Genomic DNA, 69,007 nt, shown 5'->3' with positions numbered 1-69,007 from the left:
CATCCCTGGAGTCAACCAACCTCAGATCGTCTAGCACTATATTAGATATTTATTGAAAAAGTCTAAATGAACCCATGCAGTTCAAAGCCATGTTGTTCAAAGTTCAACTGCATATATATGTCTACAAATATCACATGTAATACATATCAGATATTAAGTACAAATACTAGTAAATATATATTATGTAACGTTATATACATTTCTTGGTTCTGTGCTCTGAGTGGATTTCCATGCAGTGATGTCCCAGTAGCTATGAGCACACTGAAGATACAGACTTTGGTCTCTTAATACCATGCTCCATAAAAGGAACTGAGACTGTATGATACCATAATGATAGACACATGTCATTATACATTTGCTCAAATCCATAGAGTGAAGTGTAATGCAAGTCATGGACTTGAGGTGATTATGATGGGTCAATTCTAGCAAATAGAGCAAATACATCAGGGGGAAATGTTGATAATGGGGGGTGTCCATAAAGGGAAGCCTGGTGTGCTAAAGTTCATGGGGTCACAAAGAGTCGGACATCACTTAGTGACAGAACAACAACAACGTGCATGGGTGCCTGGGAATCTCTGTCCCTTCCTCTCACCTTCTCTGTGAACCTTGCTGCTGCTGCTGAGTCGCTTCCGTCGTGTCCGACTGTGCGACCCCATGGACAGCAGCCCGCCGGGCTCTTCCATCCACAGGATTCTCTAGGCAAGAATACTGGAGTGGGTTGCCATTTCCTTCTCCACTGGAAATGCTTTACTCAGAGAATAAGTTACTGTAAACAAAGTCAGCCACACAACAAGTCACTCTTCAAATCTTGTGCGCTTTCCTGAAGGAGACAAAGAGGCAGGTTTCAGCTGTCAGTACCATCATGAGCACCCTGGGTCCTTAAACTGCTCTAGAAAAAATAAAGTTCAAAATTTTCCAAAACAGATTTATATGGAGAAAAAAGAGGAACCAAGCCTCTGAAGAAATGTCAAATTTTAGGGCTAGAGCAGGAGAACTAAAGATAAGCCTAGAACATTGTGAAGAAACTAAGGACTGCTCAAAAATTGACAGGGTTATGCTAAAAGGATATAGAAACCGACTCAAAGAGGCTCCCACTTGCCACTCTAGGGACAATTTGAACGTGAAAATAGGTACTACAGTAGCAGATTATAGCCTAATGAATAAAACAAGAATCCATGAGCTCATTGTGATATAAACCAGCAGGGAGAGAAAAAACTTCTTCCTCTGCAGTATAGCACCACCCAATAAGTGTAAAAAGGAATGACACAAATAGAAGAATCACTTACCAACCTAGTAGTGGTTCAGACTGGAGTTGTCAGTAAAGGTTCAGAATGGATAAAGTTTCAATCAGGAACAGCATCTTAGCATATTACTGCAACATTTCCCAGTCATTCAAAAGAAGAATAATAGCTCTACAGTGACTATACCAACATGACTAGATGATCAAGGTTGCCGTCATCAGCTATGGGAAAGACCGACATAATGAGAAAATCAAAGTTTATCAGGAATGCATGCCTGAGTCTGCGAATAAGGACACATCCTATGGAATCAGGTTGAGTGCCAGTCTGTATTCTCTTAAACTCTCAAGGACATGATAGAGAGAATGACTGAGAAACAGTTCCAGATTGAAGGAGGCAGAAGAAACATGGCAACTAATCACAATGTGTCAAAATCCTGGACCCAAGACCAGAAAAGACATTTTCAAGACAATTAGCAAAACTGAAATTTGAATAGGTCTTTGAATTTCAGCGTTGTATCATTATTGATTTCTCCACCTCTTGAGGGTCCTCTTTAGAGAAATGCACATGAGAGTATTTAGGGACGATGTAGAATCAGGTCTGAAGCTTGTAGTCAAATGGTTCAGAAAAAGACTAAATGTGTGTTTGTGTGTGCAAGTGTGAGAAAGAGAAATGTTAGAAGCTGGTGAATCTGGGTGAAGGAATATGGGAGCTTTTTTTGGACTGTACTTGCAACTCTTCTGTGAGTCTAAAATTATTCTGACATCTTTTTTAAATGAAAGTTGCTAAGTTCTGATAGAACTGTAAAGCAGTGGTTCTCAAATTTGGGGAATCTCAGTCACAAGCACCTCTGACAATCTGACAAAATCTGCGGGCTTTTTTTCCCAGAAAAATTGCATAAACTCAAAATGTTGCATATGGTTTTCTGAGAGTTCATGAATGCCTTCAGGTCTATGTGGAAACCTTAGGTTAAAAGAGTTTCTCATAAACCCACACACCTATGGGCACCTTATCTTTGACAAAGGAGGCAGGAATATACAGTGGGGCAAAGATAGTTTCTTCAATAAGTGGTACTGGGAAAACGGGTCAGTTATGTGCAAAAGAATGAAATTAAAACACTTCCTAATGCTAAACACAGATAAATTCAAAATGAATTAAATACCTAAATATAAGACCAGAAATTATAAAACTCTTAGAGGAAAACATAGACAGAACACTATGACATAAATCACAGAAAGGTCTTCTATGACCCAGAGGTCAGAGTAATGCAAATAAAAACAGAAATAAACAAGGGGGGGCCTAATTAAACTTATAAACTTTTGCACAGCAAGGGAAACTATAAACAAGGTGAAAAGACAACCCTCAGAATGGAAGAAAATAATAGCAAATGAAGCAACTGATGAATTAATTTCTGAACTATACAAGCAGCTCATAAAACTGAATACCACAAAAGCAAACAACCCAATCAAAAAGTGGGCAAAAGACCTAAACAGATAATTCTCCAAAGAAGACATACAAATGGCTAATAAACACATGAAAAGATGCTCAACATTGCTCATTATGAGAGAAATGCATATCAAAACTACTATACCACCGCACACCGGCCTTAATCAAAAAAATCCGTAGACAATAAATGCTGGACAGGCTGTGGAGAAAAGGGAATACTTTTGCACTATTGGTGGGAATGTAATTTGACACAGCCATTATGGAAGACAGTACGAAAATTGCTCAAAAAACTGGGAGTAGAACTACCATATGACCCAGCAGTCCTACTTCTTGGCATATACCCTGAGGAAATCAAATTTAAAAAGGCCCATGTGTACCCCAGTGTTCATCGTGGCACTGTTTACAATAGCTAGGACATGCAAGCAACCTAGATGTCCATCATCAGATGAATGGATAAAGAAACTGTGGTACATATATACAATGGAATATTATTCAGCTGTAATAGGAATGCATTTGAGTCAGTTCTAATGAGGCGGATGAATCTAGAGCCTATTATACAGTCAAGTGAGTCAAAGAGAAAAACAATGTATATTAATGCATATATATGGAATCTAGAAAGATGGTACTGATGAACCTATTTGCAAAGCTAAATAGAGATGCAGACAGAGGACAGACTTATGAGCATGGGCAGGGGAGGGAAGAAGAGGATGGGACAAATGGAGGGAGTAACATGGAAGCATGTATACCGTATGTAAAATAGACAACCAACAGAAATTAGTCGTATGACTCGGAACTAAAATCAGGACTCTGTTACAACCTAGAGGGATGGGAAGGGGTGGGAGCTGGGAGGGAGTTTAAAGAGGGATGGGACACACATATACCTGTGGCTGACTCATGTGGGTGTATGGCAGAGGATGACACAGCATTGTAAAGCAATTTTCCTTCCATTAAAAATAAATATGTTTGGAGAAGGAAAAAACACAACACTTCTCATTTAAAGTATTGAGGAAAATGATGATGTTCATTTCTCCTTTCTAAGAATATAGCAGGCCAGATTATTTAGACCAACAGTTGAAAATACTTGATAAAATGTTAAAAAATATATTTGTAAAACCACTGACGCATTGACAAAAAATACTAAAGCAACTAACAGGCCAGAATCTAAGGACCTGATGTAAACGGAACAAAGCCGTGACTTTTGTTCTGCTGATACAGGCAAACTTTGAACTTGTATATTGACAGATTCCAGGGGCAAGAATAACATCAAAGCTCAGAGCCTGCGCAAGGGGAAACAACTATTAAAAGACCTTCTACCGGGATCCTCCCCCAAGGCCCACAGAGCTGCTATCTCAAGAGGAATAGTGAACCAAAAGTCGAGCCCCTCTCTGAAAGTTCTAGGAAAACTTGGTTTTGCTGAGCCTTATGAAAATTGTACCCATGAACCAGCCCTGGCATGGAGTGCACCCCAAACTCATGACACCCCAGTGACCAAATAATCTCAAGCAGTAAATGTCATTGAAAATGATCTTGTACTGCTGGGACCCCTAAGGATCTGGCAGAAGCAAACACAAATTCACTCCAGAGGAAAGCACTTGCTTTCCTGCTGCCTTAGTCTACTAGGGCTGCCCTAAAAGAATACTACACACTGGGGCTCCAACATCAGGAATGTATTTCTCACAGTTATGGAGGCTAGAAGTCCAAGACTAAGGTGCTATAAAGGTTAGCTTCTCCTGAGGCCTCGGCCCTGGACTTGCAGATGGAGACCTTCTCTGCGTGTCCTCACGTGACCTGGTCTCTGTGCTCATGCGTGTCTGGTGTCTCTCTTCCTGTAAGGACACCAGTTCTATTGGATGAGGGCCCTACTGTTATGACCTCCTTTAACCTGAATTACCTCCTTAAAGTCTCCATCCCCAAATAGAATCACACTGAGGGCTAGGGCTTCAACAAATTAATTTTAGGGACAGCACAGTCCATAACACTAGCCTTCAAAGAATTTCACAAATGGATTTACAAAGAAGTTGAGCTGCACATTAAACATGACCAAATATATGTGTAATGAAGAACAGACAGCTGATAACAGAACCCATCCAACAAGGACTTCAGATATGGGGATTACCAGACAAAGATTATAAAGAACCTGGCGGGGGGGGGGGGGGGGGGGGGGGGGAGGGTCCAGGGGGGGGACATATGTATGCCTATGACTGATTCATCTTGATATATGGCAGAAACCAATACAACACTGTAAAGTAAATATCCTCCAATTAATAATTTTTAAAAGATTATGAAGAAATTACACTTACTTGGATCTTTTCTTAAAGTGATGGAACAATTTAAAAATAGCAATTTTACACCAGAATTATATCTTTGCTACCATTTAAACATACAATGAGAAACTTTATTTATCAAGAAATGAAGGTAATAATTTTTTAGGGTAAGCACAAGCAAAATCTTTAGAGAATTCTGCACTTAGCATAAATGAGGCTACATCTGTCCTTGTGCATTTGGAAGGATCTTCAACAGCAGTGCCTTCACCCACCCACCCACCCCCAACCACCCTTTCATGTATTGATGTTTCCCTTAGGCCAACTCAGGCATGGACATGTAGCAGTAAGTCAATAAATATTGGCTGAATAAACAAAGCATAATTTTCCAGGAGATACTTTTTGTTGCTGAAATAGCAACATGTGTATGAATGCCTTTTTTAGCAAGAGATTCATTTATATGGCAGCCGAAATATCAACTGAGCAACAATGATGTATTAGGTTTGTGTGTCTGTACTTTTATATCTGTTCTCAGTAATAATGAATTCAATTTCAGTGCTTCAGACAGTTTCAACAAGGAGGTACATTGAATCAAATCAAATCATCAAAACAAAGTACAAAGTGTTTCTTATCCCTAACACATTCAGATACAACATTCACATAAAAATTACTTGCAATTTAAGCCAAGAAGTTACTGAGATGAAGGCCCTCAAGACCAGTCTTTTTTTCTGCACATTTTATTATGAACATTTTCAAACGTAGAGACCTTGGAGAAAGAAATGGCAACCAACTCCAGTATTCTTGCCTGGAGAATCCCTTGGACAGAGGAGCCTGGCAGGCTACAGTCCATGGGGTCGCAAGAGTCGGACACAACTTAGTGACTAAACTACCAACCAAATGGACAGAAAACTTGAAGGAATAGTGCAATGAACACCTATATGCTCTCAGCCTAAATTCAACAATTATTAACATTTAGTCCTATGGATTTTTTAAAATATTTTTTTCTTTGTTTGCTAATTTTGGCTGCACTGGGTCTTCGTGGCTGCCTGTGGGCTCTCTCTCTAGTTGCAGTGTGTGGGCTTCTTATTGCGGTGGTTTCTCTTTTTGCAGAGCACAGGCTCTAGGTTACACAGGCTCAGTACTTGTGACTAATGGGCTTAGTTGCCCCACGGCATGTGGAATCTTCCCGGACCAGGGATTGAACCCATGTCCCCTGCATTGGAAGGTGGATTCTTAACCACTGGACCACCAGGGAAGTGGAAGCCATGTATTTTAACCATAGCGTTTTTCTGTGTCATTTGAAAAATCGTGTGTGAACAACTTTCTACCTAAACACTTTAGCATGTATCTCCTACAGTAAATGTCCTTTAAAGCCAGTACCACACCATAATATCTAGAACATAAAGTCTATATAATTGTCCCAAGAATGCCTTTTATAGTTTTTTTTTGACTTTTTCAAACAAGTATCCAACTGACCTTCATGCATTGCTGCTGGTTTAAGCCTATGTAGTCTCCCTTAATCTAAAATGGTACTTTTCACTTTCCGATGACAATACATGTTGGAAAAATCACAGGAGAGTTGTTTTATACAATATTCTTCATTCTAGATTTGTCTGATTGATTTGTGTTGGTTTCATTCAACAGTTCCCTTAGCCTCTGTATTTCCTATAAACTGGAAGTTAGCCTAGAGACTTGATACAACTCAAGTTAAGAATCCACCTGCAATGCAGGAGACCCCGGTTCAATTCCTGGGTCAGGAAGATCCACTGGAGAATGGATAGGCTACCCACTCCTGTATTCTTGGGCTTCCCTTGTGGCTCAGTTGGTAAAGAATCTGTCTGCAATGTGGGAGACCCGGGTTCGATCCCTGGGTTGGGAAGATCCCCTGGAGAAGGGAAAGGCTACCCACCCATTTTCTGGTCTGGAGAATTCCATGTACTGTATTGTCCATGGGGTCGCAAAGAGTCAGACACGACTGAGCAACTTTCACTGTCAAGAATATTTCAAAGATGATGTTGTTTTTCATATGGTAGCACATCAGAAAGTCAGAATGTCAGGTTGGACCATGATTACTGTTACTGAGTTGATCAGTTGATTGAAGTAATAGTTACTGAGTCTTACCATTCATTAATAATCAGTGGAGTAGGGACTTCCCTCCTGGTCCAGTGGTTAGGACTGTATGCTTCCAATGCAGGGTGATTGGGTTCGATCCCCAGTCATGGAACTAAGACCTCACATGCCTGTGGCACAACCAAAAACATATTATTATTATTATTATTATTATTATTATTATTATTATTTAGGCTGTGCTGGGTCTTCCTTGCTCTGCAGGCTTGTCTCTACTTACGGCTATCGGGGGTACTCTTTAGCTTGATGTATGGGTTTCTCTTTGCAGTGGCTTCACTTGTTGCAAAGCAGAGGCTCTAGACCACAGTCAAGAGTTGTGGCACACGGGCTTAGTTGCTCTGCCGCGTGTGGGATCTTACTGGGCCAGGAATCGAACCCATGTCTCCTACATTTTGGCAGGCAAATTGTTTACCACTGATCCACCAGGGAAGCCCCCAAAACATATTATTTTTAAGTAAAAACAAAATCTGTGGAGTAAAACATGAAAGCTACAGCCCTTCACTTATATCTTTTTCAAGTGGAGGACAACCGTATTTTTAGGTTATTCTTTTAATTTGAAAGTGCATGCTATCATTAAAAACATTCTTGTTGATATTCACAATGACAAGTGTATTTTTACAAAATCTCCTAAGTTCTTTATTAAAAACTTCTCCTGTAATTTTCCCAGTGAAAGACGACCTTGTTCTGTTTGTGTCAATCTCCTCATCCTTGCAAAGAAAGAGTGAAGAAAGGAAAAGAAGAGAGAGAGAAAGAAAGAAAGGGAAAGGAAAGGAGAGACAGCAAAAGAAAGGCAAATCACTGTTAACTTCTACAGGTCTTCCCAAGGGACAGCATCCTGACTGTCCGTGCACGTGATGCAACTGGGCCTTGAGAGTTCCTTCTGAAGAGACCAATGATAGAAAAAGAGATGCTGAGTGTAAGTCCCCCAAATTTAAACTGAGTTGCCACTTCTGACCTTATCACTCAACGAAGCAGCTAAAGGAGATGCTCTATGTGGTGCCATGGCGACAAAAGCTCACCCACATGCCCCTCGATGATTGGAAAAGAGCAGAATGGGAGGAGGTCCAATGAGAGACGTGGCACAGCAAACGATTCTCTGTACTCTCCGCTGCAACTTCAAACAAGTCAGTAAGTCCTGGGCAAACACGGCTGAACCCTGGGATGAAGCAAAGTGTCAGCAGGCAAGTGGGCGGCTAACAGAGAGCAGAGTCCTTTGCAGTCAGCAGTTGGCACAAGTTCTGAGATTGCAAATAAAGCCAGGAAGGAGGCAGGATCTGACATTCCCTCATCCTGCCAACATGGAAGACACCGGGCAAACGCCTACCCGCACATTTCCTCTTCAGTAGGTCTCCCTTCCAAAGCCGAGTGTGATTTCTGAGGGGTAAATAGTGGGCTTCTCCACCATAGGATTTCTGGGTGCCTTTAATCTATGTAAATGTGCTGAGGATCCACAGAGAGGGGGTACGGTCACCAGTGTTGTTCACACATCCTTGATCACCGAAGTCTTCTCAGAGGCCATCTCACATAGCTGGAGTGCCTGGGCACACAGTCTGCAAAATACTGAACCATACAAGCCCCAAGGGCCCCTAGGGCCCCAAGGATAAATGGACCAAGAGATCCACCCTTGAGAGTAGAAAAGCATCTATGTTGGCCATGAAAACTTCCACATCCAGAGGATCCTTTAGCCCAGGAATTTCATGAAACCCTGTTGGATATCCCAGCTATGTCAGATTACCTCTGGCTGGCAATGAATGCCAATTCCAAGGGTGAGTGGATGATGGGCTGCTCCATGTGAGCTCATCGGTTCAGCTCTAGAACACTCCAGGAGCTCCACAGCAGGCAACAAGCATTCTCAGGAGTGAACTCTGAACGTCTTAATGTGCTTGCCTTGGAAAGATGAGTGTCATGGGCTAAAGGGTGGCCCTCCAAAACACATCCTTGGAACCTGTAAATGTCACCTTAATTAGAAAAAGTCTTTGCAGATGTAATTAAGGATTTGGAGATGAGATTATCTTCGATTCTCCAAGTGTTAGTGAAAGTGTTAGTTATTCAGTCATGTCCAACTCTTTGCAACCTCATGGACTGTAGACTACCAGCCTCTTCTGTCTATGGGATTCTCCAGACAAGAAAACTGGAGTGGGTAGCCATTACTTTCTCCAGAGACCTTCCTGACCCAGGGATCGAACTCAGGTCTCCTGAATTGCAGGCCGATTCTTTGCCATCTGAGCTAGATTATCTGGGTGGACCATGAATCCACTGGCAGGTGTCCTTATTAGAATGAGGCAGAGGGAGATCTGAGACACACAAAGAAGAAAGCCACGTGAAGATGAAAGCATAGATTGGCGTGGTGCAGCCACAGGTCAAGGAACGCCAGCAACCACTAGAAGTTGAAAGAAACAAGGAATGAACTCTCCTCAGGGCCTCTGTAACAAATGTTTCCCTCCCAACACCTTAATCTCAGATTTCTCAACTCCAGACCTGTGAGAGATGAATTTCTATTGTTTTAAGACACCCAGCTTGCCGCAATTTGCTACAGCAGCCACAGGAAACTAATATGCATGCCTCACCACCCATCTGAACCTCAGTGTTGACTTGCTGGCTCCAGGGGCTGCAAGCAAATCTCAAGGGTCAACCCCTCTGCCACGTGTGGTTACGTGCAGCCTCCAGAGGCAGCTCCCGGGGCCCCAAGGGACGATGGTCTGTTTAACTGATGAGTCTGCTGAAATACGCATTTTCCTCTGATACTTTGGGTTCTAGTCTGAAATTGTGTAGTTGCCCTAAAGCGAAGTTCTTCCCAGAGATTTTTATCTTAGGTAGTGTGTAGCCCAAAGGAAACTTCAGGGATTATCTGGTACCCCTCAGTCCCAAATTTATGGACACCATTATGCTCTTAAGCTGAATTTTTTGTGTTGTCTTCTTGTATGCCTTCATTATCATTAAACATTTACTGAGCATTTATTTTGTGAAATATGTTTTTTAAACCCAGAAGATAAGCCCCTGTGATATGTCTAAGACCTGATTCCTGTGCTCAAAGTTTATCACTGAATTAGGATGATGATATAGTTTTAAGGGCTTCCCTGGTGGCCCAGACAGTAAAGAATCTGCCTGCAAAGCAGGAGACCACGGTTCAATCCCTTAATCGGGAAGATGCCCTGGAGAAGGGAGTGGCAACCCACTCCAGGACTCTTGCCTGGAAAATTCTGTGGACAGAGGAGCCTGGTGGGCTACAGTCTGTGGGGCTGCAAAGAGTAGGACACAACTGAGTGACTTGGCGTGCGTGCATGTGCGCATGCACGTGTGCACACACACACACATATCCAGTATTACTGGGGAAAAAAACACTTTTTACAGCCTCACTCGGGGAACCCATGTCATGATTAGCATTCTGACTACTTAGATGTAACTCTGGGGTCTAATTAGAATTTCTTCATTTCTTAGGTTGAAGTCTTCTTTTTGCACAGACTTCATATGACCACACATATGTATTATCTGTGTGTGTAAACTCTTCATCCCCCCTTCTCCTAGCAATAAGATCTGCCTCTCTTTTAGGGAATGGCTCCTTCTTCACTCTAAACTCAGAGTTTTAGGGGACCTGCCAGGCTCCCCACTGGCCTATGCCCCACTTTCTCCTCTGCCCATGGGGAGGGCATGCAGTCTAGGCTGAACCAAACATATACCCTCCTGGTGCCCATGAACGACGTGTTTCTATTGCTGGCCCCTTCAATCCACTCATCGCCACCTTTCTTCACCCTAGTCTGTGGCCAGGTGTCAGACACTTATGCTGACATGGATCCTAATGGTACACCCAATTTCACTTTTTCACCAATTATTCAGAAACTCTAAAATAATATTTAAAAAAAAAATAATATTTAACATTGACCAATCACTTGTCGAGTGCCAGGCACAGTCCAGTGAACTTGACCCACATTAGCTCATTCAATTTTCCACAGTCTGAAGGGAACACTCAGGTTCAGTGAGTTACCCAGTGAAGTGGCATCACATGGCATCTAGAGTCTGTGTAACAACTTGAGAGTTCCCGATTCACAAGAGACTCTGAGTTCCCATCAGAGGTGCCCTACGCCCTGTATCTCTGAGTTCAGATGGGTGTTTAACCTGTGATGCTTCAGTCCCACTTCTCCTGGGGTGGTCCTCAGAGCTGCCCCCCCACACTGCCCAGTACCTCACTCCCTCCTTAGCAGGACCGCAAGGATTCCTCCCCTGACTATCTCCCATCTATTGCGACCCTGAATATACAAACTGACAACAGCCAGGCCGCATACGACAGTAGAACTCTGACCCACAAGGTGTTGCAAACAACCCAGGGAAGCCAAACCACAACCACTGCAGCAAGCAACCCAGAACGTCAGCATCCCTAATTTTTGGCCCTGTTTCCAGTGCAGGACCAATCAGAGAACGCCAAATAAGCAATCCTAGCCAATCATACAGGATGACACCCCCCACCCCCACCCCCTTAGGCAGCCTCCAGTTTCCCCATGACAACAGCCTCGGATCAGGGCACACCTGCAGACTTCCCATTTTCTTTTTCAGCGCTCGGCCACTCCTCCCCGCGTCTTTGAGCCACTGCCAAACGCAGGAGGGTGGCTGACTGCTCCATCAGCACGCTCTGAATAAGCAGCCTTTGTTTTTCTCATTTGGGCGATCTTTGCTTATGTCCACCTCTTTTTGGTTTTAGCTGGCCCTCACCTCCTTCTGTTAATGCTCTGACGGCCCCTGCCCTTCAGATAACCTTCACCACTCTCTCTGAGGCCTGGGTCCCCCCAGTCTCAAATCTGTCCCTCTTCTGCACGAGTGACTCAGTCTAAGAAGCGTCAGGCTTTTCCTGCAGTGACTCATCAATTGCCTCCTCAGGCCACACGATTCCGCAGGCAGGTGAGACCACCAATCACGGACTGACACCCACGGAGCCTCATTTTAGCCCCAGAACCCAGCGAGCAGTTGCCATGGCGATGGATGCAGCAGGCGGGCGGGACGGCGGCTCACTGCCCCCAGCCCACTTCCGCCGGGACGACCGAGCTGATCCACCCCCATCCTCACCTCCTCCCAGCCACCTACCACCGAGCGCAAAGGGGCTGGGGGTGGGGATTGATCGTGCGGAGCACTCTAGGATCCATGGCTTAGCGACATCCCCTAGGTTGGTTGTCAAAGGCAGGCGTCGCTTGGTTGTGCTGTTAGACTGTGTTGCTTAGCAACGAAATAACAAACAATGTAAATCGAATCTCCATCGAGTCTGAGCGAAAGCCTTGTTTACGTGGACGCAATCTCAGCGCGCACGGTCGAGGTGGGGATGGGGGCGGTCTAAACCTTTTCAAATGGAGCATACACGCACAGGGTAAAAAGTGCGCAGAGCTTAAGTGCAACCTCTTGGAAGCTTGTAACTTGGGCACCCGGATCAAGACACAGAACATTTCCAGGACCGCTCAGAATTCACTCCTGCCTTCCCAATCAATGCCCACTGCCCCAACATGGGTAGGATTTCCATCACCATCCATTTATTCTGCCTGTTATTATTACTATATATTTCAGCATTGCAACTAGACATTTTATAATTTTTATACTCTACAGTGAAGTGAAAATCGCTCAGTCGAGTCCGACTCTTTGCGTCCCCATGGGCTATACAGTCCGTGGAATTCTCCAGGTCAGAACACTGGAGTGGAGAGCCTTTCCCTTCTCTAGGGGATCTTCCCAACCCAGGGATGGAACCCAGGTGTCCTGCACTGCAGGCAGATTCTTTACCAGCTGAGCCGCAAGGGAAACCCTATACACTACAAAGTGATCACCATTATAAGACTAGTTACCATCAGTCACTGTACAGTTGACCCCATTCACCATTTTGCTTACTCCCAACCCACTTCCCTCTGGTTACCGCTAATCTGATTTCTGTATCTGTGAGCTGGTTATTGTTTTATTTTGCTTTTTTTTTTTTTTAAGATTCCACATATGAGTATTTGTCTTTCTCCATCTGCCTTATTTTTTCCCCACCAGTCATTTCTGAGCCTGAAAGTTAGGGCATCCCAGGGACAGGGGGGCCCACACAGCTCACTGCATCTCCACTGCAGACATTAGAAGTGTTCCCCCCAGATGGTGTTTCATTTCTTTCCAATTATTTCCCTCTTCTAATTTAAAAACCAACTTATTTTGGAATAATTTTAGACTTTACAGAAAAGTCTTGTTAATTGTACAAATTCTCATATATATTACACCCACGTTCCCCAAATGTTAACCTCGGCTATGCCATTCTCTCCATCCAGACATGGATAATTTGAACATAAGTGTATACATTGAATATATACTTTTTAAATACATATAATATAAGCCATCTGAAAGCAGATTGTAGACATGTTGCCTCTTTACCCCTAAATACTTCACTACATGTTTCCTTTTCCTAATTTTTTAAAGGACACTTTATACATAACCACAGAACACTTATCAAAAAGAAAAAATTAACATTGGTACACCGTTGTATAATCTACAGACCTTATGCACATGTTGCCATTAAGAATATCCTTTTACTAAGTTGCCATTTTAAAAAATTATTTTTATTATGGTAAAATATATATAACATTAAATTTTACCATTTTAGTCATTTTTAAGTGTACAATCTGTGGCATTAAGTACATTTCTGATGTTATGCAACCATCTCCGCTGTCTTAGTCCATTTGGAATGCTACAATAAAAGTAAAAATACCACAGGCTGGCTGGGTGGCTAGAAACAGAAATCTACTTCTCACTGATCTAGAAGCTGGAAGTCACTGACCAAGGAACTGGGGAACCTGCTTTCTGTTTCACAGACTGCTGTCTTCTCACTGTGTCCAACAGTGAGACACTTCAGTATTAGACACTTCTCAGGTGTCCAATACTTTGACCACTTGGTGTGAAAACTGACTCATTGGAAAAGACTCTGATGTTGGGAAAGATCAAAGGCAGGAGGAGAAGGAGGCGACAGAGGATGAGATGGTTGGATGGCACCACCGACTCGATGGATGTGAATTTGAGCAAACTTTGGGAGATGGTGATGGACAGGGAGGCCTGGCATGCTGCAGTCCATGGGGTCACAAAGAGTCAGACACGAAAAAACACCACCAATCCATTTCTAGTACTTGCGCGTCATCCTAAACTGAAACTCTCTACTGAATGAACCATGACTCCCCATTCCTTCCCCCTTCACACACACCTTCCCACCGCCCCTGGTAACCACTGTCTATGCTGCCTCTATGAATCTGACTCTTCTAAGTAAATACTTCATAGAAGTGGAATCACACAATACTTGTCATTTTGGGGCTGGATTATTTCATTAAGCATAACGTCCTCAAGGTCATCCGTGCTGTGGCATGACTAATGCCCTTGATAAGGAAAAGAGGAAAAAATGTTTTTTGCTGGTCCGGGATTCAATCCAGAAGTCTTACTGCATTCAGTTGTCATGCCTCTTTAGTCCCCTTGAATTAGGAACAATTGCTTAGTCTTTCTTTGTTGTTCATGGTGCAGATACTTTTGGAGGGTGCAGGCCAGTTGTTTTGTAAGACGTCTCTCCATCTGGTTTGTTTGGTGTTTCCTCACAATGAAATTCAGGTTGTGCACTTCGGGCACGTTGGGTCCCTGTGTTGCAATCACATCAGAGCCACCTGTCGGCAGTTTGTCTCGTTACTGGTCGTATTAACGTTGGTCACTCGGTTAGGATGGCAGCCAGGTTTCTCCACCGTGAAGTTACAGTTTTCCCTCTTGTAGTATCCTGGGGTGAAAGAACTTGAGACCATCTACAAATCCTGTTTCTCATTAAATTTTCACCTCCTGTTTTAGCATACATTAATGATTCTTCCTGACAGGATTGTTACTATGGTAGCTCCAAATAGTATTGTCTAATCCTATTATCCCTTCATTAGTCAACATTCTACTGTAAGGAAGCACTTTCCCTTCTCCCTATGTATTTAGTTTTTTATTTACATGATTATATTCGTCTGCACGTGTGGATTCTTACTTTGGGTTATGCTTATAATAGAATCAAGGAAGCATAGTTATAATTTAATAATATCACTATCTAAGATTTTCCAATGGGAGCTGTCCAAGCTTTTGTCCTTCTAATACCTTCGTCAGATCCTTTGAGCACTTCCTCACTGTCTGGAAGAATAATACTTGGGGGGCACATCATGTATCTTTTCTGCCTGAACCTTGAAACTGGCCATTTCTCTATGGAGTTCTGATTCCTTTTAATGGAGCACAGTATTCGGAACCACCAGATTTGGGCACTAGGTAAGCATCAAGTCCCTCTTAGTGGGTAGAATGGGAGATGCCAGCATTATCTATACGACACTTAGCTTTTACAGATGACTTCTCACATTTCTGGTCCTCAGTTGACTGCTGAGCTACAGATGTTAAAATCATGAGTTCGTTCTAGGAGGTGGACTATAGGTGACTGATGTAGGATCTCACTTCCCTGATCAGGACTGAACCCATGCCTCCTGCACTGGAATTGCAAGGACTTAACCACTGAACTGCCAGGCAAGTCCCTGGATGGTCCAGGGTAATCACCCATCTCAAGATTCTTAATTAATCACATCTGCAAAGTCTCTTTGGTTTTAGTTTGTCAGAGGGGTTGGGGGTGGGCTAGGGTTGGCGGGACCTCTAGCAAATATACCGGTTGTCAGTGGGCATCTTTGGAGGCCCATTATTCTATTCCCTGTATTTTATGTATTGTTATTAATAAATACTGAACACAAATTATTGTGGTGATAATGTCAAGGCTGTATATTGTCACCCTGCTTATTTAACTTACATGCAGAGTACATCATGAGAAACGCTGGGCGAGAAGAAGCACGAGCTGGAATCAAGATTGCTGGAAGAAATATCAATAACCTCAGATATGCAGATGACACCACCCTTATGGCTGGAAGTGAAGAAGTAAAGAGCCTCTTGATGAAAGTGAAAGAAGAGAGTGAAAAAGTTGGCTTAAAGCTCAACATTCAGAAAACTAAGATCATGTCATCCAGTCCTATTACTTCATGGCAAATAGATAGGGAAACAGTGGAAACAGTGGCTGACTTTATTTTTCTGGGCTCCAAGATCACTGCAGATGGTGATTGCAGCCATGAAATTAAAAGACACTTGCTCCTTGGAAGGAAAGTTATGACCAACCTAGACAGCATATTAAAAAGCAGAGACATTACTTTGCCAACAAAGGTCTGTCTAATCAAGGCTATGATTTTTCCAGTAGTCATGTATGAATGTGAGGGTTGGACCATAAAGAAAGCTGAGCGCAGAAGAATTGATGCTTTTGAGCTATGGTGTTGGAGAAGACTCTTGAGAGTCCCTTGGACTGCAAGGAGATCCAACCAGTCCATCCTAAAGGAAATCAGTCCTGAATATTCATTGGAAGGACTGATGTTGAAGCTGAAACTCCAATACTTTGGCCACCTGATGTGGAGAGCTGACTCATTTGAAAATACCCTAATGCTGGGAATGATTGAGGGCAGGAGGAGAAGGGGACGATAGAGGATGAGATGGTTGGATGGCATCACCGACACAATGGATATGGCTTTGGATGGACTCTGGGAGTTGGTGATCAACAGGGAGGCCTGGCGTGCTGTGGTTCATGGGGTCACAAAGAGTCGGACACAACTGAGCGACTGAACTGAAAAACAGTTATAAGAAAGAAAGACCAAAGAGACTGCTGCCCTCTCGCTCCTTCCTCAAGTCTTGATGAATCTGCCACCAGCTCCTGAAGCGTCCAGCCACTTTGGCAGCAGAGACGGCAACTTGTGACAAAGAGTCCCAATCTGGCCTCAGAGGCAAAGCCCCAGCGTCACCGCTGGGCTGAAATACCCCAGACCCCTAGAGGCTCTCCTTTCAACCCCCAGCTCCCCAGTGGCCACCTCTTCTCCTGTCTCAGATTCACGTCTGGGGAGCATTTTAGAAGCAAACTCAGGACCCCAAGGGGCGCCTGGGACTGGGTTTCTATCTGAGTGGCTGCGTTGCGAGCGCAGCGTGGAGTTTAACCTGTCCCAGCGCCCTCCGTGCACAAGGCGTCTACACTGCTGTCTCTATGCAATCCTTCCTCTGGCTCTCCTGGGCCCACCCGGCCCGGCTGGGGCCCCACGTCATCCCGGGGCCCCAAACAGCCCCCCCACTGTAGCTCCCGTCCGCCTCGCTGCTGCTTTCTCCGCTAACCCCATTCCGCAGTGCACCGGACGCTGCTGTTTGCTTTTCTCCCTCAAACAAACATTGTCTTTCCGTGAACCTCCCGCCCCCGGTCGCCCCTTTGATTTGAGCCGGTTCGTCTGGGAGAGACGCGAGGGTTCCGCTGACTCGGCGCCCCTTTCCCTGCGACCCTCCCCCACTCCCGGGAGGCCCTCGGGGGGCATCGCGCGCACCCGAGGACACCACCTCCCTCGGCCCCAAGGCGTCCGCGGGTCTCCTTTCTCCTCTCGGCAGCCACCCCGGAGGGACCCGATCCAGGGGTTGCCGCCGCAACCTGCGCCCTCGAGAAGCCCCTTCTGGACTGAGGGTCCGGTTAAGGTTGGTTCCGGGAGTCTCCCGGGACGGCTGGGATGGCGCCTGGGGTCAAACGCCTTCGTTAGCGTCACTGTCCCCCTTTCCCGCTGTCCGCAGCCCTTGGGGCTTGGCAGGGGGGAGAGGGCCCCCTGTAGCGGGCATCCAGCACCGCCCCCCCCCAGGGGACGCGGCTAGAGGCTCCTCACCCACCCTCTGCCACCCCCAACCCCACCCCACCCCAGCCCACCCCATGGTGGGGAAGAAAGGAAAAGGAAAAGGGAGCCTTGCAGAAAAGGTGACCAAGATCAGGAGGCTGTTTCTAAGGCGATTTTCTTGTACTGAGAACTGTTAGACCATGTACATCCCTCTAAGGACCAGAATACCCATGTTCAGTGCTCAGAGGACAATTATGTTTAACCTCTTTCCTGAGACATAACTCACATAACCATGCCATTCATCCACCCAAGTGTCCGCTTCAGCGTTTTATACCTTCACAGAGTTGTGCCCTCACCATCACCATCAATTTTATAGGATTTTCCTTCCCATGAAAAGAAATCGATACCCACTAGCAGTGGCTTTCCATTCCTCCTTTCGCCCGCTAGCCCCTGGCAACCTCTAGTCTACTTTCTGGGTCTATAGATTTGACTTGTTATTCAGTCTCTGTTGTGTCCGACTCTCTGCAACCCCATGGACTGCAGCATGCCAGGCTTCCCTGTCCTTCACCATCTCTTGGAATTTGCTCAAACTCATGTCCATTGAGTCAGTGATGCCATCCAACCGTCTCATCCTCCATTGTCCCCTTCTCCTCCTGGACCTTTTATTTAAAGGAGATCATATAACACGTGATCTTTCATGGCTGCCTTCTGTCACTGAAGACAATGGTATCAAGGTCCATTGATGCTGTAGCATGGAACAGCACTTCCTTCCTCCTATCACCAAATCATCTTCCCTGGTAACTCAGGCGGTGAACAATCTGCCTGCAGTGCAGGAGACCAGCGTTCGATCCCTGGGTCAGGAAGATCCCCGGGAGAAGGGAATGGCAACCCACTCCAGTTTTCTGGCCTGGAGAATCCCATGGACAGGAACCTAGAGGGTTGCAGCCCATGGGGTCACAAAGAGTTGGACACGACTGAGCGACTAACACACATGGAATATTCCACTGTATGGATACAGAACCTTTTATTTCTTCATTCATTAGCTGATACACATTTGGATAGTTCCCACTTTGGGGATATTATGAATGATGCTGTTATAAAAAAACATTTATGTATACATTTTTGTGTGGACATGTGTTTTCAGTTCTCTTGCCTATATTCCCAGGAGTGGAATTGCTGGGCTCTATGGTAACTCTGACATTTCAAGGAACCATCAAAGACCTAATTCTAGATATCTAGGGAAGGTGGGGCAAGGTCAAAAAGCAGATAAATAGACCTGCAACAGCACAGAATAAGCGACCTCCCAGGTGTTGACAGAGAGCCTCCTATACAGAAAGCCTACTCTACGGGGACCTACGAGAGGAATAACTCACTAGACTAAGAGGCATAAGACTCAGGTCAGGGGAGACACTGTCCAGTGTGAGCATCCTCCTCCTGGTGTTGGGGAGGGAGGCAAACACCCCAACTCTCAGCTGTCACCCTTTTACACACAGAGGGAAGAAATCCACAGGAACGCCCAGCAGTGGCTGGTTGGAGAGGGGATTCTGATAAGGGCATGGGGAAATCAAGCTGAAAGCTGAAATAATATTTGCCTCCACCTCCAGGAGACTTTGCAGCAGGGCGGGAGCTCAGCATGGGTGAAAGCCCAGCCGTGGGAGAGTGCCTGATGCACTTGGCCGTGGGAAAAGGAGGACCGGAGTGGGGGAGATGGGCCAGGGGGTGAGGAGGGGGAGATAGTCCCGGGGGGCAGGCTGAGACCTGACTCGGATGCTGCCCTAGGGAGTTTGAACTTGGATCTTTAGGTCCCGGGAGCCACTCCAGGACTTGGAGCTGGACGGGGTGGTCAGCCCATGACCTGGAGCCCAGCCTTGGGAGGAGAAGAGGGCAGGGGGCTTGCCATCAGGAGAGAGGGCAGGAAAACATGGGGGCAAAGACCCGGGAGGGAGGGTGGGGAAAGTGAGGAGGAGGCAGATGGGGACCGGCACGGCTGGGGGGGACGGAGAGCCACCTGAAGTCATAAAGGTTTAGTCATTTATTTCCCAGGGAGAAAGAACGGCGGTGACATTGGCAGCGCCCAGGGCACATACGGTCCAGGTGGTGCTAGTGGCAAAGAACCTGCCTGCCAGTGCAGGAGACACAAGAGACGCAGGTTTGATCCCTGGTTTGGGAGGATCCCTGGAGGAGGAGATGGCAACTCACTCCAGTATTCTTGCCTGGAAAATTCCACTTCAAAGGAGCCTGGTGGGCTACAGTCCATGGGGTGCAAGGAGTCGGACACAACTGAGCACACATGCAGACGTTTGTGTCTTCCAGTTGAGCTACAATAAGAAAACAGCTTTGGATGAAAACTCAGATTCTTCTGGTTTGGGACAAAGTCTTCACTATCCATCTGCGTCGAGGGGGTGGGAGTGCCCATTACGTGGGGCACAAAACACCCCGAACCCACGCCCAGCCCCACATTTGCAAACCCCTCCAGGCTCCTACTGGACAGCTATTTAAGGGTCACCTTTGGATCAGCAGAAATGTGAAAAAAAATATTCATCTGCAGAAGCACGCTTTTTCTTCCTTCCTTCTGCGTTCGTCTGTCTCTGTGCCTCTCCTCTCTGCTCCCCTGTTTGTCTGCAAGCACTCAGAAGTCCAGCTGCCCAGGATCCCTGCAGCTCCTGTTCCCAGGGCACTGTCATTTCTTCTCCAGCACTAAGGTTCAAGCACAGGCCAGGGAGCTGCAGAAAGGACCCCTGACTCAAGGGATCAGAGGAAAAAACCTCCCCTAAGGATGGATGAAGGCAGAAAAACCTGGGCTGGAGGCAACAGAGGAGCAAGGCAAAGCACTTCCAGGATGCCGAAGCTCTTGCTAAGGTTCGAGGCACGCTTCATGACCTACCCTTGGGGGTCAACTTTGAGGTCAGAGAAGACTGCTAGTGCAAAGGCTCTATAGTGGAGGAGGGGAGCGTGATGAACTTGGTGAGGGTGAGTAACGGGGCAGCTGTGGGGGCAGTTCCCAACTTCAGTAGTTTTGCACGGTGCTTCCTTCCCAGGGAATTTTTGGAATCAGCCCAAACTAATTCCAAAGCACTAATTTGTTCTAGTTCGCTTCAGTCGTGTCCAATTCTTTGCAAGTACTGTAGCCTGCCAGGCTCCCCTATCCATGAGATTCACCAGGCAAGATTACTGGAGTGGGTTGTCATTCTCTTCTCCAGGGCATCTTCCCAACCCAGGGATCGAACGTGCATCTCTTATGTCTCCGGATTGGCCGGCATATTCCTTATCACTAGCACCACCTGGGAAGCCCAGACTGTAGAAGTGGTCAGATGTCGGCATAGCCCTGGTCCTCACCCAAGCATTCCTCCTTAGGGCCAGACTGTGACAAGCTTTGGCAGCCCACAGTGATGAGAGGGCCAAGTCTGAGCAGTGGGCACAAAGATTATCCCAACCTTCTCTGTACCTTCAGCTCCAGGGACCTTTCAGCATCACAGTCCCAGTTCACTTTTATGTTCAGCTTTGCCCGCATCCTCTTGGGAATGGGATCTCATCATTATTCTACAACATTGTGAAATGTTTAGACATCAGGAAACCTAAGGGAGTTGACACACAATTAGATAATAATAGTACATTTAAAAATAGCTGATGGATTCGCATTACTTTTCTCTCAGTTGATGGTTAAACACTCTATAAAAATTGCAGGGTCAGATTTCTCTGGCTCTTCTATGAGTGGTTTCTGATAGTTTTAAATAAGGATTAACTGCATCAAAGCTGGACTGAATGCAAGCTTCTAATCCAAAATAGATCTTTAGTCTGATTTCATCCAGGTTACAGTTTCAGAGCTGAGAGCTAATTTAATTCATGTTTACATGAGCTTTTATTTCCAACAGTGTGGTGCACTGTGACACTCATGGGCCCACAGAAGGGGTCCTGGGTCCTCCCTCCTTTGCAGCATGATGTTGCTGCTCTTCCCTAAATCAAGAGAGGAGACCTCTTTCTCCACCTCTTTGACTCTGGATGGATCTCCTGGTTACTCTGGCCAATAGAATGCAGCAGAAGTGACTTTGTGCAATGTCGGAGCTAGGCCTTCAGAGGGATTGTAAATTTCGTGTTCAGTGTCGTGGAACAGCCAGAGACCATGTGGAAAGAGAAGCCCATCCCGCAGCCCAAACAAGGTCCTGAGATCCGGGGCCAGCTGTGACTCCAGCCTCAGCATCTCCAGCAGCAGTCCGACCCAGGGAGACCCGCAGAGACGTGACAAACAATACCTTGTTGCTTTAAGCCATTACGTTTCAGGGACGTTTGTTACACACAGGAGATAACAAGTACAACTAGGATCCTAAATGGTGGCAAGATGCGGTCCTTTTCTATAAAAATAGACCTCAATCCTAAAAACATTTCCCTGCTTTCCTGTAAGGTAAAGTAGTGTTTTCACCTTTGAAATAAAGAAAGTTAGCAAGCGGAGTCATTCAAGAAGGTCTGTGCCTTCCGGTTTGAATGCCAAAATATAATAATATTTATTCATTTAAAAAATTGAGATTTATTATTCAGACTAAGAGCTATTAATTGTTGTAGTGAAAGTGTTAGTCCCTCAGTCATGTCCGACTCTTTGAGATCCCACAGACTGTAGCCCGCCAGGCTCCTCTGTCCATGGGGTTTCCCAGGCAAGGTTACTGGAATAGTTTGCCATTTCCTTCTTCAGGGGCTCTTCCCAACCCAGGGATCAAATCTGGGTCTTCTGCATTGCAGGTAGAGTCTCTTACCATCTGAGCCACCAGGGAATAGTTAGGGAGAAAGAAAAGGAAATTGGTAAATGGGTTCCATGATGGCCCGGTCAGTGTTCTGTTGGCTTCCAACTCGAAGGATTTGGAGCCTGCCCTCCTGGCACCTGACTTTGAATGTGCAGAAATGGGTTGTCCCTTTCTGCCCTCTTTCCACGCTGACACCGCGCTGGTAGATATTGCACCTTCACCCTGACACAGTGACCTTTCTCACTTGCAGGAATTTAAATTAAAATGCATTTCCCAATACCTGGTTCATTGGCCAGATAAATGCACAACATGCCAGATGCTGAGAGGGGGGAGTTTGCAGCAGAGAAACACTTTACTCACGAGGCAGTCAAGCGAGGAGAGTGGAGAACAAATCTTAAATCTGCTCCCCCCAAAGGCGAAGGGCTGGGGATTTTATGGGATAAATGAGGCTGGCCTGAGGTGTGGGGAGAGATGATTGCAGGCAAGAAAAAGGTGACGTAATTGGTGTTCTACGAAGGCGTAACTGACTTAACATACTTCTTTATAGGATGCATGTCCAGGATATGTCAGTGTTAGCCTAATCTAAGGGTGGAGTTCTTGGCTCTCTGACCTTAAAATTCATGCTTTTGACTCGAAGGCTCAATTGGAGGGTTAGTGGTCCCAACCAGCCTTAACTCATTCAAATTTGGAGAGCTATTCAATTCCTGAGAAACAACTGAAGTGCCCATTACCATAGTGACACCATGGGCCAGAGTTATCATCCAAAGGGAGTGTTAGAGCGATCTTGTGACATGTTGTCTAAGCTACATGGAGCTTGGGGGAAGCACCACTTATAAAAAGAGTTAAAGCGAGCTATGTCAGTTAAGACAGGTTAGAGAATGTTACTTATTAAACAAGTTATAATTTAAGGGCTATAATTGAAGACAGCTTCCCCTGTTTCAGGATTTCAGGAAGGACCTCTTTGCTATTTCACTGAAAAAGAAACATGATGATAATACTCCTTTCATGGGATTCTCTTGAAATTAAGGACTTTCTTAACAGGATTTATTCAATTGTTTGTCAGAATACTGGGCAACAAATACTTACAGAAAAATATCCAGGTAAGGAATTATTGCTATTTTTATATTTGTCTCCTTATACATTTTCAATTATTTTAAGTGTACATCCTGTAAAATGCACATTTGCTTTTGGTACACAGCTGCATGCATTGTATCATATGTACAGACATGTGTATCCACCACAATCAGGATAGAAAACATTTCCAACACCGCAGAAAATCCTCTTGGGTGCCCTCTCATGGTCAAACCCTCTCCCAGGCCCCAGCCTCTGGCAACCACTGACTTGTTCTCTCTTCCTATGGTCTTGCCTTTCCAGAATGAATAGCGTGGGATCATGTTCTGTGTAACTTTTTGAGACTGGCTTCTCTCACCTCTTCATATGGAATGAAGCCTCTATATAAATCCGAAAGGACAGGAGTCAGGGGATTGGGTTCGGTCGACGCGTGGGGCTTGGCGAGAGTGCCTGGAGCTTGGAAGCTCATTGCCTGCTGCTGTGCCTTGCCCTCTGTGTCTCTCCTGACTGTTGATTCCTAACACGCCAGTAATCTTGTGAGTAAGTGGGTTTGGCCAAGTCCTGTGAGCTGCTCTAGAAAATGAATGGAACCCAAGGAAGGGGTCACAGGAACCTCTGATTTATAGTCAGTTGTTCAGAGGTACAGGATACAACCTGGACTTGGAATTGGCATCCTGAATTGGAAAGGTCACTGGAACCTCCAGTTTGTAGCCAGTTGATCAGAAGCACAGGTTTCCACTGGAGTCTGAGGTGGAGAGTGGCCTGGTGGGACAGCCCTTTACCTATGGAATTGCTCGTTGATATGGGGAGGCATCCACACACAGACGTGCACACACACATTCAGACTGGGTCCAGGAACCCTTTGCAAGATGTGTAAATAATATGTTCCTTTTTATGAGTAGTATTCCCAAGTGAAAAAGTACCATTGTTTATCTGTTCACTCATTGAAAGGTATTTGTGTTGTTACCAGCTTGGGGCAATTATGAGTTGAGCCATTGTAAATGTTTCTTTACTTAGATTCATTAACTGTAATGCTATTTATTTCAAAACTACTTTATCAGCAGAAATGTGAAACTGTAGTTTATGATAGTTAATTTTATCTGAAGTGTTTATTCTAGTAATTTGGGGGGTTAATTAACATTTCTTTAGCATTCACTTTTATTAAATAAATATATAATAGTTTACCAAATAACTACTATGACTTACTATGGGCTTCCCTGGTGGCTCAGATGGTAAAGAATCTGCCTGCAATGTAGGAGATCCAGGTTCGATCCCTGGGTCAGGAATATCCCCTGAAGAAGGGAATGGCTACCCACTCCAGTATTCTTGCCTGGAGAATTCCATGGACAGAGGAGCCTGGCTGGTTACAGCCCATGGGGTCACAAAGAGTTGGACATGACTGAGCGACATCTTTATGACTTACTGTGTCCCCACAAATTAAGACAACTCAAGGTAAAGATCAAGTCAATATAATGCCGCTGCTGCTAAGTTGCTTCAGTCATGCCCAACTCTTTGCGACCCTATGGACCATAGCCCACCCAGTTCATGCTTACTTGTACCACATGGTACAAGATATTTAGTAAAGGAAACAAGTGATTAAACTTAAAATGACTCACCATCGGGCATCTACCATTATGATCCCCCTGCTGTCCTACAACATGAAGTTCCTCAAACAACCTATGAAGACTCTTGCCAAAAATGTTTAACCTAAACCTCATCAACCCTCTAAACTTACCCTACAGATTACAGGAAATAGAGGGGGGTGGTAGTTAAATGTACACTGGATTAGTTAACTATTGCTGAGTAACTAATTACCCCAGACCTGAGCTACTTAAACAACAATGAACAGGGATTTCCCTGTCCATTGAACAATGGTTAAGACTCCACACTTCCAGATTCCTTAAAAAACTGGAAATAGAACTGCCATATGACCCAGCAATCCCACTGCTGGGCATACACACTGAGGAAACCAGAATTGAAAGAGACACGTGCACCCCAATGTTCATTGCAGCACTGTTTATAATAGCCAGGACATGGAAGCAACCTAGATGCCCATCAGCAGACGAATAAGGAAGCTCTGGTACATATACACCATGGAATATTACTCAGCTATTAAAAAGAATGCATTTGAATCAGTTCTAATGAGATGGATGAAACTGGAGCCTATTATACAGAGTGAAGTAAGTCAGAAAAACACCAATACAGTATACTAACGCATATATATGGAATTTAGAAAGATGGTAACGATGACCCTATATGCAAGATAGAAAACAAACACAGATGTAAAGAACAGACTTTTAGACTCTGTGGGAGAAGGCAAGGGTGGGATGATCTGAGAGAACAGCACTGAAACATGTATATTACCATATGTGAAACAGATCGCCCGTCCAGGTTGGATGCATGAGACAGGGTGCGGTGCTCAGGGCCGGTGCACTGGGACGACCCTGAGGGATGGGGGTGGGGAGGGAGGTGGGAGGGGGTTCAGGATGGGGACACGTGTACACCCATGGCCAATTCATGTCAATGAATGGAAAAAACAACTACAATATTGTTAAGTAATTAGCCTCCAATTAAAATAAATAAATTAAAAAAAAAAGACTCCACACTTCCAAGGTGGGGGATGTGGGTTCAACCCCTAATCAGAGGACTGATTCCACATGCAGCACAGCAGGTCTGCAACAAAAATGAACAACATCTCACACAGTGGTCCAAGAGAAGACAAGGAGAGAATCACAGTGTCTCATATGACCTAGACTCAGCACAAGCTGTCACTTCTGCCATATTCCATTTATTAAAAGTGAATCCATGAGGATGGTGACTGCAGCCACAAAATTAAAAGACACTTGCTCCTAGGAAGAAAAGCTATGACAAGTTTAGACAGTGTATTAAAAAGCAGAGACATCACTTTGTTGACAAAGGTCCATATAGACAAAGCTATGGTGTTTCCAGCAGTCAGGTATGGATGTGAGAGTTGGACCATAGAGAAGGCTGAGTGCCAAAGAATTGATGCTTTCATATTGTGGTGTTGGAGAAGACTCTTGAGAGTCCCTTGGACTTCAAGGAGATCAAACCAGTCATTCCTAAAGGAAATTACCCCTGACTAGTCATTGGAAGGACTGATGCTGAAGATGAAGCTCCAATACTTTGGCCACCTGATACGAAGAGGGCAATGCATTGGAAAAGACCCTGATGCTGAGGAAAATTGAAGGCAGGAAGAGAAGGGGATGACAGAGGATGAGACGGTTAGATGGCATCACCGACTCAATGGACATGAGTCTGAGCAAGCTCTGGGAGACAGTGAGGACAGGGAGGCCTGGCGTGCTGCGGTCCATGGGGTCACAAAGAGTCGGACACGACTTAGTGCCTCAACAACAACAACAACAAGGACAGTTGCTGGACTGTCCACACAGAGTGTGGACTCAAGGGGAAGTTCTGTCTTTTGAATCGTGAGAATCAAAGGATTTGTGAACATATTTAAAAATCACCACTGGGGTTATTTTAGCTTAAAAGAGAGAAACTAATAGCAATGTGTAAATCCTTATTGGAACCTGAATTTCTTTAAAAGTCATAGAAGTTATTTTGAGGACAATTATGCTTAGTGAAATAAGTCAGAGGAAGATACATACTTATGCTATCACTTATATGTGGAATCTAGAAAGTAAAACAAATTGTTCAATCTAACAAAAAAGGGGAGGGGTAAATGGGGAAAGGGATTAAGAGGTACAAACTAATATGTATAAAATTAAATAATAGGGAGGCCTGGCGTGCTGCAGTCCATGGGGTTGCAAAGAATTGGATGCAACTCAGCGACTGAACAACAATAACAAACATAAAATTAATAAACTACAAGGATATATTGTACAGCACAGGGAATATAACTAATACTTTATAACAGGTATAAATGGATCATAATCTTTAAAAACTGTCACTATGTTGAACATCTGAAGCTTAGGCAATATTGTAAATCAACTCTCCCTCAGTTTTAAAACGGGAGGACATAATGACATGATGTCTATGAAAGACTCGTTTTAGATATAAAAACATGAAGATGATTGAAGTAATGAGAGATAATATATGCACCTTGCTAATATAAACTTTAAAAAGTTGGTGTTGCTATATTAATATTACTCAAGTAGACTTCAAGATAAAGAGTTTTGCCAGAGATAAAGACACCTATTTTACTATGATCAAAAGATTGTTGATAGAAAAACATGAAAATCCTAAGTGTGTGTGCATCTAATAAAAACAGCTTCAAATACAATAAGTCAACATTGAAAGGAGACACAAACAAATCCATAATAACAGTTGGCAAGGACCTCCTGGGTGGTGCTAGAGGTAAAGAACCCACCTGCCAATGCAGGAGACGTAAGAGATGTGGGTTCAATCCTGGGGTGGAGAAGATCCCCTGGAGGAGGGAATGGCAGCCCACTCCAGTATTCTTGCCTGGAGAATTCCATGGTCAGAGGAGCCTGGTGGGTTACACAGGGTTTCAAAGAGTTGGACACGACTGAATTAACTTAATACACACAGCTGATGAGATTGACACGAACATCTCTTTCTCAGGATATTTACCTACAGAAAAAAAAGTAAACAAAAATTAGTAACACTATAGAAAACTTGAATACCATTATCAGCCAATTTGATCTAACAAACATTTATAGATTGCAAAAAGAAAAACAACATAAAAGAAAAAACCCCATAAAAGCCATTTTGAGTACATTTGGAAAACTTACATGTGAAATAAATATTAGTGTCCAACTCTTTGCGACCCCATGGACTGCAGCATGCCAGGTCTCCCTGTCCTTTACCAGCTCCTGGGGTTTGCTCAAATTCATGTGCAATGAATCGTTTTTCATAATTTCAGATATTTTCAAAATAAAAATAGGTAAATATATTAGGATAGTTTGATGCCAAGGAATGAGGGTCTCAAATTCAAGACTGAGGAATGAGGTTGGCATCCTTGGTTTGCCGGAGAAAAGGGAGACCCTCTACTTTTAAGTATATGCTCTTTTTTGTCTAATATTCTGGCAAGTGGGTGCCACGTTAGCTTCAAGGAACTCTCCTCCTGAAAGAGACACAGGAAGAAATCTCAGCTGTGTGTGGTGGGCTTCCTCTGTGAAAGCAGGCAAGAAAGCCACTCTGGAGAACTTCGGGACACGCAGGAGCAGCAGAGCCAAGCAGAAACTGCTGTCAAGGAGAAAAGCAGAAGCTCCAGGGCCTTCCATGAAAGTCTGAGATGGAAGAGGGGTGGAGGGGAGGAGGTGGGGAGGAAGAGCCCCCTCAAACTTCCAGCCTGGGATTTCGAAGAAAACCACCAGGAAGCCTCTGTTAGCCCCTGGATTGAACTGAACTGAGGTACAGCAAGGCCAACAGAGCAGAATGTAAGTGCCACTGAAAACACAGCCTTTTTATACTCCTGCATCCCAAGAGAAAGGAGCTCACCACACACCCTGCACCATCGGTGAGTTCTGTTTGGAATCACCTGAGTCAGTTAGGGGGCAGAGGGAGCAAATGGGACATGTGGGCAGGAGCCTTTATAGTGGGTTCTACGGAAAAAACAGGCAAGGCAGGGACAGCAGGCTTGGGATTGGCTAGTCTGAGTAATTTCAGTGGGTTCTGGGGCACTGGGGCTATCTCTAGGTGTCTGGTCCCTGGCCATGCGGTAACCAATGCAGGTAGACAGTGGTCCAGAGTGTGAGAGCCTGATGGAGGAGGTGGTTGTGGTGTGGGCTCTGGATTAGTTGGTTTGTCTATGAAAGGCATGTTCTTTCTTTTTTATTTTTAATTTATTATACAATTTTTAAAGATTCTAAGAAAACTAAGATCATTCAGAAAAATAAGATCATGGCATCTGGTCCCATCATTTCATGGCAAATAGATGGGGAAACAGTGGAAACAGTGGCTGACTATTTTTTGGGGCTCCAAAATTACCACAGATGGTGACTGTAGCCATGAAATTAAAAGATGCTTACTCCTTGGGAGAAAAGTTATGACCAACCTAGACAGCATATTAAAAAGCAGAGATGTTACTTTGCCAACAAAGGTGTGTCTAGTCAAGGCTATGGCTTTTCCAGTAGTCATATGTGGATGTGAGAGTTGGACCATAAAGAAAGCTGAGCACCGAAGAATTGATGCTTTTGAACTGTGGTGTTGGAGAAGACTCTTGAGAGTCCCTTGGACTGCAAGGAGATCCAACCAATCCATCCTAAAGTAAATCAGTCCTGGGTGTTCATTGGAAGGATTGATGCTGAAGCTGAAGTTCCAATTCTTTGGCCACCTGATGTAAAGAAGTGACTCATTTGAAAAGACCCTGAGGCTGGGAAAGATTGAAGGCGGGAGGAGAAGGGGATGATAGAGGATGAGATGGTTAGATGGCATCACTGACTCAATGGACATGAGTTTGAGTAAACTCCGGGAGTTGGTGATGGACAGGGAGGCCTGGGGTTCTGTAGTCCATGGGATCGCAAAGAGCTGGACACGACTGAGCTACTGAACTGAACTGAAGGTCAAGCTTCATTTACAGTTATTACAAAACACTGACTATATTCTCTGTGTTGTACAACAGGTCCCTGTAGTCTATCTTAAGGGCCCCCCTGGTGGCTCAGACAGTAACCAATCTGCCTGCAGCGAGGTGACCCGGGTTCGATCCCTGGGTCAAGATCTCCTGAAGAAGGTAATGGCTACCCCCTCCAGTGTTCTTGCCTGGAGAATCCCATGGACAGAGGAGCCTGATGGGCTACAGTCCATGGGGTTGCAAAGAGTAGGACACAACTGAGTGACGAACACTTTATGTAGCTTCATATCTTATACCCAATGGTTGGAACCCCCATCCTCCATTCCTATATTGCCCCTCCTCCCCTCTCTGCTGGTAACCACCAGTCTGTTCTCTATATCTGTGAGTCTGATTCCTTTTATTAACTTCTTACATTTTTTTAGATTCCACATATAAGTAATATCATATAGTATTTGTCTTTCTCTGTCCGACTTATTTCACTTCGTATAATGCCCTCCAAAGCCATCCATGTTGCTGGAAATAGCAAAATTTACGGCTGAGTAGTATTTTATTGTATATGCAGCACATCTTTATCCATTCATCTGCTGATGGTCAGTTCAGGTGCTTCAATGTCGTGGCAATTGTGATTAGCACTGCTATGAACATTGGAGTGCATGTACCTTTTCAAATTAATGTTTTTGCTTTTTGGGGTTATACTCTATATCTAGGAATGGAATGGCTGGGTCATATGGTAACTCTATTTTTGATTTTTTGAGAAACCTCCATACTATATTGCACAGTGGCAGCACCAATTAACATTCCCATCAACAGCATACAGGGGTTCTCTTTCCTCCACATCATGGCTGACACCCGTTATTTGTGGTCTTTTTGATGATAGTGGTTCTGATAACTGTGAGGTGATATCTCATTGTGGTTTTGATTTGCATTTCCCTGATGATTAGTGATATTGAGCATCTTTTCACACGTGTCTGTGAAAGCCGAGTTCTATTCCCTGGGAATTGGCTAGCCCTGGGAGGGGCAGCCTTTCCAGGCCCCAGAGATCAGTTCAGTTCTGTGTGGTCGCTCAGTTGTGTCTGACTCTTTGGGACTCCATGGACTGCAGCACACCAGGCTTTCCTGTCCATCACCAACTCCTGGAGTCTGCTCAAACTCATGTCCATTGAGTCAGTGATGCCATCTAACCATCTCATCCTCTATCATCCCCTTCTCCTCCTGCCCTCTATCTTTCCCAGCCTCAGGGTCTTTTCAAATGAGTCAGTTCTTCACATCAGGTGGCCAAAGTATTGGAGCTTCAGCTTCAGCATCAGTCCTTCCAATGAACACCCAGGACTGATTTCCTTTAGGATGGACTGGTTGGATCTCCTTGCAGTCCAAGGGACTCTCAAGAGTCTTCTCCAACACCACAGTTCAAAAGCATCAATTCTTGGGTGCTCAGCTTTCTTTATAGTCCAAATCTCACATCCACATATGACTACTGGAAAAACCATAGCCTTGACTAGACAGACCTTTGTTGGCAAAGTAACATCTCTGCTTTTTAATATGCTGTCTAGGTTGGTCATAACTTTCCTTCCAAGGAATAAGCATCTTTTAATTTCATGACTGCAGTCACCATCTGCAGAGATTTTGGAGCCCCCCAAAATCAAAACATTTTAATACACATGGTTAATACACATAGTGACTTTAAAGTTTTAGTGTGAGGGTCAGGAATCTGGGCATGGCTTAGCTGGGTGGCTCTGGCTCAGGGTTTCTAGGTTACCATCCAGATGCTGGCAGACCGTGGTCATCTGAAACTGGATGGGGCCTCAGGATCTGCGTCCAAGATGGCCCAGGCATCTTGTTTTCTCTCTGTTGGAAGGAAGCCTCCATTCCTTGCTGACTTTGGCCAGCAGCCTCGGTTCTTCACCACATGGGCCTCTTCAGAGGGCTGCTGGCTTCTCCCAGGGCAAGCGATCTGATGGTGAAAGAGATAAGGCACCAAAATCAGTTAATATCAGAAGTGACATACCATCACTTCTGCCATGTGCTGTTAGTCAGACAGACTAACCATTGTGAGGGGAAGGGCTGGACAGAAGATGAATCCCAGGCAGGCGGGATCTCCGTGTACCAACTTGCAGACCACCACGGTCCACCAAAGATTTGCATCCTTCCCACGTGTTGAATACAGTCAGCTCCTCCCAGAGTCCCCAGAAATCTCACCCTGCGATAGCATCTGCTCAGTGTCCGCAATCTCACGGTGCACATCAGGTCTGGATGTTATCACAGTTCCTTAAATTCAATTGCTCCATTCCAGCTCTTCTTGCTAAGTTATCTGCTCCACCCCAACCCCCTCTGTATTAGTCAGCTCAGGCTACTGAAACAAAATCCCACAGGCTGGGGGGCTTAAACAACAGACATTTATGTCTCACATTTCTGGAAGCTGGAAATCCAAGATTGGGGTACCAGTGTGGTTAAGATCTGGTGAGGACTCTCCTCCTGGTTTCGAGCTGGCTTTAAAAAAAATTTTTTTATTGCCTTTTTACTGTATCCTCACATGGAAGAGAAAGAGACAAAACTAGTTCTCTGGTCTCTTTACAAGGATACTAATCCTATCACGAAAACCCCACCCTCATGGCCTCATCTAAACCTAATTACCTCCAAAATCCCCGCCTTCAAATACATCACACTGGGAGTTAGAGCTTCATAACGAACTTTAGTGGGCCACAGATATCCAGTTTGTACACCCTGCCCTACTGAACATACAGTGGGACAGACACGGAATAACCGCTCTGGAAAATCCTGCTCATAAAGGGAGATGACAGCATGGAGCAGTTGCTGGTCCATACAAGTTCCAAGCCAAGCAACTGTTGTTAAGTTCCTCAATTATGTCTCAGGGTTTGGGAACCATACTCCAAGGCTCTGGACAGGTATACATATAGCTGAGTCCCTTCGCTGTTCACCTGGAAACATCACAACACTGTTAATTGGCTAATTGCTCAGCTGTGTTTGACTCTTTGCGACCACCTGGACTGTAGACCCCAGACTCTTCTGTCCACGGAATTCTCCAGGCAACAACACTGGAGTGGGCAGCCACTCCCTTCAAGGGATCTTCGTGATCCAGGGATCGAACCTGGGTCTCCTGCAATTACAGTCAGATTCTTTACTATCTGAGCCACCAGAGACTATACCCCGATACAAAATATAAAGCTTTTTTAAAAAAGGGAGAAGACGAGAGTTTGAAGCAGTTGCTGGTCCATGAAGATTCCAGGCCAGGCAAATGTCATAAGTTCCTTAATCATGTCTCAGGGCTCCAAGGCTCCTGACTGCCCTCTGGGCTCTTGGTCTTTCCCTGTGACTCATCCTTCCTTTTTCATGAAGGTATCATGTGATAGCAGCTGGGGAATATTCTCAGCCTGCTTCTTGTCAGTAGAACTTTGAGGGTCCAAAGACCTCCTTTTATCTTGCACTACCCCTGTCCCTTTTAGTCCAAATCAGTAACGATTCTGTGCATGTAATTCTCACAAAAACTTTATGGATTCTCTGCTAATCTCCACGGGGTTTCTTCCATTAGACAAAGGCAACACTTCCGAATCTCGAGATGAGACCTTCCCACAAAGACAAAGCTTCTGAAGACAGCTGAGGAGCAATGAGCTGGAGCTTCTGGGAGCACTAGGAAATTTTTTGGCTGTACCTTTTGACATGCGGGATTTTAATTCCCCGACCAGGGATTGAACCTGTGCCCCCTGCAGCAGAAGCTCAGAATCTTAACCACCAGGGAAGTCCCAAGGAGCACCGTCCTTTGATCACGAGGGTCTGTGAGTGTCTCAGACCACTGGGGCTGCTGTAACAAAACACCACAGACTGGGTAGTTGATGAACAACAGATATCTATTTGCACAGTTCTGGAGGTGGGAAGGGTTGAGTCCAGGGTACCAGCTTGGTTGGCTTCTGGTGAGGGCCCTCCTCCAGGTTGCAGACGCCTCCTTGTGCCCTCACAGGGTGAAAAGGGCTAGAGAGCTTGGTGGGGTCTGTTTTATAAGAACGCTAATCCCATTCAGGGGGCTCCACCCTGTCAACCACAAATTCACACTGGGCATGGTGCTTGCTGGACTTCCCTCATAGCTCAGCTGGTAAAGAATCTGCCTGCAGTGCAGGAGACCCTGATTCGATTCCTGGGTCGGGAAGATCCCCTGGAGAAGGAAAAGACTACCCGCTCCAGTATTCTGGCCTGGAGAATTCCATGGATTGTATAGTCCATGGGGTCCCAAAGAGTTGGACACGACTGAGCGACTTTCACTTTCATGGTGCTTGCCATCTACCTCCTCAAGGATTAGATCATGTACCGCTGCAGCTGCTGACCTCCAATACCCCTGGAAGGGGTTCAGGGTGGAGAGCAGAAATGAGGCACTCTGTGCTCCCGGAAAACTGGCAGGATGGGTCTTCAGATAATCAGATATTCTTAGGATCTGACTTTATGAACCCAGTTGTTGTATCTCCTCATATCTAGAAAAGCACTAAAATCCTTCATGGTGATGACTGTTTCTCATGACTAGCAGAAGCTTCACGAGACCAGTAGAAACATTCTAAAAAGTAAACAGGCTTGATGGCCTATGTTCTCAGTTCAGTTCAGTTGCTCAGTCATGTCCAACTCTTAGTGATCCTGTGGACTGCAGCACACCAGGCTTCTCTGTCCATCACCAACTCTCGGAGTTTACTCAAACTCATGTCCACTGAGTCGGTGATGCCATCCAACCATCTCATCCTCTGTCATCTCCCTCTCCTCCCACCTTCAATCTTTCCCAGCATCAGGGTCTTTTCAAATGAGTCAGCTCTTTGCATCAGGTGGCCGAAGTATTGTAGTTTCAGCTTCAGCATCAGTCCTTCCAATAAACAGTCAGGACTGATTTCCTTTAGGATGGACTGGTTGGATCTCCTTGCAGTCCAAGGGACTCTCAAGAGTCTTCTGCCTTCACCTAAATCACACATAGACTGGCCTTCCCCCTGCGTCTTTGGAGCAGTTTCTCGGAGCTATCTGAGGTGCTGTCTCCCAGGCCGCAGTCCTCATTTTGCCCCAGATAAAACTTAACTTGAAACTCTCACGTGCATTTTAAGTTGACCTAATCACCCTCCAAATGCCCTACTTCCTAATGCCATCATGCTGGAGGGTTGGGATTACAACGTAGGAATCTGGGGGACACAGGAGCATTCAGGCCACAGCAGTGAGGCACTTTTAATCTCATTAGAGGGCTTTATGTCTGGGGGTAGGGCTTTATGTCTTTCTGAAACCTTTCAAAATTGACTTACAGGCACAGTCCAGGGTCTGTCACTGGACCACGGTTTTTCTGGCAGGGCTCTGAATTTGACCTTTTGCTTGGAAGCCATTCCTTGGTTCTAGCATAACTTGTCTTCTGGCTGAGCTGAAAACCATCCAGTCCGAGCTCCTTTCTGCTTAACGGCCTTTCCATTCATTTCTCTCTCTCCCGACATCTTATTATGAGTAACTAGCGGAAACCAGGCAGTCCTGGCTCCAAATCTCCTTGACTACATCATGAGTCCACTGGGCGTGTGTTCCTCCATCCACATGACTGCAGGCAGTGGCATCACCAGCATCTCCTTCCTCCAGTTTCTGACAACACTTCCCTCACTTTCCTGCCAGGTCTCACCCGAGTCTTTACAGGCCTTGGCTCTTTTTTTTTTCAGTGAGTTTATTTATTTGTGGTTGTGCAGGGTCTTCATGCTGTGTGGGCTTTTCTATAGCTGTGGCGAGCAGGGGCTCGCCAGTTGGGGGGGCGTAGGCTTCTCACTGCGGTGGCTCCTCTCGTTGCAGAGCACGGGCTCTGGCGCCCACAGACCTCAGTACTGTGGCTCCCACGCTCCAGAGCACCGACCCAGAGGCTGCGATGCATGGACTCAGCTGGTCTGCCATCTGGGGTCTTCCCAGACCCGGGGTGGAACTCGCGGCCCCTGCTTTGGCAGGGGGGCGATTCTTTACCACTGAGCTGCCAGGAAAGCCCTCAGGCTATTTTAGCTTCTAGTTTTCCGAGCTCCCATCTGGTGAGAGAGGCCTGGGAGCTGGCAGTCCTCAGCCCCAGTCCTGGCTCTGCCATCAAAAGCGCCGGGGCCTCTGGCGAGCGCCCGCTCCTCCCTCAGTCGTGTCTGACCCTTTGCGACCCACGGACCGCAGCCCGCCAGGCTCCTGTCCATGGGATTTCCCAGGCAAGACTACTGGAGTGGGGTGCCATTTCCTTCTCTGCTCTTTTTTTTTTAATTACTTTTTTAAAATGATTGCCTTAAAAAATAGAGGGCTTCCCTGGTGGCTCAGTGGTAAAGAATCCGCCTGCCAATGCAGGAGACATGGGTTCGATCCCTGGGCCAGGAAGATCCCACATGCCCTGGAGCAACTCAGCCCAGGAGCCACAGCTAATGAGCCCCCGTCCTGCAACTACTGAGGCCCGCGCACCCTAGAGCCTGTGCTCAGAAACAAGAGAAGCCACTGCAATGAGAAACCCTTGCACACAGCGAACAGTAGTCCCCAATTGCTGAAATCAGAGGAAAAACCCATGTAGCAGCAAAGATCCAGTACAGCCAAAAGTAAAAATAAATTATTTCCAAAACTATGTATTTATTTATTTGGTTGTGCCAGGCCTTAGTGGCGGCAACTTTGGTCTTCCTCATGGCATGCAGGCTCCTTTAGCTGAGGCATGAGAACAGTGGTTGTGGCGTGTGGGATCTAGTTCCCTGACCAGGGATTGAACCCAGACCTCCTGCGTTAGGAATGCAGAGTCCTAGTCACTGGACCTTCCCTTGTGGCTCAGCTGGTAAAGAATCTGCCTGCAATGTGGGAGACCTGGGTTCAATCCTTGGGTTGGGAAGGTCCCCCGGAGAAGGAGAAAGGTTACCCAGTCCAGTATTCTGGCCTGGAGAATTCCATGGACTATATAGTCCATGAAGTCGCAAAGAGTCGGACACGACTGAGCGACTTTCACTTTCACTTCAGCCACTGGGCCACCAGGGAAGTCTCAAGACCTTGACTCTTTTATTCACAGCTTCTTCGAGGGGCTCCAGGCTTTCACCAATACTCTCAACACAGCCCACTGCCCAGTGTGAAAGCCACTCCCGCATTTTGAGTTTCCGTCACAGGACCCTGCCTACAAATGGGTACTCTCTAGGCTACCAACTTAGCCCAGAACTGTGCAGCTTAAAGCAGTAGAAATTATTACCTTGCAGTTTCTGAGGCTCAGGTATCTGAGTGGCTTAGCCGGTGGTTCCCATGCAGGGTCTCCCAAGAGGCTCCTGTCCAGACGTTGGTGGGTGTTGCGGTCATCTGACACTTGACTGGGTCTGGAGCATCTATGCCCGTGAGGCTTTCTTTGCTACAAGGGCCCCTCCATGGGGCTACTAGTGACTTGGCAGCTGACTGCCCCCAGGAGCAAGTGATGGGGGGGTTGTGGTGCAGTGAAGACAAGATGGAAGCAGCCACATATCTGTTGTTAACTTAATTCCAGACGAGACTGGCATCACGATTTCTGTATTCTACTGGACCACCCCCGTACCATGTGAAAGGATGTGAGATCCCAGAAGCACAGAGTATTATGGATCATTTTGGAGGCTGACAGCCACACAGTTATTTAGGGGCAAAATGTCATGTTGTCTATAACTTACATACTTCCGCAAGAAAAAAAAAAAGAAGCAAACATTAACAATACAGTTAAGTCCCTTCACACGAACCTTCCAGTTGTAAACTTCAAAGATGCGAACGTGCATTCACATGCCCAATCACGTTAGCTGGTTCACGTGTCTGACGTACACTGGGCTCACTCAGCTCCTGGAATTTCGGGATGTCACATGCTTGCATCCTCTGCAAGTGGCTGGGCTTTTGTGTACTTAACTGCATAGTGCTGTATAGTGTACAGTATGCAGTATCTTTATTTCAGGCCCAGGATGTTAAGAAGCAAACGCAAAAGCAGCAGAGATCTAGCTTGGTGATCGGGCGTGAGTGAAATTGCAGCTGGCCCTCCGTCTCCTGTTGCTGATAATTCTTCAGCTCTGCCATCTCCCACCTCTTCTCCCTGCTCCCATCAGTAACCCCTTCTGCCTGTTCTCTTGATGCCAGCCCCTGTGTGCCAGCCGTAGTACCGCACCACTGGACTTTTCAAGGTACAGTACAGCAAGATTTAAAACGTTTTCTTTATTTTTTGTGTCTGTTTTCTATGTATTATTAGTGTGAAAAGTATTATAAACCTGTTACGTGCGTGCTCAGTCATTTCAGGCAAGTCTGGCTTTTTGCAGCCCTGTGGACTGTAGTCCAGCAGGCTCCTCTGTCCATGGGAATCTTCAGGCAAGAACACTGAAGTGGGTTGCCATGCCCTCCTCCAGGGGATGTTCCCAGCCCAGGGATCGAACCCGAGTCTCTTACGTCTCCTGCATTGCCGGTGGATTCTTTACCACTAGTGCCACCTGGAAGCTCCTGTTAATAGTACAGGAGCATACAGCCGACTGTGTTAGTCGGTACCTAGGCTAACACTTTGGACTTGTGAGCAGATTGCACTTACTAACGTGCTCTCAGAATGGAGATCCTTTTTTTGTAGAGGTGTTACTGTATGTGACGCTTTGTGAAGAATCTATGGACTGTAGTTCGCCAGTCTCCTCTGTCCATGGGATTCTCTAGGTAACAATAGTGGAGTGGGTTGCCACGCCCTCCTCCAGGAGATCTTTCTGATCCAGGGATCCAACCTGCATCTCTTTCATCTCCTACATTGGCAAGCAGGTTCTTTACCACTAGCGCAACCTGGGAAGCCCCAGGGGACTTCCTGTAATTATATCTAAATCTGTGGGACTTTATTGAGCTTTTTTTTCCACTTTTCTACATATTCACATATTTTCATAGTAAAAAGTGAGAGAGAAAAAAAGCCAATTTAGGTTTTCTGTGTGGGGGTGACCAGATGGCTTACTGGTTCACGAATCATCTAGAAACCAATTTTCCTTTCTACCCAGCCTTCCGACATTCAGCAGCAAAGCCTGCCCTGCACAGAGGACTCAATGCTTTCCCAGCTGGCTACCTGCAGCTGCACACACAGGGGGGTTGGGGGGGGGGGGGCTGAGTCAGCAACAGGGCCCAGAAATAGGAGCAGATGAACCACAAGAAGCTCTCCCCCAGGGATTCCTGGGAGGTGTTCTCAAACACACCAGCACTTTTTCTGATTTTGCTCCTCAATTTCTTTAGAGGAGCAGTTACACGGAATACCTTTCCTGACCTTGCCTTCAAGGTCACTGTTGATTCCCGGGCTTTAGCAGAGTCAGCAGTCTTGTTTAATGTTGCCTTTGCCCTGCTTGCTAATTCGGCTTGGGTTCACTCAGTTCCTGGAATTTCGGTCCTGATTTCATAATAACAAATAAAACAACTTTGGAGGGATAACCAGCTGTGACTGTTGAGTCACAACTCTAATTTATTAAGGAACTCTGTGAAATCCCAGGGTTCAGTAAGAGTTCCTATAAGAATCGAGTTATAAAAGGAATTCCTTTTAGAGTTAAATATTAACTTGTGATCAATTTTCCAGAGGAGTTTGGAACTGAAATTAGTGAAGGTGAAAAACTGCCCTTTGGGGTGTTGCAAACAGTTTGTACATTTTAAGATAGAAGCAAACATTCATGTTTAGAGTTGATCCTCAATTTGTTCTGGGTGATGATACTTTGGTGAGTTCTTTTACTTATTCAGATATTTTTTAAAAAAAACCTACACGAGAAACCCTGAGGCAGTGAAATAATTCAATTGCAGATGTTTCAGATTGGCATGTGAAGGGTTCTGTTTAATGTTAAACTGGTGTATCTCTAGCAGGACACCTTTGCAGTGGGGGAGGATCAGAAGGGTACCAGTCATAGTGTAACGGTTTGCTAGCTCAGCTATATTTCCCAGGATTCCTTTTCTTGTATGTTTTCAGTTTGATTGAGCTATTGAGTCAGGCAGTTGTGTTTGACTCTTTGTGATCCCATGGACTGTAGCCCATAAGGCTCCTCTGTCCATGGGATTTTCCAGGCAAGAATACTGTAGTGGGTTGCTATTCTCTTCTCCAAGGGAATCTTCCCCACCCAGGGATCCAACCCATGTCTCTCATGTCTCCTGCACTGGCAGGTGTGTTCTTTACCACTAGCGCCACCTGGGAATGATCTCTATTGAGCTATAAGAGATATTTTATCCTGAGAGTTGCACCTGCCTTCCTCCAGCCAGGCTTTCCTTGCCAAACAAAATCATGGAAGGTTGACACTGACATGGCCTGTACGGGTTACCTAGTTCAATTGGGTCCTAAAGTTGGCCCATCATAAGACTCATCTGGGAAGTATTTTTTGAAATATGGTTTCCCTAGTACCACCCTGGAAGATTCCAGTTCAGTAAATAAGCTCAGGTTTATCATCTGAATTTTATGAAGTCCTTAGGTGGTTAGGATGGTCAGCTAAGTGGGTTTGCTGGTCATTGCAATTTTCAAAGTGTGGTCTTTGGACCAGGAGTACTAGCATCACCTAGAATCTCGTTTTGGACACACAAATTTCTGCACCACCACCCACCCCTGCCTTGGACCTTCTGAATCAGAGGCTCTGTGTTTGGGGGCCTGGCACTCTGTGCTTTAACAAACCCTCCAGGGGATTCTGATGCATGATAAAATTTGAGAACCAAATTGAGTTTAATCCCTTGTTTCATAGTTAATGAAACTGAGTCTAAAGAGAAGGGACACATCTTTGGCTTAATATAAGGAGATGAATCACTCTTTCCACTTTCTGGGAACAGTGACAGAATTTTATTTTCTTGGGCTCCAAAATCACTGTAGATGGTGACTGCAGCCATGAAATTAAAAGACACTTGCTCCTCGGAAAAAAAACTATGACAAACCTAGACAATGTATTAAAAAGCAGAGACATCACTATGCTCAGGAAGGTCCATATAGTCAAAGCTATGATTTTTCCAGTGGTCATGTATGGATGTGAGAGTTGGACTATAAAGAAAGCTGAGTGCTGAAGAATTGATGCTTTTGAACTGTGGTGTTGGAGAAGACTCTTGAGAGTCCCTTGGACTGCAAGGAGATACAACCAGTCAATCCTAAAGGAAATCAGTCCTGAGTGTTCATTGGAAGGACTGATGCTGAAGCTGAAGCTCCAATACTTTGGCCACCTGATGTGAAGAGCTGACTCATTGGAAAAGACCCTGATGCTGGGAAAGATTGAAGGCAGGAGGAGAAGGGGATGACAGAGGATGAGATGGTTGGATGGCATCACCGACTCAATGGACATGAGTTTGAGCAAACTCCAGGAAATAGTGGCCAGGAAAGCCTGGTGTGCTGCAGTCTATGGAATTGCTAAGAGTTGGACATGACTTTGTGACTGAACAACAATAGCAGCAAGGAGAAGAGAAGAGTAAGCAGCCTCTTATGGCACTCAGGTATTCTGAGGAGAGAATACTCACAGCCTTTTTCTTGAGAAACCTCGGGTTACTACACTTGTGAAAGCAAAGTTGTCATCAACTAGAATATAATACATGATCCAATGAGCCAGTTTGTAGTCCAAGATGCCAAGGAATTGTTTTTTAGGAGTGCATACTAGGGAAAATCAAGAGCTATAGCACTAAGGCTATAGCCTTAGTGGAGAAGAATTTTAAAAGCTGAAAAGGATTTGCACAAATGGAAAAAGAAAAGGTGGCTCTTTCCCCAAAGTGGGAAAACCACAGGGAGGAAAAGGCGGAGAAAGGAAAATTGCAGGCAGGCTCAAGTGGGAAGGTGCAAGTTAAGACAAAGAGAAAGCTTGTGGGCTGGATCTCGGAGATTGTTTTAGGAAAACAGGTGGGAAAACACTAGAATAAACCGTTCTGAATGTAGTTGTTCATTCGCTCAGTCATGTCCATCTCTTTCCGATCCCATGAACTGCAGCACACCAGGCTTCCCTGTCCTTCACTCTCTCCCGGGGTTTGCTCAAACTCACATCCGTTGAGTCGGTGGATGCTATCTAACCATCTCATCCTCTGTTGCCCTCTTCTCCTCTTGCCCTCCATCTGTCCCAGCATCAGGGTCTTTTCCAGCGAGTTGGCTCTTCGCATAAGGTGGCCAAAGTATTGGAGCTTCAGCTTAGGTAGGGGCAGAGGTATATTTCACATTATAAGTCTGTCTTGTAAAATGTGAATCAACCACACAACTTTGCTAGTTGGGGATGATCTGGAGAAAGTTTCCCAGGTAGTAAAGAATATGCTTACCAATACAGGAGGCATGTGTTCGATCCCTGGGTCAGGAAGATACCCTGGAGAAGGAAATGGCAACCCACTCCAGTATTCTTGCCTGGGAAATCCCATGGATAGAGGAGTCTGGCAGGCTAACTGAGCATGCACATGCACATTGATCTGGAGGATACTTTAAAACAAAACAAAACTACTTTTAAATATCTGTGTCAATTTAGCACTGGGTTGGTAAGTTTTGGCAAGACATGCATAGAGCTTTGAATAGGAAATCCATCATGTTAATTAGTGTTAATAAACAAGAAGTCACTAATGATGCTTGGAGAGCAAAACTTAGCAAATACAGGAAAAATGATGCCTAGTCAGTCAGATCTAATCTTTCCTTGTAAATGGTACTTACAAGATGCTTAGAAACAGTCTTATAGAAACAATTTTGTGTTTCCATGGAAATATATGCTTGTGTAGAGGTCACCCTTCAAGCTGTCTGATTTTTGTCTTTCAGTGTCTGGGAGCTATTTTACAATTCAGTAAGTGGTATGGAAATGACAGATAAGCACACTGACCTTTGCCTCTGTCTTGTGGGAAAAAAGCCAGTTTTGCCTTCGTCTGCATTTTCCTTTCAACGTTCCTTAATTCCACATGTGTGTGGACTTCCCAGAAACTTTCTCTTGAACTAGTTTTAACATGTGCCTGGTGTTCTCATTAATTCCTGAATATTGTAAAACCTTCAACACATGTCATTTTTATATCTGTGTGAGCATCGTTTTCCCTTTTTTGGGAAATTACTCTTTAACTCTCAGATTAAGTCTCACAAACCTTATTGCTGCAGGCTTTTTGTATTATTGAGTCATCATCTCCCTGTGGAAAAAATGTCTTATGAAAAAGGTCACCCTTAATCTGAATTCACAAGTTTTCCAATTAGAAGCACCTTAATTAGCAAGGCTCTGGTCTCTCTGGCCATCAGATTTTGGATGAAATTCTTATGGTGTCAAAAACCTGCTGTTCCTTTCCCCTCTGCCACTTATTTTCTTAACCCTCATTCCTTCCTGCTTTCTTTCTCAACCCTCCTCTGTGGCCAGCTGCATTGGGTATCACTCTCAGGTGACCTGACAAAAAACGGAGTAAAGGCAGAGGGCGGGAGGTCAGGTATGAATACGTAGCCACCTACTTCTTAAAACAGTTTAGTTTTGATTTATAGTAAAGAAGCCACCCCAGTGGCTCAGAGGGTAAAGCGTCTGCCCGCAATGCGGGAGACCCGGGTTCGATCCCTGGGTCAGGAAGATCCCCTGGAGAAGGAAATGGCAACCCACTCCAGTACTCTTGCCTGGAAAATTCCATGGATGGAGGAGCCTGGCAGGCTACAGTCCATGGGGTCGCAAGGAGTCGGACACGACTGAGCGAGTTCACTAAGTCACTAAAGAAGCCACAAGCGAAGACGGAGGACAGAGGATGAGATGGTTGGGGGGCATCACCAATCCAAAGCAGGTGAACTTGGGCAAACTCAGGCAGATAGTGTGCAGAAGGAAATGGCAACCCACTCCAGTATTCTTGCCTAGAGGATCCCGTGGACAGAGGAGCCTGGTGGGCTGCCGTCCATGGGGTCGGCACAGAGTCGGACACGACTGAAGGGACTTAGCATGCATGCATGCCTTGGAGAAGGAAATGGCAACCCACTCCAGTATTCCTGCCTGGAGAATCCCAGGGACAGAGGAGCCTGGTGGGCTGCCATCTATGGGGTCGGCACAGAGTCGGACACGGCTGCAGCGACTTGGCAGCAGCAGCAGCAGCAGCACAGGGATAGTGAGGGGCCGGGAGGCCTGGGAGCTGCACAGTCCGTGGGGTCGCAGAGTCAGATACGACTTAGCCACTGAACAACAAAGGACTCACAGGCCTCTGGAACCAGGCACACATGTAAATTTCAGGGGCTAGAGTCTTCATCCTCCGGTCGTCCTCCCTCCCCCCATCCCTCTTCCCTCCCCTGTCCCTCCTCCCTCTCTCCTCCTCCCTCCAGGCCTCCCCGCCCGGCCCCGCCCTCGGCCTTCCCCGAGGCTGGAATCCTGGACTGCCACTGGCCGCCGGGATCCCGCCGCGCTTCGTCACCGCGTCCGCCGCAGTCTCGGCCGAAGGCGCCTCCCCCCTCGGTTGGTCCCCGACCGGCTCCCCTGGGTCCCGCAGGGTTGCGGCGCTGCCTGTCCGGTCTCCTCCTCCTCCTCGCGGGGTGGACAGCGGTCTTCAGGCGGCCGGAGGAGGTAAGTGTACTTTGCTGACCCGAGGACTGCGCTGCAGGTCGGCGCAGCTGGGACTTGTGTGCGCGCGCGCGCAGGAGGCAAAGGAGGTCTTCGGCGGTGTGACACCCATCCAAGCCCACGCTCAGCACCTGCTTTCAGCAGAGCAGGACATTGTCCCTTGCAGGACCGCCACCCCGCCATCCTGTTTTGGAGTGTGACCATGAACTACACTTTCACCATACATTTTGAAGAGAAAGTTGAACTCATACTCTGCATAAATTTGTAATCTTTTTTTCCCCCCATGAAACACCATGTCACAGTCCTTTCCTACATGTTATTAAGCACTCTTCGAGACTGTGTTCCTACAGTTGAACATTTTGGTTGTAAAGTTCTTCCTACTAATGTAAAAGTATGCGGGAGAGAAATGAGCATACCGATGTCCAGTCCGTTCTCCACACTTTGAAGCATTTATTAAGGCGTGATGGAGAAGGGAACGACAACCCACTCCAGTACTCTTGCCTCGGAAATCCCATGGACAGAGAGGGGCCTGGCGGGCTACAGTCCATGGGGCCGCAGAGAGTCCGACACGACTGAAGCGACGTAGCGCGATGTTAAAAGAGATGGGGGCTGGTCTGGGAGTGCGGCATCCTGCGTGCCGGCTGGGTCCGGCCAGCAGAGACTGTACAGTTCCCGCTGGCCCGCGTGTGTCAGGAGGCGAAGCCCAGGCCGTGCTGACACTGGGCTCTGCAATTTAGGGCCACTTGCTGATGGGAATGCCACCTGTTGTTTTCAAAGCCCATTTAAAGTAAGGTGGTCAGGAGTGAGCCTTGTGGGTATCAGGGGGAATGCCATCTGGGCCTCGCCACAGTCCAAGAAAAGGCCAAAGGCAGGTGTCTGGTTGCCAAGTTCACAGGCCAATCTAGCCTCATCTCTTCTTGTTTTCTAGTTAATGTTCTCAAGATTGTGTAACCCTAGGGAAAACGCAGCCCTGATTTTGTGTGAGTTAGTTGCTCAGTCATATCCGTGTAGCCCACCGGTCTCCTCTGTCCAAGGAATTCTCCAGGCAAGAATACTGGAGTGGGTTGCCATTCCCTTCTCCAGGGGATCTTCCAGGCCAGGGATCGAACTCGGGTCTCCTGCATTGCAGGCTGATTCTTTACCGTTTGAGCCACCAGGGAAAGCCATGATTACTGAAAACCAACAGTAACTGGAGGAGTTGATGTTCACAGAACCATCTCTAAGGATAGAGACTGAAGATCGATTACCCTGCAAGTTCCAACGTTTACCCTTAAAGGAAGCCCCCCAGCCTTTCCCAGCAGCCACCTTCATGGTCCTGTAACATTCCTGTGTTGCTTTCTATGCCTTTGCAGCGGTTTCCATGTCTAAATCTCTGAGGCTGCTGGCACTCTGTTCCTTGACTTCTTTGCTAGTTACATTTCCCTCGATGCCCGTCTGCTTCACTCCTCGAGATCTGCTTCTCTGTCTCTGTTAGAGAGTCTTCATTGCTTTGGGAAGTGTGACTCCTGAGTTATTTAAATCCTTGGGAATATGAAAGCAGGAACCCACACTAGCTTTACCATCCATTTCTCTCGCTTTCTGCCCTCCAGTGAGAAAAGGATAGTGTTCAATTAAAGTTAAAGGATACTTTAACTTTACAGTTTAACTTTAACTGTACAGTTAAAGGATCCTTTTCCATGAAAGGCAAAATCATGACTCTAGTACAAACATAAGCATGTGCTAAAGATTGTGTTTTATTCATTCAAGAGGGAACTAGGAAGGTGTTATCATTGCTTCAAAAGAAGTCAAGAAGCACACATTCATATGGAGTAGAAGAATGCCTCTGGAAGGTGCATCTTAGGGGAGGAGGACAGCAGCCCCTTGGCCTTTGCAGATGGAACACGCCTCAGGGATCCCCTTGGGTCTAGACTTGGTGGGGACGTTTGGTGTGTGAAGGGGGACTGGAGGGCATTAAAGAAAAAATTATTCATTCATGCTGCTTGTTAAAAAACGGTAAGGTAGGGTTATTCAGGACCATTGTGATAGCTGTAGGGACCCCTCCAGTGGGATTTTGCAGTAGGAGAGAGGCAAGGGGCTTTAACTCCAAATGTCATGAAAAGTGGGAATTTCTAGCCAGGGAGCAGAGCAGGGGTCAGTGGACGAAAACAAGGGGATTCCGGCTTAAGCTGACCTAGCAGGATTCTTGCAGAAGACCAGCCAGGGTGAGCAGACATCCCCTGGGGGGCGGTGGAGAAGGAGGAGGAGCCGAGTCAGATACGGAGAGTGCGGGCTGAACCGACTTAGCCTGGAGTCTTACTAACACTGAACGAAGCCCAGAGTCAGAGCCTGGCTGAGAAGAGAGGTCAGAGGGTCCGTACTGGAGTCGGATCAAGGAGAGCATCTTTGTCAACCAATGAGAAAGCCGGTCTGTAGAGGGTGGCTCTTGCAGTCATTCACAGCTGTGTGGGATCTTGCATGGATGTGGTGGGCGGATCGTGGGTTTCAGTGCTGCATTTTGGGTGCCCTTGCCAAAAAAATGTGCCCCTCAGGGTGTCCCCTGCTGGGGTCTGTCCTGGCCACCCCTGGTGTCATACAGAGGACTCCAGCATCTGGAGGCATCCCCGGTAAAGACCACAGATCTGATCTCGGCGTGGCTGGCACGTGTGGCCAAGCCCACCTGCCTTGATCCAGGAAAGCTCTTCTCGGTACGTTTTGTGAGGCCCCCACCATAGGTGTGAGCCCCACAGTCTGATCCCCTTACAGGAGGAGACCTTATCACTCGCCATGACCTTGTCATGTCACAGGAGGAACTCTGTTTCAGTGGAAAAACACCCGCCGACTGTGGCACACTCTTCTGGGCCGTGTGGCTCCAGCCCTGTTCCCTGTATTTGAGCTGTTCTGTAGTTCTGTGAACACTGGGGTAGCTGATAGGTTTGTAAATTCTGACCTGTCTGGTGATAAGCTAACTGGCTTCCTCCCCTACTGGGGAAAAATCGGTTTGGTCTCCATGTACAGTTCATCTCAAGATCCCTCTCCTGGGTAGACATCTGTGCCCTTTCCTTTTCCCCTTAGGCCCAGTTACAACATCTGCTTTATTTCCTCTTATTACATGAGTAATATACAAGCTTTAACATGAAGTCATTTTGATAACTTGGGGAGTCATAATAATTTTGTTTCTTTCCCGAAAATTATGCTGTAACCAGGGTGTACTTGGGGATAGGGTGAGGGAAAGGCCCAAATCCTAAAGTGTCTGTGCAGAAAATTTATGTCCGGTACAGTCAGTCGAGTGTCAAGGGCACGTTTCCCAAGGCTCTTGTCACAGAGAAACTGTCTGCCCTGCCCGCTGTGGCCTTGGGCTGGGGCACACAGGCTGGGCGGGCTGCTGTGCCTCGAGAAGGCTCTGGCAGCAGTCCAGCCTTCGTGTGTGGCGTGGCCAAGCCTTCCCTGGCCACCAGCCCTTTCCGCGGGAGAAGGACCTTCCGGGATCAGCCCTGAGAGCGGCTCTCCTGGCTGTAAACAGTCCCTTTGGAAAGTGGATAGCGGGTTGAAAGTCAAGTAAAAAGATTCTGATTCGAGATTGCTTCTTCTTTGCTGTCTTGCATCCTCATTGGAAAGCCCAGGTAAGAAATCTGCCGGAGGAATGGCTTCTCAAGAAATCGTTGTGCACTGGGACGTGAAATTCACTGCTCTTGATTCCTCTGACTTCTCTTACTAATCTTCGTTCTATAATGTAGTTTATGGAAGCAAAGCCGTGAAAGATACAGTCAGTTTTTCTACGATCCAACGACTAACTGTTGGTATTTTTTCTGGTTTCCAGAGCTCTGCTTAGCATGCAGTCTTGTTGTTGTTTTTAGTCTGACTCTTTGCAACTCTGTGGACTTGAACTCGCCAACTCCGTCCGTGAGATTTCCCAGGCAAGAATACTGGCATGGGCTGCCGGGGGATCTTCTCCGGGGGATCTTCTCGACCCAGGAAACCTGAGTCTCCTGCATTGGCAGGTAGATTCTTTCCTACCGAGCCACCAGGGAGGTCGTCAAATGACTAAGTCTTAATTTCTCTTTCCTTAAAATGTATTTATTTCTAGTTATGAGCATTTAGAATCTGGTAGAAAGTTCAGGATACATTGTTACAGCCGCCTATAGTTACATGACCCAGATTTAAGATATGAATATTTTGTCCTATGTACTTGAAACCAAAACTTAAAAAGGAAAACAATTTTATTTGTTTGATTTTGGCTGTGCTGGGTCTTCGTTGCCGCACAGGATTTTCCGTCGGCGCCGCGAGTGCGGGCTCCTCTCTGGCTGTGCTGGGAGGGCTTCTCACTGTGGTGGCTTCTTGTTGCGGAGCACGGGCTCTGGGGTGCTCGGGTTTCAGTCGTTGCAGCCCGTGGGCTCAGGAGTTGCAGCTGGGCTGGGTTTGTGTGCACGGGTTTAGCTGCTCCGCTGCATGTGGGATCTACCTGGATCAGGGATTGAACCTGTGTCTCCTGCATTTTCGGGCAGATTGTTTACCACTGAGCCACCAGGGAAGCCCCAAATCAAAGCTTTAGGAGGAAATAAGATGTAGCGACTACAGTTAAAACCAACAGTCCTCCATCCCTTACCCCCTGACAACAACCACTGTGTGATGTGGGGTGTGTTTTATTCCCATGTGTTACACTTTTCCTACAGTGTATTTGTTCATGGAGTATTATTATTTGGAGGTCTTAGTATTTATTTAGCATCAAAAAGCCATTGTCTTTTTATAAAGCATTAGATTTCGAGATTGAACATTTTGGTACATACGTATGGAGTTTGTTCACTGAACTTGCAGTGTACTTGATAAGAATGGATTAGCTTCCTGCAGCTGCTCTAACAAATCACCACAAACTGGGTGATTTAAGATGACAGAAACTTACTCTCTCATTGTCCGGAGGCCAGAAATCTGAAATGAAGATGTTGGCAGGGCCATGCTCTTCCTGAAACCTGTAAAGGAGAGTTTTCCCTTGTCTCTCTCCTGGCTTCTGGTGGTGGCTGCGTTCTTTGGCGTTTCTTGGCTTGTAGATGCCTCACTCCAACCTCTGCCTGTGTTGTCCCATGACTGTCTCTCCTGTATGCCTATATCTGTACCCAAATTTATTTCTCTTCTAAGGATATCCATCATTAATTATAGTAACACCCACCCTCCTCCAGGATATTGTTGTTTGGTCCCTGACATTTTATGACCCCTGCATTTTATGCAGCACGCCAGGTTCTCTGTCCTTCACTGTCTCCTGGAGTTGGCTCAGACTCATGTCCATTGAGTCGGTGATGCCATCCAACCATCTCATTGTCTGTCGTCCCCTTCTCCTCCCGCCTTCAGTCTTTCCCAGCATCAGGGTCTTTACCAATGAGTTGACTCTTCCCATCAGGTGCCCAAAGTGTTGGAGCTTCAGCTTCAGCATCAGTCCTCCCAATGAATATTCAGGGTTGATGTCCTTTAGGATTGACTTCCTTGCTGTCCAGGGGACTCTCAGGAGTCTTCTCCAGCATCACAATTGGAAAGCATCACTTCTCTGGTGCTCAGCCTTCTTTATGGTCCGGCTCTCACCTCCATACATGATTACTGGAAAAACCATAGCTTTGACTATATGGACCTTGGTTGGCAAAGTAGTGTCTCTGCTTTTTAATACACCATCTAGGTTGGTCATAGCTTTTGTTCCAAGGAGCAAGCGTCTTTTAATTTCGTGGTTGCAGTCACCATCTGCAGTGATTTTGGAGCCCAAGAAAATAAAGTCTGTCACTGTTTCCATTTCCCCCCATCTATTTGCCATGAAGTGATGGGACCAGATGACATGATCTTGATTTTTTGAATGTTGAGTTTTAAGTCAGCTTTTCCACTCTCCTCTTTCACCTTCATCAAGAGGTTATTTAGTTCCTCTTCTTAAGCTGGTTACCTCTGCAAAGACCTTATTTCCAAATAAGGGCACTTTCACAGGTTCTGTGGGTTCAGACTTGAACAGTATCTTTGGAAGGGGACATGATTTAACCCATGACAGTGAGTAAGTGACAGGGTATCCCATTCTTCTCCTGATGGTCCTTAGATTGCTTGTATAGGTTGCTTGAAATTATTGCCACATCTTGATGGCAAGAACAGTTTTCCACATCCTCTGTGGGTGTGGGCATGTGAGCACATACACACATATGCGTGAATTTCTCCAGGGAATACACCCAGTGGGGGATTTCTGGGTTGCAGGGTGCGTTCATTGTTGCTTTTGCTGACCTGCTTCCCAGAGTGTGGAGCAGTTTTTACTCCCTTCCCCCTCCCTACATGGGCATCATCTCTTGGTGCTAAAAGACTTACTGCTGATCTGCAAGAGGTAAATGGTATCTTGTGTTGTTCTTAGTATAATTTCCTTAAACACCATTGAAGTTGAGTATATTTTCATACGTTTACGGACCATTCAGGTATATCCTGTTGTGAATTGCCTATTCACATCTTTGGAACATTTTCTATAGGAGTTGTCTTTTTCTTGTTAACTTCTAGCAATTCCTTATGTGTTTTATCTGGATACTACAGCCTCTGCTTTGAAAAGAGTAACTTCGTTTAGTCTGTATCTTGTTTTCCTCACTTTTTTTAAAAAAATGAAACCTTTTATCTTACAGTGTTTAAAATTTTAATGAGAGTTTGAAAGCTTTTTGTTGTGTAACATCTAAAGGGTGTATACAAGTCCAGAGACTAGTACAATAGACCCTCCTGAACTCCTCACTTCCAGCACTGTCAGAACTTGGACACTCTCTGTCACCTTCATGGCCTACTGGGAAAGCCCCAGACTTCTGGTCATTTTACTAGTATGTGTGTTAGCATGTGGCTATAAAAGATAGGACTCATTAAAACCGAAACAATTGCTGATGTAATATGATTCCTCTTTCCCTTCCTCCCCCCCATGCATTAAAATGATTCTCAATATCATCAAATACCCAGTCAGTCGATTTTCCCCAATTTTTTTTTTCAAATATTTGTTTACTTATTTGGCTGTGCTGGGTCTTAGTTGCAGCATGCAAACTCTTAGTTGTAGCATGCGGGATCCAGTTTCCTGATCAGGGGATTGAACCCAGGTCTCCTGCATTGGGACCTGGGAGTCTTAGCCACTGGACCACCAAGGACGTCCCCTCAGTTTTCTCATAAGTGTTTTTTAGACTTGGTTACAGCAGCACCTTCTTGCACTTAGAACAGTAGACAGCACTTCAGCACTTCCCATGAAACCACCAGCAAAAAAGCACAGAATTACAAAAGACGTGGCCCTAAATAGACCACGAGAACGACGCTTATTTACGGCAGGAGAGCTGAAACAGGAAGTGAGAGCGCAGCCTTGTTCAACCTTGGCTGGAAACGTGCATTTCAGTGGCTCAGATTTTTTGCAGCCCTACACAGACCTGCAGATGATGCAAAAGCCCTGCAAGTATTGATTTTGGCCTTCCGAGTAAATGTAGCAAGTAGGCAAGTTCATGAACATAGAATCTGCAGAGCATGAGGTCCGACTGTGTATGCTGCTCACTCTCAAAGGCATGTCTTCAGCTTGGCCCCCTGCCCGGAACTCGTGGGTTGTTATCCAACTGTCTGCTCAGGGTGTCTCATAGCCATTTCAAACTCTCATACCCCAGACTGAAGTCCTGGTCTCAAACCTGCTCTGTCTCACTCTCCTCTTTTCAATAAAACTTCTGTCCTTTCCCAGTTGCTCAAGAAAAAGACCTAGTCACCCCTGACTCTTTTTGGTCAAGTACCCTACCCTTGCCATCTGTTAACAAAACCAGTTGGCTGCACCTGGAAAATCTACTCAGCCCCTGATTTCTGACTCTTTTCTCCATTATCCGTCTTAATAATTTGGCTTTTCCTCCATATGAGATGGGAGCTATCGGAGGATCCTGGGAAGAGGAATATCCGCCCCCACCCTCCCTGATCTTTCTGTTCCAGTTACACTGTTCCTTGTTGTCCTTCAAAAACTGAAAGAAAAGGGACCTCCCTGGTGGCTCATGGGTAAAGAATCCGCTGGTCGATGCAGGAGACACGGGTTCAATATCTGATCTGGAAACATCCCACAGATACCACGGAGCAACTAAGGCTGTGTGCCACAACTATTGGGTCTATGTTCTAGAGCCCAGAAGCCACAACTACTGAGCCAACATGTCCTAGAGCCTGTGGTCTGCAAGAGAAGCCAATGCAATGAGAAGTCCACACACTGCAAGCAGAGACGAGCCCATGCAGCAGTGAAGACCCAGCACAGCCACACACATGCACACACACACACGCACACACACACACACACACACGCGCGCGCACACGCAACACACACACGCGCGCACACACGCACACGCACACGCCGAAAGCAAACCAAGCTTGTACACTGATCGCCTAGATTCAACAAGTGTTTGCAGTTTGCCATAACTGCTTTATGTGTCTACATGTGTGTCTGTGCATGTCTGTTTGATGACTATTTGAGGATAAACTGCAGATATTGATACTCCATTCCCTACTTGAGCATACATTCTAAAACTAAGAATGTTCTCCTGCATAACTATCACACCATAGAAATTTAATAGTAATTTATAATATCAGCGATCATCCATATTCATTTCCTTGATTGTTCCCCAAATGTCTCTTATAGCTCTTCTTTTACAAATAATTTTATTTATTTATTTCATTTATTTTTAACTATTTACAATTTTATTTCTTTATTTTATTTATTTTTGCTGGGTCTTCGTTGCCACTCGGGCTTTTCTCTAGCTGTGGAGAGTGGCAGCTACTCTTTGTAACGGTGTGCAGCTTCTCCTTACAGTGGTTTCTGCTGCTGTGGAGCACAGGCCTAGGGAGCGCGGGCTTCAGGAGTCGAGCTGCATGGGCTCGGTAGTTGTGGCTCCCGGCCTCTAGAGCGCAGGCTCTGTTGTGATGCATGGCCTTAGTTGCACTGAGCCATGTGGGATCTTCCTAGATCGGGGATTGAACCCATGTTTCCTGCATGGGCAGGCGGCTTCTTTACCGCTGAGTTAGCAGGGAAACCCTATAGCTGTTCTCAGTTTGGAACCAGGATGTAGTCAAGATTCACACAGTGCGTTTGGTTTATTTCTCTTTAATCTCTTTTAACCTCCTGCTGCCTCATCCTTTATTTTTTCTTTTCCATTGATTTCTGAAGTTAGGAATGTATTCTGTATATTTGTCAGTTTTCTTTCTGTTTCCAAATATAATAGCATAAAGTTGTTCATACCATCTATGAGTTTCAAAAGGAAAAATATGTACTTTTTCCCATTCCTTGTGCTATTATGTTGTAGTTGTTATGTGTCTTTATCATTCTGTCCTTTTTACTGATCTGGTTTCCTGGAGATATACCTATTTTATAACTCTTCAAAAAAACTCAGGTTTTAATCATTTTCTGTTTTCTTCATTGTTTATTTTCATCTCATTATTTTCTTCTTTGGGGTTTATTCTGTTTTTCCCCCTTGCTTTTTTTTTTTTTTTTTAAGCTGAGCTTTGCTGCAGGTGGGGTCTTAGTCCCCAGACCAGAGATTGAACCCAGGCCCCCTGCAGTGGAAGCTCAGAGTCCTAACCACTGGACTGCCAGGGAATTCCCCTCTCTCACTTCCTGAATTGGATTCTTAGCTTATTTCTGTTCTTTCCTCTTGTCAATTACATACACTTGAAGAGGATCAGAGAATACCATCCTCAAATATGGCACTTAGGCATACTGATTATTTCAAGCTAAAGGCAATTGAGAAACAGCAGATGAAAAAAGACTTTTCACTCCCACTTTCTGTTTTTCTGCCTAAAATTAGGCCATAACTCCCCTCCCCTCAATGAGAGGAGCAACTCTTATCACCAGAGATGAAGAGCTGTCACCAAGAGGAGTCTGCATAAACAAACTGGGCTCAAAGATCCTTATCTTTTTATCAATTCCCCATGTCTTTCCTGGTCACATCTCCACAATTTATCATCCTTTGTTAAAATGGTATATAAGCCGTGTGTCGCCTTCTTGGGCTTTCACTTCTTCTCTGCAAAGCCCCTGTGTAATTAAAAATACCGATAACATGTATGCTCTCTCTCCTGTTAATCTGCCATTTTTTTTAAAAGGAAAGTTTATTGAAGTATGATATATTCACTCCTTTTAAGTGTACAGTTTGATTGATGCTGACATATCAAACTAGGTAGCCGGCACCAAAACCAAGATACAGAACATGTTCATCACCCCAATAAATTCCCTGTCCCTTTGAGATCAGTCTTCCTCCACTCCCAGCCTCTGGTAGTAGTGATTTAATTTCTTTCTCTATTATTTTACCTTTCCTGGAATGTCATAGGGGCTTCCCTGGTGGCTGAGCGGTAAGCAATCTGTCTGCCAATGCTGGAGATGCAGGTTCAGTCTCTGGATCAGGAAGATCCTTTGGAGTAGGGGCTGGGTGCCTACCCCAGTATTCTTGCCTGGGAAATCCCATGGACAGAGGAACCTGGTGTGCTGCAGTTCTTGGGGTCGGGTTGCAGAGTTGTACATGACTGAGCATGCATGCACATACTCTTGTGCTTCCAGTGTTTGTAGTGGGAGTGGATTCTGATCAGCCTTAATCTTATTACTCAGAACTAGAAGTGATCATTGACTTCTTGCCTGAATACACTTCCCTGGTGGCTCAGTGGTAAAGAATCTGTCTGCCAGTGCAGGAGATGTGGGTTTGATCCCTGAGTCAGGAAGTTTTCCCTGGAGAAGGAAATGGCAACCCACTCCAGTATTCTTGCCTGGAGAATGCCATGAACAGAGGAGCCTGGCAGGCTATAGTCCATGGGGTGGCAAAGAGTTGGACACAACTGAGCAACTAAACAACAACATAGTTAAAATTAATTTTCCTTGTACTCTTGATTTTAGTTTACTCATTGTTTGTGAGCTTTGGCTTTGCACCACTCAGAGTATAACTCCTGTTCTCTCTCTGTAGCCCGACCTGAGTATCTCCAATGGCTAATGAAGCTCATCCTTGTCCGTGTGACATTGGCCATAGAATAGAGTATGGAGGGCTGGGGCACGAAGTTCAAGTGGAGCACATCAAGGCTTATCTCACCAAATCCCCCGTGGACGCTGGCAAAGCTGTGGTTGTAATTCAGGATATATTTGGCTGGCAGTTGCCCAACACCAGATATATGGCTGACATGATTGCAGGAAATGGATACACGTACGTATGAAATTCTGTGGGTATTTTTTTTTGGGGGGGGGAGCTTAAACTTGCGTAAATTTCTGTATTTTGTTCCCTTCAAAGGAAACAAAACCAAAAAACCCTGACTGTGTTCCGATGTACATTATCTGTTTTCTTGTCTCACTGAAAAGAAAAAAGGAAGTGAAGTCACTCAGTCGTGTCTGACTCTTTGCGTCCCCATGGACTGTAGCCCACCAGGCTCCTCCGTCCATGGAATTTTCCAGGCAAGAGTACTGGAGTGGGTTGCCATTTCCTTCTTCAAGGGGATCTTTCCGATCCAGGGATCGAACCCGAGTCTCCTGCATCGCAGGCAGATGCTTTACCATCTGAGCCACCTGGGGAGCCCTTAAAATGGAGAATATCATATGATAGCCAATATCCAATGGAAGCCAACTGCTCCCAACCGTCTCTGGGCTTCAGATCCTCCTTGGTTGGCTGGCCTTTTAGACCTGCTGGATGCTGAGAGAGTTATTTCCCCGTGTGGGGCCCCAGACAGACACTAGTGCAGGACACCTGGGACAGAAGTCAGCAACTCTAAAATGGACCTATTGGCTCCTGAAGCATCTCTTCCTGGGGTCAACTCTCACACACAGGGCGCCCATGGTTATCCTGGTCTAAACACAAAGTATCATGTCAGAGTGAGACCTCTCTCAGCTCCCGAAGGCCATCTCTTGGCCACGTTGTGTGGCCACGACCACCTTTGGTGAATGCTGTCATCTGTTTGCTCCTCACCACCCTGGTGTTGGCAGTAGCGTCAGTAAAGCTTCCCTGATAGCTCAGTTGGCAAAGAATCCACCTGCAACGCAGGAGACCCTGGTTCAGTTCCTGGGTTGGGAAGATCCGCTGGAGAAGGGATAGGCTACCCACTCCAGTATTCTTGGGCTTCCCTGATAGCTCAGCTGGTAAAGAATCCACCTGCAATGTGGGAGACCTGGGTTTAATCCCTGGGTTGGGAAGATCCCCTGGAGAAGGGAAAGGCTACCCACTCCAGGATTCTGACCTGGAGAATTCCATGGACTTTATAGTCCATGGGGTTGCAAAGAGCTGGACACGACTGAGCAACTTTCACTTTCTTTCCAATAAAGCTTGGAGGAAAGAGGGGAGGGATCCTTCTTTCTGTCCAGCTTCATGTAAGCCCAGCAAGCCCTGAGTGTAGCACACTCTGATTCCCTTGTTTTCCCCAAAAGAGAGCTGCAAACCAAAGGGAGCGCCTGCCTCGTTTTCCCACCAGGAGAAACCTGTTTAAGGGACACACGCCCACTGACAAGTGATGCGGATTTTGTGTTGAATGGAAAGAGGGTCTTCATTTGACTTTTCCCCTTTTCGTGCCCTCAGGTGTCTTTTTGAAGATGTGTGCTTAGTCGCTCAGTTGTGTCTGACTCTTTGCGACCCCATGAACTGTAATCTGCCAGGCTCCTCCGCCCAGGCAAGAATATTGGAGTGGGTACCCTTTCCCTTCTCCAGGGGATCTTCCCAGGGATTGAACCCAGGTCTCCCGCATCGCAAGCAGATTCTTTACCAGCTGAGCCACCAGGGAAGCCTTTTGAAGATGAGGCAGCTTTACTTTACAATATTGCAGTGGGTATAAAGAAAAAAAAAAGAAGATGAGGCAGCTTAACTCTCCAGGGGCCACACCAGTAGTAAAAACAGCAGCCCATCCTGATTGCCTTCTGGGTCGGTCACACCCTGGGCTAGGGTGGGTCCTGGGCAATTGCTCTGTATCCTCCCAACAACTTTGCTGAGGTGGGGCTGTTGTGGTTCTCATTTTGCTGGTCAGAAAACTGACCAGCAAAGGTCAGAGGTCTCGGGCACCCTGCTATGACCAGGAGACTGGATAGGATGGAGGTTTCTACTGTCTTAGTTCAGTTCAGTCTCTCTGTCGTGTCTGAGTCTTTGCGACCCCATGGACTGCAGCACGCCAGGCCTCTCTGTCCATCACCAACTCCTGAAGGTTACTCAAACTCATGTCCATTGAGTTGGTGATGCCATCCAACCATCTCATCCTCTGTCATCCCCTTCTCCTCCCGCCTTCAATCTTTCCCAGAATCAGGGTCTTTTCCAATGAGTCAGTTCTTCGCATCAGGTGGCCAAAGCATTGGAGTTTCAGCTTTAGCATCAGTCCTTCCAGTGAGTATTCAGGACTGATTTCCTTTAGGATGGACTGGTTCAGGTGGGCCTGTTAGCTGGAGACAGAACATAAAAATTGAGTAAAGACGCCTGTGACCTACAAAGCCCCTTCACACTTGTCTATTTTCCCTTCAGAATAGTCTTCTGAGATTGGGTGGTGGGTGCTTGGCGCCATCTCTGTCAGATCAAGAAAAAGAGGCTGAAGGTGATTAAGTGACTTGTTAAGGTTCCAGGGGGGCGTCCCTGGTGGCTCAGTGGTAAAGAGTCCACCTGCCGATGTAGGAGATGAGGGTTTGATCCCTGGGTTGGGAAGATCCCCTGGAGGAGGAAATGGCAACCTACTCCAGTATTCTTGCCTAGGAAGCCCATGGACAGAGGAGCCTGGTGGGCTGCAGTCCATGGTGTCTCCAAAAGGCAAATAGTTGGACATGACTTTGAGACAACATAAGGTTTCAGGGCAGAAGGGGGCAGTACTGGGGCCTGAACTTAGATTCTTCTGACCCGATTTCAGTGTTCTTCCTCCCACCCCACCCCCACCCCCGCAGGAGGAGGATCTGTGTTCCTCTGTCCATGGCCGTGACCTTTAGTTTAGGAACTGGGTCTCTGGCTGGCGCCACATTGCCCAGTCCCTGGGCTGATGCTTGTGGAAGGTTGACATGCTTGACATGACCGTGGAAGGCTGACATGGACTCCACAAGCCTTCTTGTCTGCTCCTCAGCCCTTTTAGAGCCTGCCCGAGACCAGACCCTCCAGGCGGGAGATTTTGCCCCATTGGCCTCTTGGACGGAGGCTGAGAAATTGCTTGGTCATGATGATTGGACCGCTCAGAGGTGTGCCCTCTGGCCTGAGGCTAACTCCAAAGGCCTGCTGAGAGGTGCGGCTCCCCAGGGGTAGGAGGGCAGGTTCCTGCCACCCAGGACCTTTGTCCCAGACGTCACACCTCGCGGGCACTGTGCTGAGGCAGGCGTTTCAGAGGGGTTGGGCTCTGAACAGGCTGCTGGAGGTCATGCACCTGGGGTTGTGAAATCCCAGATGCTCTGGCCTGGGGCCAGCTGGCGCATTTGCCGTGGTCACAGTCGGCCCGGTGGTCACTGCTTTTTCTCTTCCCGTGGTTCAGAACCGCCAGCACGGCAGGTTTCGTAAGGAAGGTAAACAGAGATCAAGTCCCAACAGCTTCAGCACTATGATGGGTGGGTCTCCTATTTTACAGAACCATCGTTCCAGACTTCTTTGCCGGGCAGGAGCCTTGGCACCCCTCGGGGGACTGGTCCACCTTCCCAGAGTGGTTGAAGACAAGAAACGCCAGGAAGATTGATAAGTGAGTTTACGATTGTGTCACCAGCCGGCGTGGCAGTCTTGGTGGAGCCCCCAGGGACCCAGGAAGCAAGAGGCTGGAGGGAGGGGAGGGTCTGACTTCTCCATCACGTAGGACCTTAGAGGCCACTGCTCATAGAGTCCTTCCTGAGGCAGGAAGACAAGGTCTATGCAGCGGAGGGGTGGAACCCCACAGGCACCCTGCCGCCAGCAAGCTCACTTGCTTTGCCTTCTGGGAAATTCTTCATGGCTCCGATGCTGAGGGAGCTTTCTTGAAGTCCCTGGGGTTCCCTCTCCCTTGGGCTCTCAGTGGCCATAGATCAACACTCCTTCCTCCTTGGGCTGCAGAACCGCTTGAAACAATGGGCAGAGAAGAGAGACTCGAGAAGACCTCAGGCCCGTTTCTGCTCAGCGGATTGGAAACAAAGCCTTGAGTGCTGTCCTCCTCCAGAGATCCTCCCCAATTCCCTGGGGAAACGGCGGGTCTTTAGACCAGACCCGTCAGACCCGGGCTGCTCTCTTGCCAGTGTCCAGGGAACAGTGGGAAGAAAAGTGTGTGTGTGGGGAAATCCCCTAGATTGCAGCCTTTCATTGAATTGGCTCCAGCCAGTCCAGAAGCAAGGACCAGAGTGCTCAGCTGCCACTCGGATCCCTTCTCTGTCTGGAGGGTGAAGGATGGAGCGGGGAGAAGAGGCAGGATGTTCTCCAGGGCCAAGCTCCTCCTGAGTTAGAGACCTGAGTCCCAGGCAAATGACTCTGCCAACCCCTCGGCCTCATCTCCCATCATGGGACTTTATCCTGCCATGCGTGTGAGCCTCGTGTTTGATAAGTCGCCCCCAAGCACAGGCTGGGGCAAGTGCAGTAACAAGGCTCCCTGCCCGTGGCTGCCTGGTCTTCGGACTCTCCGCTCCTCTAGAGCTGACTCCGGACTGCGGCCCCTCTGTCCCCTGACCCGGGGGACCCCACGCTGACCTCTGCCCCCAGCCCCCAGGGGCCCGAGAATGGAGCCAGCATCAGACAAAAGTATGGAGATGGGCATCCCGGGGATACCTTCTGTGCCGTGGATCAGCCTTTGCTCAGAGTCACCTCCCTGGCCTATCCGCTGTCTGCTCCAGCGCCTCAGCCCCGCCTCACTCCCCACACTCCCCGGGATTCTGGACACCCCCTCTCTGGGCGCCTGTGTGGAGCAGCCGCGCTCTGTGGCTTAGGCCAGGGTCTCCCTTGGGCCCCTGCACAGTCCATCAGGCCGGGGAGATGCTGCAGGCTGCCCTGGGAGCTCCCCGCTTGCCGGAGCATATCAGCAAGTAGCAACAACCTCAGGGTCTCACTGCAGGGGAGACCAGGGCCAGCGGCTCCCTTTGAAATTGCCTCTAGGGTGTGAAGCACCTTGTCTTGTGTCCCATCCCGGAAATCTCACTGCAGGGGTACAGAGGCCCGGCTCCTTCACCCCAAGCTGGGGGACCTTCAGAGGTCACCCCAGCTCCAAGCTCCCTGAGGAGCCAGTTGAGGCTTTTGTAGAGACCGTGCCACACCCCACTTTCTGTCCCCATCCTGCTTTCTCCCTTCCCCAGGGATCACTGGGAACCCAAGCTCCCACACATTTATCCATTTCCAGGCCTCCATGGATCTCCCTTCCCCGAGACCAAGATCTCCCTTCCCCGAGATCACTGGGGACCCAAGCTCCCACACATTTATCAATTTCCAGGCCTCCCAGGGATTCAAGCTGCAAGCTAAAGAAAAAAAAAATAAGCAGAAAGCTAAGAGTACATTAGAAGTTGAAACACAAGAAAACCCAAGAGCCTGGGATGTGACTGTGAAATTCAGCTTTGCGTGTAGGGCTGGGCTGCAGAGACTAGTTAGGACATTTTGAGGAAGAGCCGGTGGGGCTGCCTCCTGAGTGTGAGCTCAGATCTGGGTGGTCCTTTCTGGCAGGCATCAGAGCAGCCCAGAGGGGGCTCTCCACAGGGAGTAAGGAGAACCGCACCTTTTCAATCAAAATGAGACATAAAACGCAAGCACTCATTTGGAAAAGAGACTCAAGTCCTTGTGCCTGGTCAAGTCTTTTGTTTGAAAGAAAAGCCATCTTGAATGCTTACTGCTTAAGCAGTCATGGGATTAATTGGCTGACAGAACCGAGAAGAGGTATTTTCTGGCTCTGAGCAGAGGTTGATCTGTAGCTCAGAAGGTATCCCCAGGATTTGACCTCCACACCCTTGTCTGATGCTGGCTCCGTTCTCGGGCAGCGTTTGCCTCTAGATGGCAAGATGGCTGCAGCAGCTCCAGCCTCCTGTTGACTCTTTTCCTAGCTACCCAGCAAAATTCCCATTTTGTCCTGATGGTTATGACTGGGTCACAAGTCCATCCTTGAACCAATCATTGTGGCCAGAGATCACTTATGCTCTGACAGGCCAGGCCTGAACCACATATTGCACTCCTGGAACCAGGGCCCCCAAGGTATATGGACCGAGCGTGGGGAAGAGAGGTTCGTCTGAAGCTAAATCCTGGTGTTCCCAGGAAAGTGGGGAATACTCGCAGCAACAAAAGCAAAGATAGGTTCACTCGAGTCAGTTAAAGAATTTTTACAGAAATGCCCTCTACCTTCTTGTCCGCTCTAAGGCATTTATTCTTAAGATTAGAGAATTTGAGAAAAACCAAAATGACAAAAACAATGGCTTATTCCATTTCATTTTGCAGAATTACTCAGTTACTGCTCTTCTAACATTGTGAAAACTACTTGCGCCCAGAATGGTATGATAACAAATGTTTAAATATGTTCCAAGATATCTTACAATTAAAGGAGAAAAAAAAAGGTGCAAGAGAATTGTTTTCTCTCTCTCGCTCTCTCTCTTCTACCCTTAATTGCAAACAGACAGCATTTCTTTCTTATCAGAACAAGCAGAACTCTCTGGGCAGGCCTTGCAGCCCTACCTCCATTTTGGCATCTTGCGTCTAGTTGAAAAAAAGTTGTAGGAGTTCCAAGCGACCAATTTGCAAATGAGCCGCTTGTGAGAGGAGGGCCGCTGTCCCGGTCCCCTTGGGTTTGTGTTGTCTTTGTGGCTTTCCCAGCACTGCTGGGCTCCGGGCACCAGAGGAAAGAGGCGGTGCAATGTGTCGGGCAGGGAGCGCGGAGGCGCCCGCTCAGGCCGAGCTGGGGGGCTGCCTCCTGGTTGCGGCTGGGCCCTGCTGGGGATGAGGGAGAGGAGCTGGAGGTGCTTTCTGGGGCAGGACTTGGAGCAGGCCCTCAGCTGAGCTGCTGTCGTTGGCTCTGATTCCGAGGCTGCGGGAGGCTGTTGCTCAAACTCGTCCTGTTTGTGCCGCCCTGCTGGGTGGCTGGAGGAGGCTGGGCTTGGCAGGGAGACTTCCCAGGGATAGGGCGCTGGTTACTCATCAGCTGGGCAGGAGGACAGGGCTCTGAAGGTAGGAATCTCAGAGCCTCCCGGAACAGCTGCTGACAAAGCCCTGTAACCATTGGCACTCGCTGCCCGGCTCGCTCTCGAGGGGCCACACGATACCTTTTTTTTTTTTTTGGCGGGGAGGGGTGGGGGCCGTGCTGTGCAACTTTCTGGGTCTTAGTTCCCTGACCGGGGAGTAAACCCCGGCCCTGGCAGTGGAGGTGCTGAGTCATAACCACTGAACCACCAGGTTATTCCCCTTGAATAACTTTCCTTTCTGTTTTTTAGAGAGTTCGATGCAGTCTTGAAGTATCTGAAGCAACACTGTCACGCCAAGAGAATTGGCGTCGTGGGATTCTGCTGGGGTGGAATTGCCGTTCATCACGTGATGATGAAATACCCAGAGCTCAGGGCGGGGGTGTCCGTCTACGGTAAATCTGCCTTGGGTGGTTTCACGCAGTGAAAGTCAGAGGAGGGCTTGAGTGTCAGTGGCCACAAGCCTCTTCCCCAGCTGAGGGTCCCGGGTGTAACGCAAAACCCCATTGTGTAGAGATGTGCTGATCTTCAGGAAACGTTTTTAAAAATTTGAAGCTAGAGGCGGATGTATGTTCTATCCGACCAGAGGAAACAAGGTTCTGACATTGTGCTTTTGTTTTTGGAAAACCCCCTAACCCAAGGTCTCAAGTTTTTTTCACCTAGGATGAAGGGGATAATGTTTCTTTCCACGATAATGGTTAATATCAAACAATATCATAGCCACAGCTTTGAAAGGATTTTTTTTCTGAGATATGAAATCTCAACTACTCACACATGCGTGCCCTCCTGCACACACACACACACACACACACACACACACACAGGTTTCCCAGGTGGCGCTAGTGGTAAAGAATCCGCCTGCCAGTGCAGGAGACGCAAGAGATGCAGTTTGATCCCTGGCTTGGGAAGAGTCACTGGAGGAGGAAATGGCAGCCTGCTCCAGTATTCTTGCCTGGAGAATCCCCATGGACAGAGGAGCCTGGTGGTCAATGGGATCGCAAAGAGTTGGACACGATTAAGTGACTGAACACATACATGAAGAAAGGGAAAACCCACTCCACAGTGTAAATAGCAACATAAACATTTCATCCAAATAGACCAAAGGTATCACAGCAGTGACATAAGAACGTGTTATCTGTGTCAGTCAAGTCAGTTCAGTCACTCAGTCGTGTCCGACTCTTTGCAACCCCATGAACCGCAGCATGCCAGGCCTCCCTGTCCATCACCAACTCCCATAGTCCACCCAAACCCATGTCCATCGAGTTGATGATGCCATCCAACCATCTCATCCTCTATCGTCCCCTTCTCCTCCTGCCCTCAATCTTTCCCAGCATCAGAGTCTTTTGAAATGAGTCAGCTCTTCGCATCAGGTGGCCAAAGGACTGGAGTTTCAGCTTCAACATCTGAAGCTGTACAGAAACATTACTAAGTTAGGATGTGAAATGTTTGACTTTGGCTTGTCTTCATAGTCGTATATTTCACAGTTATACTAGAGATTCTTATTTAGCTTAGTGGTTCCTCACTGTGGTATTTTCACTTACTTTTAGCATTTAAAAAGCCCTTTACCTGTTAACACAAAGGTGTTAGTAAGTAGCTAGTTGGTGCTGTGGGCAGTGGGGCTGGCCACCCAGGCGCTCCGGCGTTGACTGCTCGCCTGCGCCCCCTCGTGGCCGCTGCTGCGAAGTGCCGGCTGCGGAGCCGGGCTGCTCTCAGAGCCTGGGGGTCTCAAACCCGCGGTCCAGACACCCAACCTGGCCTTAACTAGCGCAGGAAGCATGGCCCTCTTTCTCATGGCTCCTTACCTTCTAGAGAAGAATTGCAGCTAAAGGGAGGCTCTCTGGGTTATGAAGCTTTGCTACAGAAAAGGGAAATTTTATCTCCTCCCCCCCCGACCAGGATTCTCTATGACCACCCTTGAGTCAGGTTACTTTAGGTCCCGACCTTGTGCTCTGTCCTTGGCCCACTGGGCCAGTTTAGCAAGAATCCTCCACCCTCGATACGTGATCAGACTCCTCATGTCCCACCCTCGATGTCTTGTCACCCTGGCCTGCCTCCAGCAAGGAGAAAGTGTGAGTTGCTCAGTCCTATCTGACTCTTTGTGACCCCCAAGGACGCTCATGGACTGTACTTCTGTCCACGGGATTCTCCAGGCCAGACTACTGGAGTGGGCTGCCATTCCTTTCTCCAGGGGATCTTCCCGACCCAGGAATCGAACCCGGGTCTCCAGCATTGCAGGCAGATTCTCTGTGTCCAGAGAAGCCCTGTCTCCAGCAGAGGCTTTGTCAAATGCTATCTGGCCAGAATCCCCATTCCTCTTGGTCCCTTTGTGACTTGCCCTCCGCCAGTCCTCACTTTGCTTCATTGTCTGTAAATCCCTCTTGTCCCTACAGTGTGGTTGATTCTGGCCTCCCTCCCCGCTGCAAGTTCTCATTAAATAAAATCATCCATGTCGCCTTTAACAGGTGCCGGAATAATCTCTCCTTAGAACTCCTCTTGGGCTTCCCTGATGTCTCAGTTGGTAAAGAATCCGCCTGCAATGCAGGAGACCCCGGCTCAGTTCCTGGGTCGGGAAGATCCCCTGAAGAATGGATAGGCTACCCACTCCTATATTCTGGCCTGGAGAATTCCATGGACTGTACAGTCCATGGGGTTGCAAAGAGTTGGACACGACTGAGTGACTTTCACTTAGAACTCCTTTTATTTCAAAATGACAATGGATTGCAAAACTTTTACAGATTTTCCTGTAGGACTGAGCACACCCACAGTTGTCTGAATCCGTGAGGATTTTGACTAAATGATCTCTAAATTTCTGAAGGCACTTAAAGCTAATTATTATAAGTGACCTTCTAGGACCCAGTGCTATTCCTGGGGATTTCATATGCTTGGTCTCATTTGAGCACAAATACCCCATCAAACACTGGAGTCAGAACCTCGGGGCTTGAGTAGACTGCGAGAAACTTCCAGAACAGCCCTGGTCAGATGGTCTATGTTAGAAAGTTATCAGTTCTTGGTAACTGAAGGCACACGCCAGGAGGGAGTATTTTTCAGACTGCTCTGTATCTTTATAGGCCAGGCAGCGGGCAAGGTCTACAGTCCTCATTTCATGGCCTGATTCCTGGTGAGCGAGGTGGAGAGAAAGGAGAGCTGACTCAGCAGCCTTCTCTTTGAGTGCAGTTGTATAGGCCAGGCCACTTCTGTGGAGCTGCTAAAAAGAAGAGAGAGAAAACCCCCAAAGCACATGTCTTCCTTTGAAAAATCAAACTCGCGTCATTTTCTGTGGCTCGTGTATGGGATTCACACCATCGTGTCTGCTCCCATTCTCCAGGCATCATCAAAGACGCTGAAGACGTGTACAGTCTGAAGAATCCCACGCTGTTCATCTTTGCTGAAAACGATGCTGTGATTCCTCTCGAGCAGGTAAGCTGGCATCTTGTTTAAGAGGACAACTTGACATTTCAGGGAAGGCATCCCAAAGGACTCATGTGTTGCTCCAGATATTTTTCAATGTTGAAATGTCAAAAGTGGGTTTTATTTGAGGGGGAGTGTAACCCCTAGAGTGCTGCTGGTCAGCAGGCCCTGCCTCCCTGCCCCCGTGGGTAACCCACCAGTTACCATAAGTTCTCTGTCCTTAAAGACATGGCTTTGTTAAATCCAGTATGTTGATAAGGAAAAAGCAGAAGGGAACTATGGTTCAAAGCAGTTGTTTAGAAATTACTGTGGTTATTCACAACCCTTGTTGTTGTTTAGTTGCCAAATCGTGTCTGACTCTTTGGGATCCCATGGACTGCAGCGCGCCAGGTCCTCTCGTCCCTTACCATCTCCTGGAATTTGTCCAAGTTTATGTCTATTGAATTGGTGATGCCATCCAAATACAATACATTATATTATAACCAATGCATTATATTAATGTTGAATATACATTTCAAACAACTTACATTTGAATCTATTGAAGTACAGGTTGAATTCACTGAGTATTGTATGGTCAAATAGATTAAGTATATTTTGAGTAATATGTAGATATATTAGTATAACTTCAAAATAATGGATGTATCATTTTTATCAACATACTGCACTGAATTCTATCCTTTGCCAGAGGTTAGGATGGTGTCAGTTATAAAACTAAAAGTGAAAACTTCATTCTAGCTCTGGAGCTTAAAGCACAGGTGTAAAATCTCTTTGATGAGCATTCAGGGAAGGAGTGGAGACTGGAACATATTGCTGGAGGGTTAACATCCTGTGTTCATGACATCTTTTGCCAACCAGGTCTCTTTGCTGACTCAGAAGCTGAAAGAGCACTGCAAAGTGGAATATCAAATTAAAACGTTTTCCGGGCAGACGCATGGCTTTGTGCATCGCAAGAGAGAGGACTGCTCGCCTGAAGACAAGCCGTACATTGACGAGGCGAGGCGGAACTTACTTGAGTGGCTGAGCAAGTACGTGTAGCCACGGCCGAGGGCAAGCTTTCTCCAAATAGCTCTCTTTCAGAAATGTGCTTTGAAATGCTTAGATCATTTTTCTTTCATTTTACAGAAAATCAATCAAGGAATCCTGAAATTCATTGTGTCATTTGAAACACAAATTCAGAAGGAAAAGTTAATGTATGAAATACTTTCATTTTTAACATGTGCCCAAGATAAGATTTTTAACAACAGGCAGTACCTGAAGGATTTGGGCAATAGAGTAATATCCTAACTGTTAGCAAAAAATCCCTAGAGGTCCCCAAGGAACATGTGACTGCTCGGGTATGGCCTTCCCGGCCTTGAATTGAGCACATTCTCTAGAACAACTAAATTGGTGAAACCATGAAAAGCATGAAATGTAAACTCAGGTAGAGCAAAAGCCCACCTTCATTGTATTTTTATCTCTGTCTTTACAGGAATGAATCTGTCATGATCATATACATATTGAGATTAAAGTAGGGTTCCACTGAACTAATTATATAAAGCTTATAAACCTGATTTTTGAATCTGTCTTTTTCTAAAATCTAATAAAGGATGGATGAAAGTTGCCATCTGGCTGTCTTGCAGGCAGTGGTTTTTCAAACACGGCTGTTTTCAGGTCCTCAGGGTTGGAACTGCATCAAAAACCTCTCCTGTGTTCAACCAGGAGGCTGGCGGTGTCGGAGGGTGAAGCTTGCGTGTTTACCTTGAAGTTCATTAAAACGAAATCAAAGCTAAGGGACTTCCCTGGTGGTCCAGTGGTTAAGAGCTCAGCTCTCCACGCAGGGGGTGTGGGTTCAATCCCTGGTTGGGGAGCTGAGATTCCCACATGGCTTGTGGCCCCAAAAACCAGAACACGCAACAGAAGCAATATGGTAACACATTTAATAAAGGCTTTAAAAAATGGTTCCCACTTAAAAAAAAAAAAAAGAAACCAAAGCCAAGCCCTGGCTCCTCAAGAGCGGCCCCCCGAGTCAAGCCTCAGTAGCCGCGGGTGGCCACGGCTTCTGAGTCTTTGCATCCGTGGCTTTTCCCACGGGCCGTGGCCGCACCCTGCTGATGCCGTGAGACCTGCGGCCGTCCGTCTCGGCTGCACCCCGAAGACTCTCCACCTGGCCTGGTCCTCAGCCTTCCCTCCCACTGCGCCTGGGGTCTTCGGACACTGAAGGCTGCTTGTGTCCCTGCCGGGGCCTGGGCCCCACAGGGGCTGCTCCGTGCCAGCTGGGGGAAGGAGGCTTGCTTGAGTCCTCAGCTACAGGTGGGCTTTCGGCCCAAGGTGCACGAGCTACTGGGCCATTTCTTATCAGGGCTGGGTTTTCTGGGGTGGGGGAAATCAGGGCCCTTCTCTTCTAGAAGATGGGAAGCGAGACGATCCCTTCAGCCCCAGGGAACCTCTCTTCTTCCTGAGCCTGCAGGGGCCCAGGGAGGGTGTGGCGGCTGGTTGAAGCTCTTCCCGTAGGAGCGTCCGAGGGACCAGGGCTGGAGGGCTGCAGGACCGGGCTCCTCTGGAGAGCGAGGGGGGCCGGGGAGCAGAGAGCCGGCCTGACCCAGTGGGGGCGGGGAGGGGAAGGGGGCTCTAGAGCTTTAGGAAGGGAGCTGGGAGGACACAGCGTCCTCTGAAGTCGCCGAGAGACCATGCAGGAGCAGGGATACCACAGAGAAGTGGGGCTGTGGGGAGCAGAGTTTGGTTTCGGTCCAGCCTGGAATATCAGGTTTTCTTGGGCTGCAAATAACCTAAAGGGCCACTAACAGCCAGTGGCTCAGACAGTCGGAGCCACGGTGTTTCCAGTGGGCACATACGGCTGCGAGAGCTGGACTCTGAGGATGGCTGAGCACTGAAGAATTGATGCTTCTGCACTGAGGTGTTGGAGAAAACTCTTGAGAGTCCCGTGGACTGCAAGGAGGTCCAACCAGTCCATTCTAAAGGAAATCAGTCCTGAATATTCATTGGAAGGAGTGATGCTGAAGCTGACACTCCAATACTTTGGCCACCTCATGCGAAGAGCTGACTCACTGGAAAAGACCCTGATGTTGGGAAAGATTGAAGGTGGGAGGAG

The 69,007-nt window shown here is 46.8% G+C and overlaps 1 protein-coding gene and 1 long non-coding RNA gene across 6 annotated transcripts; one reads left to right on the top strand and one right to left on the bottom strand.

The window, feature by feature from the left end:
* Positions 1-7,684: 7,684 nt before the first annotated feature.
* LOC139038233 (uncharacterized) lies at positions 7,685-11,962 on the bottom strand. Its single transcript, XR_011491172.1, has 2 exons — positions 11,594-11,962; positions 7,685-9,452 (listed from the first exon to the last, which is right to left on the bottom strand). It is a non-coding gene; the product is annotated as an uncharacterized lncRNA (long non-coding RNA).
* Positions 11,963-44,369: 32,407 nt separating this feature from the next.
* On the top strand, positions 44,370-67,520 carry CMBL (carboxymethylenebutenolidase homolog). 5 transcript variants are annotated; one of them, XM_070476482.1, is made up of 7 exons: positions 44,370-44,483; positions 48,277-48,373; positions 55,388-55,621; positions 58,980-59,087; positions 62,764-62,906; positions 65,837-65,928; positions 66,775-67,520. In XM_070476482.1, the coding sequence occupies exons 3-7, from the start codon at positions 55,407-55,409 to the stop codon at positions 66,952-66,954; spliced, it is 738 nt and encodes a 245-aa protein (XP_070332583.1). In that variant the 5' UTR covers positions 44,370-44,483; positions 48,277-48,373; positions 55,388-55,406; the 3' UTR covers positions 66,955-67,520. The 5 variants fall into 5 exon arrangements, with proteins under 5 accessions (XP_070332583.1, XP_070332581.1, XP_070332584.1 ...); XM_070476483.1 differs by lacking the exon at positions 44,370-44,483 and adding an exon at positions 47,910-48,079; XM_070476480.1 differs by lacking the exon at positions 48,277-48,373.
* Positions 67,521-69,007: the final 1,487 nt, after the last annotated feature.

The sequence above is a fragment of the Odocoileus virginianus genome, chromosome 14 (assembly GCF_023699985.2).
Source record: "Odocoileus virginianus isolate 20LAN1187 ecotype Illinois chromosome 14, Ovbor_1.2, whole genome shotgun sequence".
NCBI classification, from domain to species: domain Eukaryota; kingdom Metazoa; phylum Chordata; class Mammalia; order Artiodactyla; family Cervidae; genus Odocoileus; species Odocoileus virginianus.
The sequence above is the reverse complement of the archived record's forward strand: the minus strand, read 5'-3'. Positions and strand labels throughout refer to the sequence as shown.

Excerpts from the sequence above, each read along its gene's own strand:
- CMBL (XM_070476480.1), top strand. The coding sequence starts at position 55,407 with ATGGCTAATGAAGCTCATCCTTGTCCGTGTGACATTGGCCATAGAATA. Across the intron at positions 55,622-58,979 it reads ATTGCAGGAAATGGATACAC|AACCATCGTTCCAGACTTCT; the intron begins GTACGTATGAAA and ends CCTATTTTACAG. Across the intron at positions 65,929-66,774 it reads CTGTGATTCCTCTCGAGCAG|GTCTCTTTGCTGACTCAGAA; the intron begins GTAAGCTGGCAT and ends TTTGCCAACCAG.